This window comes from Neltuma alba, unplaced genomic scaffold (assembly GCF_004799145.2).
Source record: "Neltuma alba isolate B1F8T4 unplaced genomic scaffold, ASM479914v2 tig00010867_pilon, whole genome shotgun sequence".
Lineage (NCBI taxonomy): Eukaryota > Viridiplantae > Streptophyta > Magnoliopsida > Fabales > Fabaceae > Neltuma > Neltuma alba.
In genome coordinates this window covers 591,467-663,555 of record NW_021635659.1, presented here as the reverse complement: position 1 = coordinate 663,555, position 72,089 = coordinate 591,467, and the positions used below count along the sequence as shown (strand labels likewise).

Below are 72,089 nucleotides of genomic sequence, written 5' to 3'. Positions count from 1 at the left end.
CAATCATCAGTCACAGCAATATAGTTCAAACATATATAGCCATCTTAGAAACATACATAGCAATCAAACATACCAGACTAACCAACTATGGTTAGCTGTACCAAAACAAGTCCTACATCAGTGTGACGAAGGTTCAACTAACTACCCAAAGTGGGAAATAGCGAAGCCCTCAAGGCTCTGGATCCACTCCTCTACATCGGGTCCCAATATCTAATCCAGGTGACAAAACTCATTCTACCATAAGGGTGTGAACGGGGATCTCGCTTGCCATTTTTAGGATCCAATCTTCTACATCTTAACTTCAAGGAAAAGTATTCCTCACAAAGATCTCAAGGGCATCTATGAGATCATTGAAGCTATCACTATCCATACAATTACAAATGTCTCTCATACCATTTTTCTAAAGCCGGGTCCTAGGGAGTACTGTAAGTAATGCTAATGTCCAGTCCATCATCTCTATGGTAGCATCTTCCCTAGTCATATATTGGTAGAGCTTTTAGATATCCTCTAGATATCTTAGGTACATATGGGCACCTGATTCTAATCGGTCCTAATGTACCAGTCCCTCTCCCTAAAATCCTCGGCTAGGTCTTCTATAGTGTGAAATTCCTTCATGATTGGAAGTAGTTTGACCTCACTTAGTCTAGCGCAGTTCTATTATCATTCTTCAGAGGTTTACTCCTGTAGGGTATCTCCCCCTAGCTCACTGAACCCTTAGAGTCACTATTGTAGCCACAACAAACCATTCTACTTTGTCCTATATTGTAATAACCAAACCATCCAATAAATGAACAGTAATATTCTCCTACAAGAATGTGTCAATTTTCCTTTTAACTGACACATTATCTAAGCAGAGCATTCTATCCTATGCCAAAACCTCCATTCTGATACCAAAAATATTACACCTTATTACTAGAGCAACTTAGAATTCAATTAGAACTATTTTAGACCACATTGATGGTCTTGGGCTCAAATCTCTCATAAAAACGCTAATTTTTGGATTTTTACTGTTCATTTGGTAAAAATCCAGTTTTTTGGTCCAATTTCGAAAAATCATAACTTAAACTAGAAAAGTCAAAATAGAGTGGTTCAAAATTCTGTGGAAATCTATTTGAATGGCCTTTCAAGGAAAAATAATATTCGAATTTAATTCCCTATGAGAAAGTGCCAAATTTTTGTGAAAGTCAACTTTGTCATTTGGTAAAAACCTTTTTTCCATATTCTAGACCTTAATTTTGAAAAATCACCAAAAATCATAGAGTTATCCATTTTTAACATGCTGTCTATTGATCTGAAGCTTATGATATGAACTCTAAGCATACCAAATTTCGTGAAGAAATTTATTCAAGAACTTAATAAAAATGTTGCTTTAATTTAGCATCCTACTTGGAGTTACAACATCCCATCATCATACATTTACATGACCAAAATATAATTATTTCCTCATGATTCACCACCACAATTACCCTTGAAATTATAGCTTCCCTTTTGATGATTTAGCCCTAAAATCTTCGGTTACATATGGGGGATGAGATTTCAATGAAATCCCAGTAGCAAGATCAATAAACCAAAACATCAATATACATCATTATAAAGCATTTCCCATTAGCTATCATAGGAGAACTAATCTTCTTATAAATAGGCAACCTCAACATGCAAGGCCATGGCAACAAATGCAAGGAGCAATCATGTCACATCATAGTTCAACTATACAATAGCAAGCATTCATGCCATAAATAACAATGCAAAGTTAACATTAATGGCTAATTAAATCCCACTACCTTGATCTAATGCTCTTTGATTCGTTGACCTTCTTCCTCTTCTCCACGATTAACAAACCCTAACATGATAAATCACAAGAAAGGTAGCAAGATTACCAACAATTTCATATAAAAATTAACAACATAGCTCAAGTAATTCCTAAACCCCTTAAAGCTTCCATCTTTGTTCTTTGAATTTTTTGATGTCCTTTGCATTGAATGCATCTAATCTATTCAGTTAAATAAAAATCAAAGCTAAGTAACTCCAAGCTATGAGGGAACTTTTGTCACTCTCTCTATGCTACCAAAAGAACCCCACGAATAGAAGATCTTGGCCACTGGAAAATCCCTCTAGATTGACCTTTGGATGCACTAGTGTGTATTAGCCAAAAGGAGAAGTCCAGGATTGAAATGGAAGAATCTACTTCAGAGATGGTAATAGAGGAACCCATGGAAAACTGAGAAAAAGAGCCAGGAGATGAGGTCATGCCGGAGTGTGTAAACTTAGAAGGAAAATTAAGTGAACGGCAGGGGAAACAGATAGCCTACCGAGACTTTCTCCTCGGCTTTAATGGAGTGGCAAACAGGAGCTGCTGTATGGAGGAAGATGAACTCCTTTCTGATGTGTGGAATACAGAATGGGAACTACAGGAACCATCAAAGGAGATTGTCACATTGATGGATTACTATCCTGTGGTTCCTATTAAGCCCAAAGAATACACAGAATAGTGTAATCCTTGGAACTCAGCTCTCATCATTACAGTGCTAGGTAAGAAATACAATGTTTACACATTGAAAGGCCTCCTCTGTAAACTATGGGGTGTGGTAGACTTTGATCTGATTAACATTCTGAATAACTATTTTGTGGTAAAATTCTCAAACAAAAAAGGCTAGATGGACATGTACAAGAAAGTACTATATGAAGGACCTTGGGTAGTTCAACAGCGTGGTGTGTTAGTCCAGAGATGGACTCTACTCTTTGACCCGTCTAATAACACCCTTAAGTGAATAGCAACATACATTTGAATTCCCAATATTCCCCTTCATTGTTATAACAAACCTTTCATCACGAGATTAGGCAATAAAGTTGGGAAAAACTCTCAGAGTAGATTAAAGACGCTGATAGAAAGCTCAACTAGGTTTTAAAATGTTGAAAGAGGTAGATTCACAAGAGTGTGCGTTGAATTAGACCTCCAAAAGAAATTAGTGTTGAGAGTAATCACAACAAACTTTATCTATAATGTGGAGTATGAAGGGCTCTACCTTATTTGCTTTGCGTGTGGTCGTTACGGTCATCGGAGGAAGAATTGCTCATAGACTCTCAAGATTTTACAAAGGCGAGACCCAAGCAATCCCAATGAACCAAGGTCAGATAGAGTGTTGACTTCAAGGTTATAGCAAGAATGAAATAGGGGTCAACTAAATCAGGACTTGCTGATGGTGAATTTGAAAGTAGTCGTGGAGGAGGAGTTTAGGAGTTGGATGATAGTCAATCAGCGGGGTAAATTTTGTACACTAAAAAATAGTATGGTTAAAGAAGCTACAAGGACTATGGGGAATGGCTCAAGGAATATCAGAGGACATAGGGGAGAAAGCTCACAGATTCGGTTCACCATACTAGAAAATTTCCAAGAAGATGAGATACTTCTGTCAAAAGAAAATGAGCTAGAGTCGCTGCATCGTCCCTCGGATGTAGTGTTAAATGAGCGAGGGCTACCGCACTCTCTTCGGACAGAGGTGGCTAAAGAAGTTAGTTCATGAGACTGAGATTAGATTTGGCACTTGGAATATTAGGACGCTGAATGAGAAATCTATGGAAGTAGCAGGAGTTATGAGGGACAGAAGGATTAATATTTTGTGCCTCCAAGAAACCAAATGGACTGGAGAAGTTGCCAAGGAACTTGGAGAGTATAAACTTTGGTATACAGGAAAGGTGAGTGCAAAGAATGGGGTTGGTATCATAGTTGATGGAACATGGAAAAGAAACGTGGTAGAGGTTAAAAGGTTGAAGGACAGAATAATATCGTTAAGAGTAATTGTTGAAAAAGATACTATCAATATCATTAGTGCCTATGCACCTCAGGTTGGGGCAGAGACACACCTTAAAGATAAGTTCTGGGAAGATATGGAGGGGTTGGTTCAAAGCATACCACTCGAAGAAAAAAATTTTATCGGTGGGGACCTTAATGGACATGTCGGTAAGGAAGCAAAACAATTCAGTGGGGCCCATGGTGGTTTTGGTTTTGGGGAGCTTAATAGTAGAGGACAATCTATTCTCGACTTTTCTCTTGCATATAATCTTAAGATTGTCAACACTTGTTTTAAGAAGCGAGAGGAGCATTTAATCACGTACAAAAGTGATGTCTCAAAATCACAGATTGATTTCTTTTTGGTTAAGAATCTAGACAGAAGATTATGTACTAATTGCAAAGTGATTCCAGGAGATGGGGTGACTACCCAACATAGAGTACTTATTCTTGATGTACGTTTTAAGAGTACCAGGCAAAAGTACCATCAAGTGGTAAAACCCAAGGTTAGGTGGTGGCAGTTAAAGGGTGAGAAACGAGAGTTATTCAAAAGGACCCTTGTGGAGGAAGGGATTTGGGAGTCGCAGGGAAATGCAAACATGATGTGGGAAGAGATAGCTACAAGGGTTCGTTTGGTAGGTAAAGAAATTTTGGGAGAATCCAAAGGTCCTGGTCAGAGAGATAAGGAGACTTGGTGGTGGGATAAGAGTGTGCAAGAGAAAGTCAAACAGAAAAGAGATTGTTTTAAGGCCATACACTCGTGCAATAATGTAGAAAACCGGGAAAAGTATCAATTGGCTAAAAAAGAGACGAAGAAAGCAGTGAGCGAAGCACATATTAAAGCTTATGAAGGGTTTTATCAAGAGTTAGGAACAAAGACGGGAGAAAGAAATATTTACAAGATTGTGAAGCAAAAGGATAGGAAAAAGAGAGATTTGGACCAAGTAAAATGTATAAAGGATGAGGATGGTAAAGTGTTAGTTACTGATGGTGATATTAAGGACAGATGGGAGGCTTATTTTTACAAGTTGTTTAATGAGGGAAGCAATTATGCGACTCAGGACTTACAAGACTTGCTAATTAACGAAGATGATCAGAATTTGGCTTTCTACTGCAGGATCCATATCGGAGAGGTTAAGGCAGCTCTCAAGAAAATGGACAATAGAAAAGCTGTTGGGCCTGATGGTATTCCTATTGAAGTTTGGAAATGTCTGGGAGATGAGGGTGAGGTGTGGCTAACCAAGCTTTTTAATGAAATTTTACGCTCTAAGAATATGCCGGATGAGTGGAGGAGAATCATTTTAGTTCCTATTTACAAGAATAAAGGAGACATTCAAAACTGTGCAAGCTACAGAGGGATAAAACTTATGAGTCATACAATGAAGTTGTGGGAAAAAGTGATGGAATATAGGTTGAGGCTGAAGACTTCTATTTCAGAAAACCAATTTGGATTTATGCCAGGGAGATCCACTTCGGAAGCAATCTATTTACTAAGAGGGTTAATGGAAAGATATAGAAGTAAAAGAAGGGATTTACATATAGTCTTTATTGACCTGGAAAAGGCTTACGATCGTGTGCTAAGAGAAGTAATGTGGAAGGCTTTGGAAAAAAAAGGTGTACGGGTTGCTTATATCAAAGCCATACAAGATATGTATGAGGAGGTAACTACCAGTGTAAGGACACCTGGAGGTGAGACAAAGGACTTCCCTATTCAGATTGGCCTACATCAGGGATCCTCTTTGAGTCCGTACTTGTTCAACATTGTTCTGGATGTTCTAACTGAACCTATTCAAGAAAGAATCCCTAAGTCCATGCTTTTCACGGATGATATAGTTCTCATGGCGGAATCAAAAGAAGAGATTAACACTAGATTGGAGTTATGGAGAAGGACGTTGGAGTCGAAAGGTTTCTGCTTGAGCAGGAACAAAACAGAATATATGCATTGTGATTTTGGGGGGAGGCAAGGCAATAGGGATTTAGAGGTGAAGATGGGGGAGCAAATCATTCCTCAAGTATCAAAGTTTAAATACCTAGGATGCATTATACAGGAGGATGGGGAAATTGATGGAGACGTTTCTCATAAAATACAAACTGGCTGGTTAAAGTAGAGGAAAGCTACCGGAGTTATTTGCGATAAGAAGGTACCTAAGAAACTTAAAGGAAAATTTTATCGGACTGCTATAAGACTGGCTATGTTGTATGGTAGTGAATGTTAGGCAATAAAGGGAAAACAAGAGCACAAAGTTAGGGTAGTAGAAATGAGGATGTTGAGATGGATGTGTGGTCATACAAGAAAAGATAGGATTCGAAATGAAAATATCAGAGCAAGAGTCGGTGTGGCACCTATCCAAGAGAAAATGGTTGAAAATCGCTTAAGATGGTTTGGACATGTGCAGAGAAGGCCATTGGAGGCCCCGGTGAGAAGGGTGGATCAGACAAAATAGAGTCCCATAAAAAGAAACAGAGGAAGACCAAGAAGAAAGCTTAATGAGGTCATTGAATGAGACCTTTTAGTCAATAACATATCTAAGGACTGGGTTGTTGACAGAGCACAATGGCGTCGTGTGATTCATGTAGCCGACTCCACCTAGTGGGATAAGGCTTCTTCTTCTTGTTGTTGTTGTAGAGAGAAGAGAATCTGAGTAGCGGTAAAAAGAGGACGATCTAATCCAGAGGGGTTTGATGGAAGAGAGGAATAGGTTAGGAAAGAGCAATCAGGATATAATGGGATACATAGGAAAAGAAAAAAAAGGAGGAACAAAAAACAAGTCAAATCGGGCAGGAGGAAAGGAAAAAGAAATTCCTAATGGGCTCTCTAAGAAGGTAAGGCCTAAATACCAATTGGGACAATGGGCCTAGAACAAAAAGAAAACACTCTTAGCAGGAATAAGATAAAGGCAGGTAAGGCTAATGTGGGCGAAAGGAAACACATCTTGGTGCAAGGTAATATTCATGAAATGGGCCTGAGTGTTTCGAACTCAGTGATAAATATAGAGTCAGAGGAACATAACAGAACATGTTAGTAGGGTGACAAATCTTCTGAGAGAGTAACACAGGACTTGGTACTAAGAGATTCAAATCAATTGAACTTGTCCACCCAACTAGTACCCAAACCAAACATTAAGTTCCAAATAGCAGTCGGTTCACAATCATCAACTCCCCAACAAGATGAATCATTCCTTAGGGATCTTGGAGAAAACGGGTTAGGTAGTGATGGCACTGCTTTGATCTTAACAGAGCAAGCTAACTATGGGAACCCTATTTGGTGATCAAATGATCAAAAACCGACCTGGGATGAGGGAGACCTCAATGTTGAGTAAGTGGCTCTATCTTGTGAATTTTATTTTGATACTAATGATTATTGCTTCGTGGAATTGTAGAGGAGTAGGAAATAAAATGTTTCCAGCAACTGTAAAAGAAGTGGTAAGGAAGTATGATATAAACGTCCTTTGTTTGTTGGAGACAAGAGTCAGTAGAAGTAGAGCTGATGAAGTGGTAAGATGGTGTGGTTTTAGTAATTGGTTGCATGTAGAGGCATCTAGGTACACAAGGGGGATTTGGGTCCTGTGGAATGATCACAAAGTGCAAGTGAACTATATCTGCTGTAGTACTCAACTGTTACACTGTAAAATTTGTGATTTGAGAAATAGTGAAAAGTACTTTACTTCTTTTATTTACAATGAAACTTCTAGAGCTAAAAGAATGAATCTCTGGCATTCTCTAAGAACAATTACAGGATACTCAGAAGGGGCTTAGTTAGTAGTGGGAGACTTTAACACCTTCCTAAAACCCCGAGACAAACTTGGGGGATCTCCCCCTAATCGCCAAGCTATGCAAACCTTCACTAATTGCATTTCAGATACGGGACTTATAGAGATACCTATTGTTGGAGAACATTTTACTTGGGAAAACATAGGAGTGAAGGAGAGGTTAAATTAGACTTTTAGTAATACTGATTGGGAACTGGGCTTCTCATAGAGCTAGGTTACATATGGTTCAAATTTGACCATAGGGTACTTGTCGTCAATATTGGCACTATGGTTCTAAATCCAAGACCAACAACATGCCCTTTTAAATACAATACAGCCTGGGCCATGGAAGAAGGGTTTATGGATATAGTTGCTAAATCTTGGAATAATACAGATTGGTGTAATGGAGTTGCTACTTTCAAACAAGAAGCAAGCTGCTGGAACAAAACCGTGGTTGGCAATATCTCAAAGAAGAAACAAAAGATTTCAAAGAGGCTGGAAGGGATTGACAGGGCAAGGAAAAATAGGCTATCAAATGGGCTCTTCAAGCTAGAGAAAAAACTATGGCAAGAGTACTTCAAGCTATCTACGCAGGAGGAGCTAATTTGGTTTCAAAAGTCAAGGTGTAAATGGCTTTAGTGGGGGGACAGGAATACTACATTCTTTTATGCTTCTATAGTCATAAAGAGAAGAAAGAAACGAGTAGAGGCTTTGCAAGATGATACAGGAAGATGGGTTTTTTACTAGGCCTAGCTAAAAGACATGGCAGAATAATTCTTTAAGAAACTATATACCAAAGAGGTCAAAGGAGGAAACACCCCAAAATGGGACTTAGATTTCCCAGCCTTGATGCAACATGACAATAATCTGATTCACGAAGAATTGAATGATGTTGAGATAAGGAATGTGGCCTTCATGATGGGTGCATTTAAAGCCTTAGAACCTAATGATCTATGCCATATTTCTTTTAATCTCAGTAGGACATTATTGGAAGGAAAGTTTGTGAATTTGTCAAGGAGATTTGGCGAAACCCACAGATGGTAGAACAAGTTTATCACACTCATATTGTCCTCACCCCAAAGGTGGACAAACTGGAGAGTTTAAGAGACTTCTGATCGATCTCCCTGTGCTATGTCATTCTGAAAATAGTTACCAAAATTGTTGCTAACAGGTTGAAAGGTGTCATAAACTACCTGGTAAGACTAGAACAATGCAGCTTTATTGTAGGAAGGCAGAGTTGTAATAATGTCATCATAGCACAGGAAATCATTCACTCTATGAGATCAAAGAGAGGGAAGAAAGGATGGGTAGTAATCAAGGTTAACATGGAAAAAGCCTATGATCGGTTGGATTGGGAGTTCTTGAAATCTACTCTAAAACATATTGGACTGAAGGAGGAGATGATTACCTTGATTATGGCTTGTACTACCTCAGCTTCCATGCAAGTAATATGGAATGGGGAAGCTTTAAACCCTTTCCAGCCGACACGTGGGCTCAAGCAAGGAGATCCTTTAAGTCCCTATCTATTTATCCTATGTATGGAGAGACTTACATAAAAAATCAACAGGGAGGTGGTGACTGGTAAATGGAAGGGCATAAAGTTTAAGCAAACAGGGCCACTTATCTCTCATCTATTTTTTGCAGATGATTTATTCCTCTTTGAAGAAGCAACTCTTGAGCAAATTGAGGTTATGAGAAACTTGATGACTCAGTTTTGTGTGGTTTCAAGTCATCGGATAAATTTAGTAAAGTTAAAAGCCTTCTTCTCTAAAGATGTGGGTTTCAACAGAGCAATGGGACTGTGTCAACACCTGGGAGTTGGCATAACAACAGATCTTGGTAAGTATTTGGGAGTCCCTCTATTTCATAAGGGATTGTCTAAAGCAGCCTTCCTCCCCTTGATACAAAAAACAAACAAAAGCTAGTTGGTTGGAAAGGCAAATTGCTAATAATGGCGGGTAGAACAATTTTAATCAAATCAGTACTCTTGGCCTTGCCAAGTCACTTGATGCAGACCATGTTGATCCCTAAAGGGGTACTGAAGGACTTAGAAAAGAGCAGTAGGGACTTCCTTTAGAATCAATAGGTAACAGGTAGGAAAATGCACTTGATTTCATGGGAGACAATAAAGCAAGGCAAAGAGAATGGAGGCTTAGGCATTAAAGACCTAGCTAGCCAGAACATTACTTTCATCATAAAATTCTGTTGGGGATGCTTATTAAACCAGAGGCTTTATGGGTTCAGTGTTTAACAGCCAAATATGATTATGGGAGGGACACATACCCTTTAATAAGTAAAAAAAGCAATTCCTCTATTGTTTGGAGAAGCATTATAGCTGTTTGGGAAAAGTTCCACAAAAAAATAGGGAGACAGTTAAAGAATGGTGCTACCACCTATTTTCGGTGGGATGCTTAGACTACATTAGAGAAGCCTTTAATTCATTATGTAGATAAAAACATCCATTAGGTGGAACCTACCGTCACAGTACGCTCTTTTGTGACAGAGAATAAACACTGGAAGATACACAAATAGGAGAGATTTTTGCCTCCATGGATTATTAACATCATTAAGGGAACCAAGGTCCTAATGGGTATGGAAGGAGATGGTTTTGTGTGGAGGGGAAGTAATAATGGAAGCTTTACCATCAAATCAGCTTATAAAATTTTGCAGCAGGAGCTAACTAGCACTGGCCATTGGAAGAAGGTCTAGAAACTTCAGATTCTGGAAAAGGTTAAATTCTTCTTCTGGCAAGTTATTCATGAGAGACTCCCGACAAATTACCTCAGAGCTCGCAGAGGAGTAGAGATCAATGAGGAATGTCCTTTTGAGTGCCAAAAAGAAGAGAGTATTTTACATACGTGATTGTGAGATGGCTCGAAATGTGTGGGTCAAGGTTATTAAAGCTGACTTTCTTCTAGATTTCTTTTGTTCTGATTTGCAGGTGTGGACAAAATTTAATTTCAGTAAGGAATTGGCAAAGGAGAGACTCAACAGATGGCCATGGAGGAAAGTCTTTTGTTACTTGTGTTGGCTACTTTGGAAGAATAGGTGCAGTGGAGTCATGAACAGGACTAGAATTCAAGCTGCAAGCATCACCCATGCTTGCTTATACGACATGATGGAATCCTCGGAAGGCGGCAAATACAAACACTAAATTTTCAAAAGTACGATTGGAACAAATGAGACATGGGAACCACTTGAATAAGAATATGTTAGACTTGATGTAGATGGATCTGTCACTGTTGGACAGCAAGCTACATGTGCAGGCTTAGTTAGAGATTCACAAGGTCATTGGATGGGAGGCTTCCAAAGAAAACTTCATCATATTCCCTCGACAACCGTAGAGGTATGGGCGATAGTGACAGGATTGGAGGTATGCACACAGTATAATATCCCAAAGGTTAAAGTGTACTCTGACTCACTAGAGGCGATTTATCTCATCATGAATGACCGTGGTGACCATAACTTCCTGGGGCTAGAAATTAATTTAATTAGAAGTATGATTTATTCAGATTGGGAGGTTGAGATCCACCATGCTTTGAGAGAGTCCATGAAATGCGCTAATTATCTTGCAAAGGAGGCTCATCATCTAGAGGAAGATTTCAAGGTCCTACAGCAACCACCAATGGGCTGCGTTCCATTTCTGACTTTAGATTCTATATGGACATAGGATTCTAAATGCCTGTTTTGTTGTAAACTCAAGACTTTATCTTGCCCAAAACCAAAAAAAAAAAATCAAAGCTAAGCTGAGCTATATATATATATATATATATATATATAAGGGTTACTGTAACACTCCGAATTTTCTGATTCAGGATGAGCAGAAAAGAAAAAAAATTTATTAAAATTATTTAATGGCCAAATAAAATTGGAAAAAATTATGGAATGTTGATTTTCAAGGTTTAGAGATATTTTGGAAAATTTATTTCCCCAAAAATGGCTTAAATAATTTTAATAGATAATTTTAAGAGAAAAATGGTTTATTTTCTCAGAAAATTATGGAAAAATATATAGAGATTTATATTTAATCTGAGAATTTTAGGATAACCAGTTGTGATGGCAAAGAAGATAATTGAGGCACAAAATCCTTAAGATGGGTTAAGGATTAATTTCTGGAATTAAGAGTTATTTTCTTGGAAAATTCAAGAAAAATAGTTATGAGTTAATTTTTGACCCAAAATTTTTAAAGAAATTATTTTATGGGTCAAGGAAGCTAATGGATAATATAAACCCATATAAGATATTGTGGAATAATTTCTGGATACATATTTTATATTGCAGAAAATACAAGGAATGGTGGTAATAGAGAAAGGGATGAAATTGGAACAAGGGGAGGAAATGAAGGGGCATAGCGGTCATTGAGCTACGCCACTTCCCTCTCACATGCCACTTCCTTTTAACCATCTGATCCCTTCTCAACCTCCTCCATTTCATTTCGGTTTTCCGTAGAGAAAAAGAGAGAGAGACGGAGAGCGAGAGAGGGAGAGAACAGGAGAAGCAGTACCGGAGTTGGTGATCGGGGTATTTTAACTGCATGCAAACCGATCAAACTATCCTGGTGAGCCTCATGAGTCCCTTTCTGTCTTCGTTTTCTGGGTTTGATAGATGGTTATGGCGTTTGACGGTGGGGGCAGAGAGACGGGTAGTGAGAGAAAGTGAGTAAAAGGATAGGAGTTTCGGTGAGCTAGTGTCCTATGGCAGATTGAAGTGTGTGATGCTGGTTTCTGGGCTTGCATGTAAGATTGATGCTCTGTTTTTGAGATTACCGAACAGGGGTATATGGCTTGGGAAGAATATATATATATATAGTGTCGGACTCATGCATATATAGGAAAGGTTTCGGCCTTAGTTTGCCGTATATCATGTGCGCATATAAAGAAGCTTGAGAACGCGGTTTATACAGATGGATTTGACTGCATGTGGAGTTCTGTTTCTCGTTAGTAACCTGGTGATGAGTTTCAGATTTATAAAAAGGTTTCACTTTTACTAATTGGGAGATCGAAACATTTAAGTGCTTAAGTACCTAAACTATATGTATATATGTATATTAATTGTTATTCAAAATTGATGAGCTGAAAGGTGAGAAGCCAATCTGATTTCTTTTCATTATTATTATTGAGCTTCTAGCTTTCGAACGAACCATGCTGACCGGCGGAGTATCATTTGCTCTTTCTTCTGAAAATCTTATATCAATAGTTGGATGTTAATAAATTCTGGAAATTTTCCATATTATGTGTAAGGTTCTCGAAACATTATCCATTTACGGGAGTTGAATTTGAAGGTATTTTGGAAGGGATAAGAGGATTTTGGGGACTCCCTTAAATATTACATATGCTGTCAGGTTAGATATATATTATATATAAGGGAAAAAAAAGGGGGATTGAGAAATGTAAGAATGCTACGGGGATTGTTGTTTATGATCAAATAAATAGTGGTAATTCGGATGTAATTGTTAGTGAATTAGTGAAGATAGGAAATTTGCCAATTAATGTTATATAGTCATTTTAAATGATTGATTAAGTTATCTAGCTGTATAAGAGATATTAAAATCAAGATTTGGGACACTAAAGTAATGATTTGAGAGATGCTTATGAAGCTGGAATTTCAGGAAGTGTGGAAGAAATGTTGTTGCTGTTATGAATATTAAGGAAGGGCCTAGAAAATGTTAAAGAATGCTGATTGATTGTTGAAAGCATTGACAATAAGAGAGGATTAAGAAGGAAGTTAGAAATGAATTAATACGATCAAAAGTGTTTTCCCTGAACTTAAGAGATGGAAATATAAGGAAATGGACTAGTAGGATAGAATAAATATAATGGGAAGCTTAGAGATTAAATGCTCGAATTTATTATTTTTTGTGTGGCAGTTTTAGGGACCAAAGAATTTAAGCTAACTTAAAATTTATTGTTTGAGGTTTGCTTGAGGTTTCCAGATGGTGGATGGAAATTTTAATGGAGTAAATTAATAATTATAGTGTTTAGAAATTATTTCAAGGTATAAGGCCGCCCGAAACATTCGTGGGAAATTGAGGATGTATTGGTAATATAATGCATGCATGTTGGGATGCATGAGTATAAGTAGATAAATATATTTGCTGCTGTTCCATAGTGATTAGACTTTTCCTTTAAATGACTTAGCATATGCTTGAGGATTTAAAGATGCTAGATATTAAGTAAATTGTGGATGAAAGCTAAGAGAGCTCATAGAATTATTTTGGAAGAAGGATTAAGCTATTAAATGATTTGAAGATTAAGATCGTTAGAAATGAAATCAAATCAAAATGATGTTTTGGCAATGTATAAGAAGAGTACGGAGATGACTTGGTAAGCATATGCATGTGTATGTGATTGAGCTATGAATAGTTAGGGGTTGTAAGCGGAGTCATGGACATTGTAATATATATATACATATCTCTCTAGTTTTTCCATGACAACCAACCACTGGATAAAAGTGGAGCCGGATTTGAGGACACGATGTTGTCCTTAAATTATAATAAATAAAAATAATATTTTTTGACTAAGATAACTAGTTACTAAATAAAGTAACTATGTGGGTTGACATAAGACAGGAAGCCTTCCCAAGAGAATAGTTGAATAAGAAAAATTGTCTAGGATGATCAATTGCTACGCAAAGGTAGAGATTAAAGAAGATTTGGGATTTAAAGAGTTATTTAATTTATGAGATACAGTTGGATCAAGTATTGATTTACCCTTACAAACATGATAGGTTTTAATATATGCTCAAGCTCACCAAGAAGCAGAAAGAAAGGGGAACGGTAAGATTTTATTTGGAGGGAAGCAGACCAGGTAGTAGTTCTTTCCTACCTTATACTTGTGTATGATTGCTGCATGTCTGTTTATGCCATATTGCTATTTAAAGCATGAGAACATGTAATCCTTAATTCCTTGCATGGATTATTTAGCCATGATCACGTGTAGCTGATAGACATGGGGCAGTATTTGCCAATTATTTACGCATTTATTCAGCTTGTCTATCTGTCATTGCGCATAAATGCTTAATTGCATTAGCTTGCAAGGTTATGTTCCACATGGCTTGTTTTGCATGCTTTATATAATCTGCACATTTGTTTGATGAAAATTACTACTACGGGGATTCGTTAGAATCTCACCCTCCCATTTATGATGAACAGTGAAGGCTAGTAGCTCAAAGGATAAGGAGGTTGTTTGAGAAGAAGGTGAGCTGGTTGAAGAGTAGAGATTGCTGTTATATTCTGTAAATATGTAGTAAAATATCTTAATAAGTTAATGCTTATTTTATTATATATGTTATATGGGCAAGTAACTTTACTTGCTCTATGAAAATATTATTTTGTATCCTCTATAAGAAGGTGAGCACTACTGGGTGTAAGTATATGCTGTCAACCAAGAGCGTTACTCTATTTTTAATATAATATTATAAATTGTATAGTATGAAATTATTTTAGGTGATAGTAGATTAAGTTGAAAGCAGGGTTGATTGTAGATCACTCTTTAATTATTCCAAAGGTTTCAAATGTTTGATCGATGGATTCCAATGTTGAAGGGGAGAATTAAAAGAAAAAAAAATTCTTGTCTTTTCCTAGGTCGAAAACCTGGCATTAGTGATTTTACAGATGTTAAAATGATCCTATTAGTATCTAGAAAGTTAGGTGTTGCAGTTACTCTCTATTTTTACTATTCTATGAACAGTAATTGGCTCATGAACAGTGTCAGCTCTTACAGGGCTTTGTGCATTCATTTCTGTTCAATCTTTCTGTCTATTTTGATTATGCAAGGCTTTTTTTTCCCTCCTCCCCAAATTTGAATTTCAAATTTTGAAATTCGTTCCATTTACATTTCTTTATCAATATCACCTATTCCCTCTCTCAGTTTGCAATTTTCCCCCCTTGCCGAGCCATATCCTCTCTTTTTTTTTTTCCCTATATCTTTCTCTTCAAGCTATGCTAATGGGACTTCCTACTTCATCTTCATCATCCTTTTCCAACCGACCCTTCTCATCTTCTATTCTTTTTTCCTCTTATTCTTTTCCAGTGCAAAGAGAGGGAAGAATAGAGAATAGAGGGCTTTGAACATGATGCTTTTGAAGTAAAAAGAAAGGATGGGATGTAGAGTTCCATCAAAAGGTTTGTAACTTGATTTTGTGTTGGATCACCAATTGATTCGATACTGAATAGTTTTCTATGTTTGCGTAGAAATTCAACATCAGGAAGTTACAGTTGGTTGAAGCTAAGAGGAAGAAAATCAAGCAAGAATACGAGTACAAAGAGAAGCAAGTTGAAATTCAGAAAATGATGTAACTTACTTTCTACCTTAATCTACTTCGACTTTTTTTTTCTGTTTCTTTCTTCTTAATTCTTGAATTCGAAATTTTCCATCACTTCTTCCGTTGACAATTGTTTAAGCAAGCTCTTGGACATAATCAACAAGAGAAAATTTTCATTGCTTTTTTAGAATAAATGATGCATGTACATTTTTTATTGAAACAACAGCCTTAGATTTACTTGCAAAAGCTGGTATAATGATTCTATTTCCTTTGTTGAAGAGAGATCAAAGTTAACTCTCTCTCTCTCTCTCTCTCTCTCAGCTCTCATATTAGTATTTTCTTATTTGTTGTTTTTTTTCCTTTTTTATTCATCACTGCCAGTGTCTTTTAACATAATAGAAGGTTTATATTGGATTTTATGATTTTATCATAGAAGAGTAGAGAATGACAATATATTCAAATTGGTCACTTGTTATTGGGACTTTTTAGTAATTAAATTTCTTTCTTAAGACGTCTTAGTAACTCTCCCTTTCTTTTAACACAAGTCTTATTACACCCAAGTTGAGATAGAATGATCTACCACCAAAAAAAAAATGCAATTAAAATATTTCTATTATTAATTTCCGCATATTGTGTTTTTTAAGGATGGAGAAAGCCAAGAAAAAACCGCCATATGGATTTATTAAATGACCCACTTAACGGTGTTTATCTTGTCTCCTCCATTCGCAAGAAAATCAATTTTTCATCTTCTCCACCTCCATTATGAGAAAACCTCGTGCTCCAGAATGTCGCTGAGACGGAGGCGATAACTGTCACTGGATTTTCATCACAAGCCTCTGTCTCGCCTCATCCCTCATGTAGCAAAGAGAAGAGCAGGCAAACAATCCAAGCTCTCCGTCCATCTTCACCACCGAGCTCCGAGTCGACGCCGCGACCTTCTTGACTATGGCTCACATCTTAGCGGCCACCGTCCCCATCTTGATCGATCTAGTCATACTTGCTTTGTTTTCAACCGTGTCCTTCTCTGTTCTAATTCGACCATCCCTCTTACAAACTGCAGTGGCGCGTCTTCATCGAATAGAACCGAATCATCTCCTTTGCCAGAATCAAACTCTTCCTTACATTCATCAGAATTTAGAACAATCAAGTTTAATTGGGTACAGCCCATCCACCTGATTATTCTTGACGGGTGCCCCGATTCCTCTCAAGCTTCCCTCGCACCGGTCATGAAACCGCACCATGACCTTGCTCCCTTGCGTGACCATCTCCGGTAATATCCTATGCTTATGAGATATAATGGAAAGGCCGATATTAGGGCTCAGCATGAGAGAGAAAATCCTACTCCCCCCCCCCCAATTTTTTTTTGTTTCTTTTGATTATTAGATTCTATATTCAATAATTGATATTTTGATATTATATGCGTAAAAAATGGAGCTGTTTTCAATTTTTTATGATTTTTCAAAGAAAAAATATTTTAAACAGCACAAATTTTTATATAAATCTTTGAAAAATCATAAAAAATTAAAAACAGCTCTATTTTTTGCTTATAAAATATCAAAATATCATTCATTAAATATAAAATCTGGTGATTAAAAGAAACAAGAAAAAAAAAAAACATTTGAAAAGGGAGCGAAAATGAGGAGACAGCAGGGGGCAGCATGGTGGGTTGTGGCGTAATTAGGGTATTTGCGGCTCCTGAACGGACATGGAAAACATAAACACAGTTAAATGATAACCTGATTGGTGAATCCAAATGGCAATTTTTAATTGGAGAATTGATTCTTCTCGATATAAGCAATTGGAGGTAAGTTTTGTCCTTTAAGGATACCGCTACTCTTAATCCTCAACGAGGAAGAGCAATATTATTTCAACAAAGAGTTTAGAATAATCAATGCCACTCGTAAAATAATTTAGAGACAAAAATGCCCTTTTAATCTTTGATTTAAAATGAAAGAATGACTCTTAAGTTCTCCAAAAAGATTGAGACTCAAGTCTTACGAGATTGTGAATTGTCATTGTAGTCTCAATAAATATTAAAGGAACTAGGAAAAATTAATCAGTAAATATCTATAGGCCTTGTTTGGTTCAATCCCATTACAGGTATACAATGATAATTATTATCGCACTACCACAAGTGACTTGTTCGGTTAGGTTTAATGATGTTAAGAAACATTGCACTGGTAAAAAAAATTGTAGTTTTTTCACTTCTAAACAAAGGTCCATTTCCATCTATTCTAGAGGCTTTTTTTTGTTTGTTTAAAGGGGGAAGTGGACAAAGGAGATGTAGATAGAAGTTAGATATATGTCTATTTCGAACAGATGAATATGTGCCTCACATATTCGTCTATTCTATGAATAGAGTAATATAGTTTTTTTTTAATATTTATTTTGTATCCTTTCAATTGCCTGTTTTCATTTATTGAAAACCCTGAAATTCAGATAGAACCAAAATAGAGTACAACAAGAATTCAACCAAAATGATAATAATTTAGTAGAATCAGATCCATTCCATACAAAAAGATCCACAACCCTAATAACATCCTAGCCATGTTTTAACAATCAAAATAACCCTACACATGATACAAGAAACTTTAGTACCATAAAATCTTCCTATCTAACCCTTTTAACCTCATGTATCATCTTGAGAATAAAACTCTTGAAGAAATTATCCTACCAAAGGATCTTGAATAGCATCGATCTCTTCAATAATGTAGGAGTTGTCGTCATAAAAAATTTGTAAGTTCATAAATAAGAAGATTAAATTAATCAAGATAAGAGAATTAAAGAAAAGCAACAATTCAGTAGGAAAAGGCAAATAATCATAATTAAATTAATTATTACCATCTCAAAATTTTTAGTACATTCAAACTCAATAATTTTGCACATAAAACGGATAATATAATATTCGTACTCTAGACTTCTTGGTTGCAGATGACACTGTAAAATCAAAGTAAGTAGGAAAGATGAATATGTATATATGAAGTAATATAATTGTTGATAACATTAAAGAATTTAAATTGAAAACACTTACTTTTGGTTTGCGTCAAATAGTCTTGCTATTTTTTTTCCCTCGTGCTTCCTACCCTGTATATGATATGTCTTTAAAGATCTATGACCAAATAGAAATTACCAAACATTAGAACAACTTAATAAAGTAAGAAAACTAAATATATGATGACAAAACTTACATGTTGAAGACACATTTCATTTCGCCACTTGGGAGATGACCTAATGAATCAAACCAGTAAATGATATTATCTATGGGGCAAGCAACGCACAATGACTGATGTCAATTGAAATATAAAAAGAAACAAAACTAGTAAAGATTCTTTGAAAATTGAATATATAAATATATAGATATAAATATAAGCCAATTACTTTTCAATTATTAGGGCAAAATAACAAGGTAAGTAGGTATCTCCAATGGTATTATCCACGTATTTTATCTACTTATTAATGGTATTCTTCAAAGGTTGCAAAGCGGCTGGACACATGAATCCATAAAAATGCCCCTTTCACGTAAAAGAGCACAAGTTGTGAAAGTAGGTATCATCAATTTGATATGAGACAAAAATTAGTTCATACATATAAGTGAAAAACAAGCAATTAGAAAATATAAATCATAAAATAGAATAACATTATTGCCAGTTGAATCCATGCAATGTTTAGCTGATCTAAAGATAGAAAGTCCTTGAGATCCTTATGGTCCAATCCAAAATGATATGTCATTTGCTCCCCCACAATCCTAATAGGCATTTTTATATTGACTTTGTTTTGTTAATTGATTTGTAAATATCATACAGTTGTGCCAAATAGGGAAATTTAGTAACATCTTCACCGTCCTAATAGAAAAATAGAATGAAGATAAGTAACATAGTAGTATATGAAAGAAAAACTAGAAAATACTGGTATGTTTTGTACCATTGGAGATATGACCTCAATGAGTCTTTTATGCCATAAAATAAAATATTCTTTTGCTTGGCCTAACTTGCTAACCTTGTCACCAAGGAACAACACGTTTACATCTACCTATGGAAGCACAAAAAGTAGCTTCAATCCACAAGTGCTGTTGTCAGGATGTCCATCCTTCCACTTTGAGTAAAAGAACTTTGACTACTCTACTCCTCAAGTGTATCCTATAACATATAAGTAATAAACGAAAAAGTAATAAACGAAAAGTAATTACGATTTCAACAGAATGTGAACACTATTTTAATTTAGGTAAAGGGGAAAATTTACCTATTATAATATCAAAAAGGAGCACTAGGCGCCATAATAAAATGTTAGGAGCAAAAATGCACTTGAACTTTTGAAAATGGAGCAAAAATGCCCATGCCATTAATTTCTCCAACGTTGACCGTTTAGAGAGAATATTTGACTAAAAAATGCTGATCTGGGTACATACATGGCATAAAGAGTGAATCACCCATGAAATTTGAAAAAAAAAAAACAAAAGAAAGAAACTCAACCCATATTAGTTTAGCATTCACGTTCGGTCCACAATCCCCAACAATGGCGATGATAATAGCATCCATGGGTTTTAAAGCTTCATTGTTGTTAATGGTAGCCATTAACACCAAATTCGAACATGGAATCTTGCAGAAAGTTACCATTAACACCAGAAAATTTAAATAAAAAACCCATAACTTGAACGAAGCAAATGGCTATAAAATCGAAAGGATGGGGTAGAAGATGGAGCAATAAAAGTGAAGGAAAATCACAATGGAGGAAGTGTCACATCTCAAAAATTTTCATCTAGAAATTAAGGATAAAAAATTGGGATGAGGGTCAATATAGGAACTAGAGGGGGAGATGAAACAACCTTTGATATGAAACTCCGAAAAGGTCCGAACTGACATTTTCATAGTGATCAGTCTAGGAAGGACAAAACAGGAAAATTTGAGAAAAATTCCAAAAAATCCCCAAAAAATGGGAAAAGTGTAGAGTAGAGGTTTTGAAAACTCAGTTAAAGCCCAAAAAATGGAAATTCAGTGAAAATGAATTGTTACGGAATTTCCCATAAATAGAGGTTTTTTAGGAAATTATTGGAAAATTGAAGAAAAATAATTATTTTAATTAGTTAGAGGCCTCAATAAATTTTGGATATTGATGTAAAATTCATATAAACATTTATTTGAATTTATAAAATTATTTTTAGGCTTTGAAAACTCAGGAATTAATTTTAGGGAATTTCTTTTCCTACAGTGACACCGATAGAGGCCTAATTGGAGAAAATTCAAAATAAATACCTAGAGGTGGTAAAAAATTCTGAAATTTTCCAGATCATATTCTTATATTACAAGGTGAATTATCATAGAGAGAAATGAATTTTTGAAGGTCTGGAAAAATTATGAAATGTTACTGGTAAATAGTAACCAATAAAGTTTCAAATTGGTTTGAGATAGTGATTTGGTTTGTGGGCCATCATTTTGAGCCAGACCAAATAATTTGTGGGGTCTACAATGGACCCAAGAAGAGCCCAATTTCATGCAGAATCTGGAGGCTTCAATTAATTAAAGAAAAATGCAAAAATTAAGAGATATTTGTGTGGAAAAATCTAGTTTAGGGCCACCTGGAGTGATCTGAATATTTTGGACACTTGATGACTGCCACATAACCCCCATGAGGTGTCCAATTCGGCCAAACAAGGAGGAGGAAGGGCAGACCAAATTTTTCTATAAATACCCCTTGAAAGTACATGAAAAATGTTGGAAATTAGGAACAAGAAGGGCAGCCTCTACCATTGTTCATCCAGCACCCTTGCACAAAAATTCTAAGGTGTTTTAGGCAAGGAATCATTCAACTTACTTCAAGAAAACACTAAGGTATGTCTAAGCATCAATATCCCTAAGTTTTACATGGATTAAATAAGGATTTTGGCTTGGAAAAATGATGGAAATTCTGCCAAAATTTCGGTTGAATGTGTGATGCTTAGGAAAGGATAAAAACCTTAATAATCAAGTGGAATAAGCAAGATTAAGTGATGTATGGATTGATTTTTGGATGAAATCAAGGTTAGGGTTCAAAGGGAAAATTTTGGCCAGCACTGTTCATGCAAGAGCTTATTGTTTTTCATTGATTTGATGACTTCAATGGCTTTAAAACATGTTTTTGTGTAGGGATATGTTGTTGGAAAGTGTTTAAAATCATTGGAATCAAAATTAGAATTTTTGGAAAATAAATACCCCCTATTCGGCCAAAAAGAGTTCATGGGGAAGGAGTGTGGTTTTTAAAAATTTGATTGCACCATTGGATTCCTCATGAAAAATTGTGTAGGATTGAGTCGTGAGATGGTTGATTCTAAAGAAGGAATCAATTGTTAGAAATCAAAGAAAAAGGGGGGGGAAATTGTTGAGTTAATGTTTAAATATTGAAATTAAGTTGTTTTATGATTAATATGGCCTATGATTATGCTTGGTTTAATAGTCATTGAGAGGAGGAATTAAGGAGAAGCATTGCTCCTTGGAGGAATTAATTGGATAAGCTTTGCAAAGGTAGCTTTGAATTATAATTTGATTGTTTATCTTGCTTGTTTGTTGTGATTGTTGTTGCTTGGATTGGAGGAACTTTGTGGTGACCTTGATTGTTTGATTGACATTGGTTATGCTTTGGCCAAATGCTTTGTGGTATGTTAATGTAGATAATATGATGTTCCTCTCCTTGCATGATATTTGGTATGAATTCCTATGAGTTGGGAATGCTTTGGATTGCATGACATTTCATAATTAAACTTGCATTGATTTACATGATAATTATAATTCATATGCTACTGAGATTTCTTTGAAATCTCATTCCTCCTATGTTATTTTATGCACTAATTAGAAAGTGGACCAAGTATGGATCAAGGGAAGGATTTGGCCTTGGAATGAATTGGTTTTGCAGATGTTATGCCATGTTGGAAACTTTAGCAATATATAATAAACTTTACATGGATTTTGTAATAAGTTATGAATGACATTTTGATGTAAATTATATTGTTATCACATGTTCCAATGCTGGAATTATGCTTGATGCATTGTGGAAAGAATGTAAATGAAGGAAAAAGAAGAAATAAATGAAGAAAAATGGAAATTTTGGGATAAAATCTCCCTAAATAGTGTCAAACTTGTGGCACATAAAATAATGAGCAAGTGTTAGAGTTTGGACATGAAATTTTACAAGAAAATAGATCTCATTTTTAGCTTTAAAAAAAGTGATAATTCATTAAATTTGGAGTTGTGTGCTAAGAGTTATGCCCTTCCAAAGTTGGGCAAAAATACTAGAAATTCGAAAATTTATCAAATGAACAGTATACTTTGACGAATTTTTTAGAATTATTCTGGATGGAATTGGACCCAATGATTATTTTTCATCCATATAACTCTTAGCAAGCTTCACGTGAAAATTGAAACCACTTTGTTTTGATTTTTTTAGATTTAGTTATGATTTTTCAAAGTTGACCCATTTTCGGATGAACAGTGTACGGACAGGATGAACAGTAAAACCCTGAATTTCAAATTTTTTTATCCGGAAATGTTACAAAACGATTTATATTGGTTCAAATTAACATATAATGGAATATAAAGAGAGGTGTGACAAAAAGAAGATGGAAAAAAATCCAGTGGAGAAGATGTAAATTGTAGCATGGCTTCCATGTAGCTTCAAAACTTGTTAAACTTGCAGAATCCAAAAACCCATCAAACAAGAAAATGATTCCCAATGCACTTACTATAGATGATGGTGGAGATCATCTTCTGCAAGTGGATGCCAGAGGCAAGAGAACGATTCCAGATTTGAGATACACCTGTTGTGTGAGATGAAGAAGCTTGGGATGCTCAAGATAGTGATGGTGATGGGCGTCAGAGACAGCGACGATAATGGTGTCAATGTCGGTGAGGACAGAGGTGGGGTGACTAGTGGAGGAGATGACTATGGAAGGAGATAGGTTGAACACAGTTAGAAGAGTTGAGGGCATAGATGGCAAGTGAAGAAAGAACTGAGCTCTGTGGGTATGAGGATGGAATTGAGTTCCATCAATCTTGACAGGACTGGGTTCAATTAGATAAGGTACTAATGAAAAAAATAAAAATAATTTAAAGTGAGGTAATTATAGAGAAGAGAGAGAATATGACAAATAGGATTAACATGATCTGAGCTAGTATGTTTCTACTAGATGGAGTACAAATTATATGGACAGTCAGTGGGACCCACAAAAAAAGTAACGCTCGTTTATAGGAGTTAACAGCATGGGCATTTTTATTCTATTTTTAAAAGTTCATGTGCATTTTTGCTCTCAATATTTTATTATGGTGCCTAATGCTCCTTTTTGATATTACAATATGTAAATTTGCTCCTTTGTCCTTTAATTTAATTGTTTTTAATTTAACTATTTATAATTTTCCAGCAATTTCAGCAATAGTCTAATTGATATATTCACCTTTCTTTATCCTTACAGGCTTCTACATTCTATGTTGAGAAGGAGGAGGGGGCTCGAAAAACAATACTAGGGTCTAATTTTGTAGCTTCTTGTATTTTTTTTAAAATCAGCTTCCATGATCTCTTGTTGTGCTTTTCTATAGCCCCCATGAGACACTTAATGCTTATATAAATTTTTAGATTGTTTCTCTTTATTTGAAGCACTTAATTTCTACAGAAAAAAACAAACAAAAATGAAGTTAGTTAATTGAAATGAAACTAGTTTATATGGACAGAGTCACTAACTTGAAGTTTACCTAAAATTTAAAGTCTAGCCGTGATGCCACAAATTTTCTCCAAGTGTCTTCATCAAGAAAGGAGTAAATATCACATGGATTCTCATCCTTTTTAGCCCCTCAAATGTAAATGAGAGTGAGAATTGTTTAAATCTTTCCATCGCTCATGTACTTAGTCTACCTAACGCTTCCTTATCTCAACAGTGGAAGGCACATCATAGGTTTGCTACAAAGTTTGTGTGTAATGGAATTAGATTTAAATGTAATAACTATTTAAAAGTATAAAGTTCAAAAAGTTAAATGACAATATATCTTACCACATCGCTTCCTTTGTTTTGGATGGTACTTCTTTCCAATTAGAATATAGAATGTTCACTATACTTTGTCCTGAAAGGAGTACATAGCTTATGAACCTATCTCCCTCTAGACCAATTGGATTCATATCATCATCAAAATCCACATGCTTCCTCTGAATATGCCCATAACATACTGCTAGCTTTGGCATTCTTGTAGTGTCTCTACCCTTTTTTCTAATAGGTTTATCATTTACTTGATCTTCACCAAAATCCTCCATATTTCTATCATCATCCTTTATGTCCTATTAGTAAACTAGAGTGAAACAAGTAAGTCAACTACAATGAAATCAATGAAAAAATTAACAAAAGTAAACACAAAATTCTATTATAATGTACAACTTTTTTGTTAGGGTCTTACATTATGCATTTTCTCATATTCCTTCACAGTGATAATCTCTAACAGCATATTCATCGTCATCTACCAATTCTACTTCATTCGTTGTAGGTGGATTTGTAGTGAAAGATGGTATCTCATTAATGTTCAAAGTTGGATCATTGTCCTTTTGTTTTTTACCTTGAAGTACAATTGACAATTTGGTGTTTACTGAATCGGTGACGTAAAATACTTGTTTTGTTTGGCTTGCTAAAATAAATGGCTTATCTGTACAACTAACCCTATGAAGATCAACTAAAGTAAATTCAAATTCAAATTTTTGATCTATTTAAACACCATTATTGTTGACCACTTACACTTGAAGATAGGAACATTGAAGTTGGTGTAATTTACCTCCCATATCTCTTCAATAACACCACAATAAGCCATAGACGCTAATTTAAGGTTTTTATCTTTAGAGCTAGAGAAATGCATCGCTTCATCTATTACTATCATCCTATTGTTCTGCACAGTACTTTTCTCATCTTCAGCTTTTGTATAGAAAGAATACCCATTCATATCATATCCAATCTAAGTGGTGACATCAAATCTAGGCTCCCAAGCTAAATATTTTATTGTATCAGAAACATTTGTCTCCTTCCAAACCTTTTTCATAAACCACACAATAAATATCTTATTATGCTCATTAGCTATTTGCCTATCACTTTTCTTTGAATATTTGTTCTTTAAACTCTTATAGTTATCTAAGTACAATTGAACTTCTTTCATATTATTTAAAACGTATAAGTGCACTTGGAATAGTTCTTCACGGTCAATGTTCTTTACTTTAAGCCCTCAAGTTCCCTTACCTATCCTATCGTCATGTTGAGCATGTGCCTCCACCCCAGATAAGTATCCTTTGCAAAAGTCTATAGCCTCCTCAGCTACATATCTTTCAACAATTGATACCTTAGGTCGACAAAGATTCTTAGAATAACTTTTCAAGACCTTCACGTATCTCTCAAATGGATACGTCCATCTTAGATATATAGGGTCTCAGAGCCTTACCTCTCTTACTAAATGAACTATGAAATGTACCATGATATCAAAAAAGTTGACACAGAATAACATAGCCCTTGTTTTCTAATTCATCTAATTTTTCTCTGTCAATGACTTTGCTACAGATAATATTGAAAACAATACACAGCCTAGTTATCATGCTTCTCACATCATCTTTCATAATGCCTCGAATAGCCACTGGTAATAGTTGCTGGATTAATACATGATAATAATGAGACTTCATTCCAACTAATTGTAAATCATCCATCGAGACAAGCCTTTTTGCATTAGAAGAATCACTTTATGGCACCTTAATGTTATGCTAACATTAGCACAAGCTAGTTTTCTCTACTTTAAAGAATGTGTATGCCACTGGCTCCAAATAAGCCCTCTTACCACCTTCTTTTAGGGGGTGTTTGGATGAAAACCAAACCATGGTTTCAGAAGTGCTTTTACAGTTTACAAAGTAAATATATGGAGGAGTTTGCCTTGTTTTGCGAAAAAGTGCTTCTCAGAAGCACTTTTGAGGGTTGCCAAACACCCCCTTTAGTTGCAGATGTAGCTATTCTTTTATTCCTGTTTTAGCCAAGTGTAGTCTCGCATTGATTCTATCCTTAGTTTTTCCTGTATGTACAAAAGAGTACCAATAATACTATCACAAATGTTTTTTTTTTCTATATGCTTCACATCAAGACTGTGTCTAACATGAAGATTACACCAATATGGAAGATCAAAGAAAATAGACCTCTTTTTCAAAATGTTCTTCTCACCTACAATCCTCTTATTCTTACCAAAGATGACATCAATTCTTTCCACCTTATGATAAACTTCCTCTCTAGTTAATGGCTTTGGAGCCATTCCATATTCTGGCGAGCCATTAAAAGCCTTTTTTAATCTACGGTATAGGTGGAACCAATCAAAAAACCTCCTGTGACCAAGATAAATTATTTTCCTTCTGTGCTTAATTTAGAGGTAGTGTGTGTTTGCTTTATATATATAGGACATGCTTTACATCCCTTTACATTGTATCTTGACAAGTTTTCATAAGTAGGAAAGTCACTTATTGTTGTGAAGATCATTGGATATAGCTTAAAGGACCCTTGCTTATGTGCATCAAACACATCCCCATGTTCTTACCACAATTTCTTCAAGTTTTTAATTAAAGGTGCCCTATAGACGTTGATATTTTTTCTCGACTGTTTTAGTCCCAAAATCATTATAAACAACATCATATACTTGTGCTTCATGCATAACTAGGGAGGTAAGTTATAAATCACTAATAAAACTGGCCATGCACTATGTGTGCTGTTGAGATCACTATAAGGATTGATTTGATTTTTATAAAGCTCAAGATGAAGGTTTCTTGGCTCACTACCAAATTCTGGATACATTTTATCTATTTTCTTTCATTGGGGGAATCGGAAGGTGCCTAAGATGTTTTTCATCTGATATTTTCTTATCAAAATGCTACGTCAACTTTTTTGCGTCTATTGTGTAACACCCTATCTAGAAACTTGTCATACTTAATACCATATAGGAATGTCAACACCATTACCATGGTAATTAAAGTAAACAGGTTACAAACTTTATTTCAAAATTTTCTTACTCATTATGACATAACCATGATATAAAAGAATAAGACATACAGTTAGCAATATATCATATCATGGTTATAAAAGGGTTATACTTACCCATTATGCATAACCATGTTAGGAAAGGATTATACCCCTAACATGGTTATAAAAAGCCTTTCATATACCTGATTGACACAGTTTTTCACAATTAATCTAACAAAATTAAGTTTAATTCATTTCGAAAACATCCTCATAAATGTATAATCATAAATGTTTCAACATTGATAATATAAAAAGAGATGCATAATGATATCCTAGGTGGCAAATAACTAATGACTAAACATAACCAGTGTTCGGGGTGTGATCACCAATGAAGGTGACCTCACACCTCCGATTCCTTCCCCGTCACGGCTCCTCTGTTACGCTTACCTGAAAATTGTAGATGTAACGGAGTAAGACTACCGTCTCAGTAACGAAAACTCATACCCATCTCACCTACCAACACCCCTAAGAGGCGCCAAGTGGGACTAACAATTAAGATAATCATTAAATATGTTACTATCATATAACAGATACCAGATATCATAAACGTATAAGCTAATAGAAAATATCAACATATGTGCTTGCTTTACTCATCATTTATTATCATTATTCATCATTCGATTCCTGCCTTATATCCTCCTTATACCTGCCGACTTGAACCCATGGGCTAAGTCTTAATCATGTGACTGATGACTCTAACGAGCTTCCCACGCGTGTGATGCAGACCGGCCAAAGTCGGCAGAGCACACGCGGGCCATGGGTTCCTCCAGAAAAGGGGGATTCTGCCCCAATGGGTTTACTGCCCAGTATCCTGACGGGGATGCTGCCCTCGGGGGATGCTGCCCCGGGATACTCCTGGAGTGTCGCAAATGAGGGGATACTGCCCTCTCTAATAGGCCAACCATAGTGCGCGCTATTGAGGCAAACCACGTGGTAATATGTGTATATCAAGTTCTATCACCACGCCTCTTCCCGGATATTAAACGAATTAATCACAGTCATGACAGTTCTAAATTCTCATCAGGTATCTCAAGAACATGTATCTTAAGAGATTCAAAACATACATTAACCATATAAGATACTTAATATCATACCATACAATAGCATTCTTAGATAATTAAGGGCATAAACATATCATTCCAGAAGCTCATGCTAACATATAAAACACAATCAAATAAAATAGCAACTTGGATAAATCGCCTTGGTCAACAAATAACCTTTCGCCACAACAGACTACACAGTACATCCCAAGTCCACAATTTCATCCAAAAATCACTCATCAGGCTCCTATCCAGTCCTAAAGTTGTAGCAATTCATTCATTTTTCACAAATCACTCCCATCAAGCAACTTCCAAATGTCTATAAAGTTCTCTGATAGTTTCAAAATAGTTTTCCTATTCCATATTATTCAAGCCTATCCTAAAAGGGTTCAATTTAATTAAAAACTCCTCTTAAAGGAACCGATAGGAGAAAACAAGTAAGAACTCACATTACCTGGTGTCCAACAAGTGCTTACAAGTTAAAGATTAAAACCATAAACTTGGGAATGTCAAACCAATTATCATATCTACAAACAGAAAATATACGTTACTACAGTATCTTATGGGTAAGCTACATATCAAATTTTAACCCATAACTCCCTCTTTAAGGTTTCCGAATTGTTACTCAGAATTCTAGCTCGTACAATTTTTCTAAGATCTGGAGTAAGAACATGGATATTATGCTTTAGATTCAATTCTTAAGTTTCTTTATCTTATATTATCTTTAAATTTCTAAATTATGTCATTATAATTTATTCATAACCCAAGTACAAAACCTTCAACTTATAGCCTATGTTCTATTTTCGAAAACTTAGAAAAACATATTTAATACAAATTAAATTATTCTCACTACAGATGTTTAATTGTTAATCTAACCATTGAAATTAAAATATTATATGTCTTGAGTCTATTCTCCAAATTTTGGCTTGATCTAACGGTGAAAAAATTTAAAAATGATACTTTACTACTCAGTGTTATATCCATAAAATCTAAAAATAAAGAGTTTAATGCATATCTAGTAACTCATACCTCAAATATTGAACCACTAATCCAACCATTGAAATTGACAAAATAGATGTCTCAGACTGGAAGACCAAATTTTGGCCCGATCCAACGGTTTACGGACTTGTACATGACACTTTACTGAGATAGTCTCAGTTTTGTACAAAAATATTTAACTTATTCTTAATTCTTCCCTACTACCACCTATTTATAGGCTCATAGAGTCCCATCTCCATATCATTTAGTCGATGTGGAACTTCTTAACCTTTTTGTTTTATTTATCAGTTCATATATAAATAGTTATATATATACACACGCATATAATCATAAATATTTTAATTGTTTATATATATAATTAACCACTATTAAAGTGATGCCAATAAATATTTACTCACAAATTTACTTAAGTCTTAGAGATTAAAATTAGGATGTTACATATTGCATTAGCGAACAAACATTTGAATCGTGGTATTATCAAAAGATACCATAGTATATTCAAAGGTTGCCCTTTAATTGTCTCGTTAGCATCACCATCACAACCTATGTTCTTCTCCACTTTATATCGTGAAGATCGGCATTTTGGACACTTACTAAGATCAATATACTTTTCCCTGTATAATATTTATTCATTAGGATACACATGTATCTTTTCATGGCCCATACCCCTCTGAGACAAGATTTTCTTTACCTCATACACACTATTTGGAAGAACATTATTAGCTAGAAGCATATCACCAAGCAATTGAAATAACTCCGTCAAACTTTTATCGGTCCACCTATTAGTTGCCTTCAAATTGAATAATTTCAATACAACTATCAACCATATATATTTAGAACATCCAGGATATAAAGCCATCTCTGTATTACTTTGCAAGCTATCGTGCAAAGAACTTTATTTCAACTTCATGAATCGTATCACCCATTCTATCATTCCAGGCACCTACAACTTCATCTTCTTCAACCAATGGCATTGTTCCTCTTTTACAATGCCATATCCATCTTGTATATCAAAGATTTATCCTCTTACAAAATAAGTGATCCCTTAAACCATTAATAGTCAATCATTTGTCATTTAAACAATTAACATAGGGGCAATAATACTTTCCACTTTTGTCATAAGTATTCCTTTTAGTAAATTCAATAAATTCCTTTACCCCATTCTCATACTCCTTACTTGTTCTCACGGCACTCATCCAATTACAATCTATTCTATTAATATATAAGTAATTCTAAATAATTTAATTCAAGACCACAATCAACAATACTTTAATTCCATTCAGATCAATTCCAAGAAAATTAAAGCAACTCAAAACTAATTTCAACAATTTAATCTAGCAAATTAAGCAATTTAGAAAATTTCGAAATAAGGAACATAAATTAAAACTTTTTACAAGAAATGAAAGATTATCTAATATTAATTAAGTTGATATCTTATAACTTGATCTCAAACATTAGAATTGTACTTCATTATTCAACTTAAATAAAAGTATAAGAAGTTAATAATTTAAATATATTTTTATAGGTTATTGCAATTTGACATTTTTTTATAAACAAAGAAATAAAATTAATTAATTACATAGTTAGTATTTTAACATAAACTTTAATTATTATATATTAATATTGATAATGGTAATTCTTGCATGATTTATCTAAAGATGAACAACTTGGTGTTAATGAAATTTTGCATGACACCATGGGCAAATTTTATTCACTTCCAAGAAATAAAATTTATCATCCAAAATATTTTTTTCATAATAAATAAAACATATTTATTTCTATTTAAACTCACTAATTTATTTAATCTAACCATTATTGTTTCTAGCTCAAATTCATATAGCTCATACACAGGTATTTCATCAAACACATAAAGTACAACAATAAAATCTTTAAAACCACTCCTTCTTCATAATTCATGGCTATGATAATTTTAAAAAAAAAACAAATAACAATAAGATCACAAAACTCAATTCTATTCCATTGCTGATACATAGAGGCATTTCATCAAACATCTAAATTGCAATAAAATCACAAAACTCCTAATTCTAATAGGTTCAACTGCAGCAACACAAGCTATATATCATCAATCCGTCAACCCAAAAAAGATATCTAGCCACTAACCTATGAAGTGAAGAGTGAAAATGAAGCTGATAGTGGACACACAACACGGTGAGCTATAGACGAGTCATCCACAATGAGACCTATAGCGAGACACCCAACACAAGACCCCACAATGAGCTGATTTGCGGTGACGATCTAGAACACCCACGGTAGGGGTGTGCATGGACCAGACTGGACTAGGTTTGTTATCAACCCGAAGTCTGGTCCAGTAAAGACCTCGAGCTGAAAAAGACAGCCCGAGGTCTGGTCCAATCCAGTGCCAACCCAAGGTCGGGTTAGACTAGACTTGGTCCTCTGGACTGCCTAGACCAGTCCAGGCAGTCCAGACTTAAATTTTTTTTAAAAAAAAATTCTTCAATAGGAGGCAAGATTGTAACTTACTATATAAAGTTTTGCACATATTTTAATCCAAAGTTTATCAAATTTGATCATTCCTTTTCAATTTCCCAATGAAGTCATGTTTTATTAATTAATCCTCATCAATATAGATATTAAATTGTAGAAAATATATATGCATGCTTATTACTTAGAAAGTTAATAGATAAATCTTGATTATTTGAATAGATAAAAAATTTATATAGAAAAATTCAATCAAATTAAAATTATATAAATAATAATTTAAAAAAACCGGGCTAGACTGGACTAGACCAATTGGTCTGAGGGGCCAGTCCCTAGTCCAGTCCAGCCCGATGAGACCAGTCCGGTCCAATCTGGTCCAATCTTGTTTCGGGCCAATTTTTTCTGGACCGGACTGGATCGGGTTTGCTCGGGTTGGACCGGACCATACCGGACCACCGGGTTTTTGCACAGTCCTAACCCACGGCAAGCTGATCTAGGAAGAGAAAAAGGAAGAAAATGTGAGCAAGGAAGGAGAAAGAAAGGGAGAAAATGGCAACAGCAAGCTAGATAGAAGAAAAGGTGAGCTAGGAAGGAGAAAGAGGGGAAGAAAATGGCGAGCGAGCAAGCTGGAACAAAGCGAACATGTGAAATAGGGGGGAGCATTGATCACGAGCTGGAAATAAGGGAGGGAGGAGCGTCAACCATGAGCTAGAAATGGGGAAGGGGGAACATTGACTGCAAGCTGGAAATGGGGGGAGCATTAACCACGAGTTGGAAGGAAATGGAACCGATAAGTGCTAAATTGGGGGGCTTCAAAATTTTTTAAATAGGGCTCCATACTCGTCTGGTTCACTGGACCATATGAGTATGGGCCCAATATACTCGTCTGGTCACCTAACCAGATGAGTATATGGCCCATATACTTGTCTCTTGACCTATACTCATCTATTATGGCCCAACAGATGAGTATGGGGCCCTATACTCTTCTGTTTGGTGTAACCAAACCAATGTATCACCCTTTTTCTCTCTGTTTTCAATTTTAGATGAAACTAGGGGGGAAAAATGGACCTTTTTGTAGTACTGATTTTGGTAATATCTATTTATGGGGTATGAATGCTCATTGTAGACTTGTAATTCTTTATAGAATTTTCCTCAATAACTTACATGAAAAGACAATATTTGCTCTTCAAAAATAAATCTCATTTATCCACAAAATCCCTCACCACTAGTTGTAACTTCATCTGGTGAAGTGTCCTCCTAATCCCTGGTTGTCCCTTTGCACGCTAGGTCTAAGTCTCTCCAATTCCTTACTTGAATATTGTTCCCATAAAAGTACCGCTACTAAGAGAGCATATTTTGTATAATTCAGCAGTGTCTAATGGAACCTACCTCCTAAATCAAGAATCTAAACCCCACTCTCTAAATCAAGCACAATTATGATTGAATTTCTCTAGGTGAATGTTAGCAAATTTGGATTAAAAAGGAAAAATTTCAACAAAAAAAAAGACTGTTGAATTTTAAAATTTCAAATTAGTATTGGTTGCTACACTTGTAAAGACAATAACTACACTTAAAAAGCAAATGACAATAAATTTTTATAGTAATTCATGATGTGGAATTTTGAAATTCAACAGTCATGTTTTGGAATTTTCCCTTTAAAAAACAATGTCATGCAACAATCTAAACTTTCTGCAAATATATTTTTGGCCAAAATACAAATAACTTCCCTCAACTTTAGCTCTCTTACATATAATCTCCCTCACCTTTAAAAGTTTAAAAATTAGACCCCCAACTTTCATTATTTGATATTTAACCCTTTACCATTAAAAGAACCGTTAAATCTAACAAAATGGATGCCACATCAGATTATTAAGAGCCATTTGATTGATGACATGTAATTTTTATTATTTTATTAATTTATCCTAATTTAAAACTCATAATTACATCAAGGAGTATTTTGTGATTCTACCAATAATAACCCTAATCCCGATCTCACCTAATCATGTGGTTCTTTCAACCTCCCCTGTCTAGCAAGTCCTCCATTTTGCAATGTTTTTATTCATCTTTTTGTTATTTTGTAGAAAATATACATCATCAAGCTTGCTTGTTTAGGGTCTGTTGCTATCAATCTAGATTCTTTAATTTCATGTGAGAAATCCATCACCTAATGCCCTTGCTCATTTAACTTTTCTTCCATATCCCAGAAGCTGCATTTTGGTACTCGAGATTTATTTTTCATTAGAGTCTTCAATTTGCTCTCTTGAGGGAATGAAAATGAATAAGGCGATGTGTAGGATTAGTCAATTGTCAATTGAGTTTTCTTTCATATCTTCGAACTTCAGAACCTTGCTAGCCCGTTAAACCAAGACGTGGTGGGAGAGGCCAAAAGAGCAAAATGATTAGGCGAGACTAGAATTATGATTAATTATTAGTAGAGTTACAAAAATACCCTTTAGTTTAATTATGAGTTTAAAATTAGGATACATTAATAAAATAATAAAATTACATGTCATCTACCAAATAGTTTTTAATAATCTTATGTGGCATCTATTCTGTTAGATTTAACGATCTTTTTAACGGTAAGGGGTTAAATATCAAACAATGAAAGCTGAGAGTGTGATTTTTAAACTTTCAAAGGGGAGGGAAGTTATATACAATAGAGCTAAAATTGAGGGGGCTTATTTGTATTTTGGCCTATATTTTTTCAGTTCCTATGCGACAGGTATTAAGTTCCAGGCATATCTAAATCGATTTAATTCAATACTCCAATACTCATTAATTTAATAAACATTAGGAACTTGGGGCTCTGAATGACGAAATCTTCACTCATGGCGTGCCACATTAGTATTGCACAATAGATTTGACGGAGGACCAAGCCCCATAAGGGAAACGTAAGCGACACAGTTTAAAGACGAGGACCATGAGGAGAATGAGCACAGTGAGGACAACATGGTCTTTCTATTATATATTAATTTTATATAATTATTAAGATTAACTTATTGCACTTCTCTTAAAAAAGCATACCAAACACTGTTATTTTAATTCATATTCCATTGCATTACACTGCGCCTCGCCTCAGGATCTTAAATAAATCTGTAGTTTCTTTTAATCGATGCCTTTACCAAATAATTTCTTAATCTATGTAATCTGGTTATTTACAATTTATTACTCTATCAATTAAAAAAGATGATATTGTACTATTCATAATTTATGAATAGCTTATGTTACAGTTAAAAGAAAATAGTGTAGGCTTGCGTTGAATTTAATTATTTGATGCATTCATCGAAAAGACCATAGTTTTCAAAAACAAAACAAAAAAAATCCTCAAATTAAAATCAAGAGATTATTACACTACTTTAACATTTGGACGTTAATAAACTGACGTGAAGATAAAACGCTAGCGACAAAATTTTTGAAGGACGATTTGAAATCTTTCAACCTAACTATTAAGTAATTAATAACCACAACACAACAACACACCTAAAGAGTCTCTTTCATGTCAGAGTCCCATTTTATTTAATATAGTTAATTATATCATTCTCACATTACTCAGTAAATTTCTGAAAGATCTAACTCCAGAGATCACAAGACAAACATCATCATCATCATCATCATCACGCTGAAACTTCAAACCTTCCGTGTAACTCCAGATCAAATCCAGCATCAACATCAACACCAACATCATCGTCATTGTATACTTTCAATCTTTCCTTGTACTCATACCTACTAGCAACCCAGATAAATAAAACCAGATTCAAACCTCCAATCACAGCAACCAGATAGTAAAAGAAATCCAACCTCCCAACGTTCAAATCCTTCCCCAACCAATCTGTACGATGTCGAGTTCCATAACTAACTATGGTCACCAGCAAGCTGTTCAAATAACTGGCAAGCCCAAGAGAACAAAACGCCACAGAATTCGCAATGCTCTTCATGTGTTCTGGAAACTGCTTATTGAAAAACTCAATCAATCCGATAATACTCATCGCCTCACACAGACCCAACAGAGTAAACTGTGGGGTTAGCCAAAAAACCGACATGTTCTGGTTCGAGTTAGCCGAAGACCTTCTAGTTGTTTCCACTAACCCAGACACGACCATGGACAGCACAGAGAAGAACATGCCGATTCCGATTCTCTGAAGCAACGTGATGCCACCTCCAATATGTGTCATCTTTCTAATTGCTGGTACGAGGAATCGGTCATAGAGAGGGACAAAGAAGCATATAGTGAGGAATGACATTACTTGGATTGAACCTGCGGGGATTTGGAACTTGGGTCCTAGGTGTCTATCCATGATTGAAGCTTGTAAGACTGTGAATGATGATTGCTGTGTAATGGGGATGAAGCAGAGGATTCCAGTTACCCAAATTGGAAAGGTTCTAGCCAGGCATTTCACTTCTTCTACTTGCTTAATACTAGCAAGTCTCCATTTGTTTCTTCTGCTTCCATCTGGGTTTAGCTCGTCTTCCATTATTAAAGCAGCTTTGTTTAACACCCTATAATGGATAAGATAAAATCAACCGAGATATGGAAATAATATGCAAGACTTAGTAACCTCTGAAAAGCCTATTCCCCAACATCATTATTTTTGTCAAAAATGGAGAACAATATGCTGTATTGTGTAACAAGCTAAGTTTTCTTTTCATGTTTCCATCTTTTCTCGGTTTTATGAGGATACATCAATACTGGGATGTAATTGGTCAATCTTCAAATTGTCACCAATTTCATAGACAATTAAACAAAATTCAAAAAAAGAGGGGTATATATTAAAAAAGAATTAATGTAATTTTATACATTAATGCAGTAGATAAGTGTGTGATTGGGAAACTATTCTCATATTTTGAGAATTTTAATGATAGAAAAAAAAATTGTCTAAAATGCATGATTTAATTAAAATTGATTAGAACCAGGTTTAGAGTAATTAACAACTGCTTATTGTTTTGTGACCTGAATGTGTAGGTCAAAGGAACCTTGGAGGAAACACTAGTCTTCTCCAATGGTGGATCATAAAAAGCCCCATGCATTTTCTCTTTCTCAGAAGGGAGCTCGACTTTTCTCTTTCTATAAGCAGCGACAAGAACTTGAGCAACATCAGAAAATATACTCCCTTCTGGCTTCACATAAACGTAAATCCTAGTCCCCACAAAGAACATGAAGATGGAAAAGAACATGCACACAGTGGGAATCCCAAAGCCAATCTTCCAACTGATACTGTCCTGGACATAAACAATCACAGTTTGGTTGATCAAAAGGACGATGGAGAAAGAAGTGTAGTACCAATTAAAGTAGCTATTGATTCCTTTTCTTCCTTCTTCGGTGCCGGCGTCAAATTGGTCGACGCCGAACGGGATACTGCAAGGCCTTACACCAGAAGAGCCTATGGATAGTAAGAGAAGTCCCATTATCAGAACACCAATGTGGGTTTTGGTGGGGTTCACACATTGGTTTAGTGCTTCTTGTTGAGGTGTACATGGCGGAGGGTGCAACTCCGGCAACCACGCCGTTAGTGTCACGAGGAGCATTCCCTGTGTCCGTGGATCAATAGAATTTCAATGGAAGGTCACTTAAATTATTTTCCATAACTCAGCTACTTATTATGCGAACCATTAAGTGTGAACTCATAGCCTCGCATTTGAGAAAAATTCAGAGAGGGCGTTTGGTGCCATTGAATTTAGAAAAAATTTCATTCAACCCTACTAAAGATCATCGATATCGGTCAACTCCAAAAAATTCTGAAATATTACTGCACCCCAAAGGACCACAGTTTTATGGGTGAAAAGGCAAAAAATATCCTTAGTTTTTTTAAAAAATATCTTTGTAGATAACTGAATTTGGGTTGTCAATCATTGGATTTGAGTTGTCAATTCTTGTAAATTTTATGGGTGAATGAACAACTCAATTTGGTGATTTACAAGAAAAACAATGAAACTCACAACTGTCAAATGCAATTGTATGTTTTGGGGTGAATGAACAACTCAGATTTGGTTACTGGCAACTCAAATTCAGTTATTCATAAGAAACATAAGGAGATTCATAATTCCCATATGCAATATATTTTAGTGTAAATGAGCAACTAAAATTCAATGATTCGCAACCACAATTTGGTGATTTATAACTTATATTTAGCAATTTGCAAGAACTTAAGGGAATTCACAGCCACAAAATAAAGCAAAGGTATTTTTATCTTTTTAAATTTTTTTAGGAGTTGACTGATATTAATTATGTAGTGAGAGGTTTATTGAATTTTCCCTTGAATTTATGATAAGGAATCATTATTATCAATATAAAATACTATTAAATTTACAACAACAAAAAAACTGTTTATAAGTCATGATTCATGAAAAAGACGATTCATTTATACGGTTTCGTGTTATGAAAAATTATTCTCTAGCGGTTATGTAAATTTCTTCCATGGATTGACTTGAAATTAAAATAAATTTCTTTATATCATATGTTATGCACTTCTGAATAAGTTTATCTATTTATTTTCATTTTTTTGTCTAATGTTTTCTTAAGTTTTTCTAATTTTATACTCCCTCATTTCCTAAATATAGTCAGCAGTTGCCAAAAACTCATTAAGAGTGGTTTTTTCATCTTTCCAAGTATTCCCCCAATTAAATAAATAGGGGTTAAATTAAGGGTTCGTAAATTGAAAACTCACCAGATAGGGAGATTTTTAGAAAATTATTTTAAAATAGCATACAATTTTTTTTTTACAACAAAATAGCATACGATTTAAAAATGTATACTATAAAATAGGACATAATAGACTAAAAAGTTCTGACCCAGTAAGCGTTCATCTTAGTGAAGTGAAAGAGATTTTCACCACTTAAATATGAAGTCTCAACTTTGAATCCATATAAACATAAAAAAACGCTTTTAGGTTGTATATCCTTAATTGGATTTGACATTCTCCGAATATGATATATACGAAAGAAACAATATACTACCTTCGGTCCTAATTATAAGAGCTAGTTAACTAATTTGAGAAGACTAAAGAAAGAAGTTAAGTTAGTTATTTGTAATAAATAGGTATTATCTTTTCTAAAATATCCTTACTAATTAAATGTATTGACTAGAACTAATATTATTAGAAAAAGTACTTGAAAAAAATAGATAAATATGAGAGACAAAATGGTTTGGGGTCTTATATTTAGGATCAAAATAAAAGTCAAACAAGGTCTTATATTAAAGACTGGAAGTAGTATTAGTGTTCTGGATGATTGGAGTACTCTGTTTCAAATACATACAAAAGACACTTATCAAGAGAAATAGTTAGGTAATTGAAATATTAAAATTTTTGCTTCATCAAAAAAAAAATTAAAGTTTTTTTTATCCTTCTTTAAATGCATAAGAAATGAACGTTATGAATAAAGAGAACTAAGTAATTTTGATATTCTCTTATGAGTACTTTAGAAAAAATCACACTAATTTCCCTTAATTAAAAATCCGTGAAAATGCCTTCTATATTAAAGTATTGGCTCAACTAAAACAAGCCTTATATTTTCAAAGGAGGTGGTACTTTTTTAATTCAAAATAAGCTAAAGATACCATTAATTAATTCCATTATAAAAAAGAAGTTAAAAATTAAATAACTCATTAAATTTTGTTAAAAATTACTCTCTCCGTTCCTTATTATAAGAGACATTTGATGCTTATGGCATGTTCTTATATATAAGAGATACTTAAAAGTTGTTTCTATTTTTTTGTATTGATTTCCTATTTTACCCATATTTATTGTCTCCAACTCACACTCTCTGTCCTTCCCACTTCTCTCTTTTTTAATAATTTACCATTATTCTCTCTCATGCTCTCTCTCCTTATTAATGAGGGCATTTTTAGAAAAAAAATTATACTTTTTACACATTGATTATTCTTAACTAATTTTAACTGTTTTTTTTATCAATGTAATTCGGTTATTCGTCTCTTATAATAAAAAACGGAGGGAGTAGTATGCTGTCCATTGTTACCTCTATTAAATACATTAAATTCTCGGCAGACTACACATTTTCCCATGTGAGCTGCTGACTTTTAACTTTCTCAGTTTTTTATTACACTCAAGGGCCAAAAAATTTTGAAGAAGAATTAATGCTTTTTTTTTCGCCAGAAAAAAGAATTAATGCATTAAATATTTTGATTTGATTAAGTTTTCCTTTGAGGTTTAGAGTATTAAAAAGTTTTTGTCCCACCCAACAAGTGTATTTTATAAGATGCGAACTTGTATTTTCTTATTTATGAAATGAGATTATTCATCACCTCAATCAATAGCTTATTGACATTAATTAATACATTAAATATTACCCAAAAGTAGTTTATATTTTTCTTTAAAAAAACATATAGATTCTTTTTTTGCCAACATTAAAAAAAATTATATATTCTATACAATGTACTCACTCCTATCCTATTTAGTATTTTTAATTTTATTTCTATTTGATATATCTACACTTTTTAAAAAATTAACTGTATATATAATAATAAAAGGAAGACAAAACAGTATATTCCCCTGAAAAATGTAATAATATAACTTGTAACCAGAAAAATATTCTCTTTTTAACTCAAATAGGATAGGGTTCGATTACATTGCCCAAAAAATTTTTTTTGGTATTTTGTTCGATCAATTTATCAAATACTCTCTCTGGTTTTATTTATAAGCTTTAAATTTGAAAAAGTACATGGTACATTTTATAAGCTTCAATTTGGGTTTGTTTTAACATTTAATGCATTTTTTGCAAATTGTCCTTAAGGATATATTTGGAAACAAAAGTCTATTTCTCCACACATTCTCTCTTATCATATTTCTCCACACATTCTCTTTTATCCTTTTTTTCATTTATTATAAGGATATATTTGAAAACAAAAGTCTATTTCTAACCTATTTATTGTTTTTAATTAATTATTCATTATTTGTGAATTACTTATTTGAAATTTATAATGAGGACCAGTATTTTGGAATTAATATTCACTAACTTTGAGGCATTGGAAAAGGACAATAGTTATGCCAACTTTCTTATATTCATTATATCAATTTTTTTCAATTACATATAATCATATATTTTATTTTTAAAATATTATCATTTAATAGTATTTAATTATAAATACATACTAAAAAAAGATACATAACTATAAATGATTAAAGAACCTGTGATAATAGATATAAAAAATTTAAGTTATTTTTTTTGCCATTAATATAGTTACACTGATTCTATTCACGTGAATGACATAAATATCTTTAAAGAGTGGTCAACGGTAACAATAACAAACAACGTGAGCGCGTGAGTGTGTATTAAAAGGAAAAACCATTAATGCATTGCTTACCCAAAAAAAAAAAAAGCGCATGTTTAATGTTGGTCAACACTAAATTTAAAGTTCAAGTAGGACTTCATATACTTAATAATAGATGTTAGTGAAAAGAAATGGTATTCTTTTAATTCTTTTTATAGGTCAGTATTATCAGAATTAAGAAAAATATAAAATTTTATAGACTCTTTCTTAAAATTAAATAACTTTATTTCCATTTAAGATATACTACTACTATATGATGTAATGGCTTGTTCCCATCAATATGCAATTCTTTTTGATATTATCATTCAATATTTGGTATTTTTTTTAATCTTATTACCAGGTATCTGAGTAACCGACTAATCCGGGTTTCTTGACTTACCTTCTCTGCAAAAGTGTTTCTTTTGAGACTTGAACTCTCAGGACCCAAAAAGATCTAACAGGACTTTATACTGCTAGACCAACTCTTTGTTGGTGAAGGATGCAATTATATATTTTGTGAGAAATTTGGTAATTTGACTTATAGATAAGGGGGGAAAAAAATACTAGTACTATTTATTTATCTTATAAATAGAGCCTGATGACAAGTAAAAGAACAAACTATCAACTGGGAAAAACCTATTGCATTATCTTTGAGTAGTGGAAAAGTGGATTGCGTAGGAATGCGATTAGAGGAGAAATGTGACGGAAATGAATCCTTTGAAATTTGAAATCAGAGTAAATCTGATAGATATTAGTCCCAAAAGAAAGAAAAAAACTGATAAACCAATTAATGAAACCAGAGAAAGAAAATTAGGAAAACACAATTATGGTGTGAGAAACTTGTAAAAATCCATGTAGACTGGGCAAAAAGTATCTCACACAGAGAGAGATAGAGAGAGAGAGAGAGATGGAGAAGTCATACCAGAAGAGAGAAGAAAGAACCGAAAGCGATGGTGTAGAAGCGACCAGCATAAGCATCAGAGATGAAGGCACCAATGAGAGGTCCAAAATGGGAGAGGCCAAACCAAATACTTATAATAGTCGTAGCAGAAACAGGGTCCAAATGAAACTCTCTTGTCAGATACACCACAAAGTTTGCAAACAACCCATATGCTCCCAACCTCTCAAACGTTTCATTCCCTGCATTTAATTTAAACACATATCCAATTGCATTCATTTCTCTCTAATTAATTAATCACACTTCACAATACCCACATGCATATATCTGTATGTATATATATTTAGAAGATAATTTCCCAAGAAGAAAGAGATATACAGAGAAAGAGAAAGAGAGGAAGAGACCTAGAATATAAGCAATGGCCTTCCATCCACCAGGCTGCTGCTGCTGCGTTTTACGTCGTCGTTCTTCAGCTCTCATCCACATTTGCTCTTGCCCACTAAGTACCCTTCTCTTAGTTCTCTACCTGAGTAACCACTCGATCCCTCCCTCCCTCCCTCCCTCCCTTTCTTTATATATGTAAAAGTGTGTGCGCGTGTGTGCGTGCGTGCGTGCGTGCGTGTGGGGCAAAGTTAAGAGATGGATGAGTTTGGTGTGACTAAAGCAGAAATGAAGCTTGGTTTCATAGAGTCACTGTAAAAGCAGCGAGAAGTTAATTGAAAGGGCTGGTTTGAAGTAAAGGAGAAAGGAGACGCGCGCCACATTTATAAACTTTAAATTTAAGAAGGATTTAGTTTATTTTATAAGTTTCAATTCAATTTGTATTTGTTTTAGCATTTAATTTATTCTTTCAATTTTATTCTTAATTATTTATTATTTATTGCCACACACTTTCTCACCATATTTTTCGATACATTTGCTTCTATCTTTTTCTCATTTATTATAAAGATGTATTTGAAAATAAAAACATATTTCTAATTAATTTATTGCTTTTAAATAATTTTACTTGATTTTTTATTATACACAAATTAGTTATTTGAAACTTATGCTCTCTCCAGTCTCCATCCCTTTTTATAAGCAAAATTGAACTCAATCATGTAGATAAAAGAAGTTAGTTAAAATTGATTAAAGATAATAAATATATAGAAATTAAAAGTTCTTTATCCAAGATAACTTATTTATGGGGGAGAGAGTATAAGAAAAATAACAAAAAAATTATTGTAATAAATAGAATTATGAAAGAGAGACCATGTATGATGGAGAGAGATGATAAATATATATATATATATATATATGAAGTATTAAAATAAACAATTAGCATAGGCTAAAATAGGAAATTCGTTATGATAACTTACAAATGTTACTTATATTTAGGAACAAGAGGGGGATGAGTAGTTGTTTTTTATAAAAAAAAGACAGATGGAGTATATCTGGATGGATAGCTCTTGATTTTTCTTCCTACTTTTAATCTCCCTGGATTTGTTTTTTTTTTTTTGGTAAAAAAGAGGACCAAAGCCCAAAAGGAAAAAACTAGAATAAGTGGGGACTAGCTCCCAGTTTCTCAGCTTCCACAATTGCCCTTAGAATGGTCGGGCAAACATCAAAGAAGGAGGATTCAGATAACCCTTTCTTGGCTAGCGCATCAGCAACTCTATTACTTTCTCTGGGAGTTCTTCGCAGCTTTACCTTCCAGTTGTAATTAAGCATACTTTGAATTTCTCTGATCATCAGATTGCTGGTGTTGCAAGAATTTTCTTCTAGTAACAAGTCTATAACATTTTTTGCATCTGACTCAAGCATAATCTGTTTGAATCCAAATTGCCAAGCTATGTTTAGGCCTTTATAGATAGCCCATTCCTCAGCCTCTTGTGCATTGCATTTTTCGATCTTATAGGTAAAACCAACTATCCAGTTGCCATTATGATCTCTAAAGACTCCTCCACATCCGGCCTTGCAAGAGTTTTTGACCATTGCACCATCGACGTTGATTTTGATCCATCCAAGTGGAGGGGGTATCCATTTCGAATTCAAGCTGACAGGGTCTTGTTCCACTGCTTGGTGATGAACTTGCTGCAAAGTATAATTCTGCCATACATTAAGGATTACACTTGCTGGATCATGAGGTTTCTCATAATTTTCAGAAAAGATAGCTTCATTCCTCCAACTCCATAGTTTCCAAACAGCCACTCCCCATAAGCATTCCTAGTTATCAGGCCCAAATTTGCTAAAATCATTAGACAGATTAGCAGCAATCCAGTCTTTGAGAGCAAGGTTAAAGAAAGAGTCCCAGTACTTATGGTTTAAAATACTTATCCACAAGGATTTGGCATAAGCACAATCTCTCAAGATATGCAGGAGATTTTCAGTTCCCTCATTACAATAGGCGCATATTGGAGATGTCTACGACCAGGTGCTTCTCCAGGCATTTGTAGGAAGTTTGTCATTAAAAGCACGCCAAAGAAACACTCGGATTCTTTCTGCTCCTTTCCACTTCCAGATGCGTTTATATATAGGACTATAAAGGGAGATAGGATTTTCCTCCAGTAGGAAGTAGGCACTCTTGATGCTGAATTGCCCATCACTAGTGGCATTCCAAATTAAAGTATCATTTCCGGCTTCTTCAATAGGAGGTAAGCGACTGGCGAGATGTTGAAGAGCATCTTTGTTAATTATTTTTTCAAGTCTGTTGAAGTCCCAACTTCCATTTAGAGTCCAATCCACAACTGAGCTTTCATTTTCTTCACTTGTAATCTCCCTTAGACACATATTTTTAATTTTCAGCTTTGCAGAAAGCCAGTTGTCGTTGAAGAAGTTTATGAGTTTTCCATTCCGCAATTGCCATTTGGTACCTTCTTCAACTAATTCTCTTTGCTGACAAATAAATTTCCAGACTTTCAAATCCCTTTTTTGAGCAGAGAGTAGGTTTTCTTCATTTTGCAACATGTATCTGTTGCTCAATACTTCCATCTATAAGTCTTTACCCCCAAGAAGCAAGTTCCAGGCCAACTTAGCACCACAGGCCCTATTGACTGAAGCTAGGCGTTTGAAACCCAGTCCTCCATAATCCTTGGGGAGAGTTAACTGGTTCCAGCTTATAGGATGATAAACTTCTTTTCCATCTCGTTGACCCCATATAAAGTTTCTTTGGAGTCTTTCAACTTCAAGACAGATTTTCTTAGGAATCTGAGAAACAAACATCGGATAAAGGGGAATAGAGCTAATTACTGACTTTGATAAAGTAATTCGTCCAGCTGTTGAAAGGCTCTCAACTTTCCAAGCTACCAGTTTAGATCTTACCCTATCCACAATATATTGAAAGTTTTCAGTTCCTCTCCTTTTTCGAGTAAGAGGAAAGCCTAGATATTTTCCAATATCTTCAGTGCTCTTTATATGAGTAATTGATTTCACCCTCTTTTTCAAGTCATTAGCAACCTTTGGTGAGAAGAAAATGGAAGATTTACTTTTGTTGACCTTCTCACCAGATGCTTGTGAGAAAACATCTAAGCAATTCATCATGCAAAGAGCTTGATGTTCTGTAGCTTCCCCAAAGAGGAGGAGATCATCAGCAAACATTAAATGAGATATTGCTGGGCCATTTCTACTAACCATGATAGGTTTCCAAGAGCCATCATTCACTGCATCAGTTATGATATGGGATAGTCTATCCATACACAACACAAAAAGAAGTGGGGAAATGGGATCCCCCTGTCTCAATCCTCTTTGGGATGGGAAATATTCAGTTTGGGAGCCATTCCACAAAACATTTTAAGAGACAGAAGTAACACATGACATAATCAAATTAACAAAACTTTCTTCAAGTCTAATATCAATAAGAACTTGCCGGAGAAAAGCCCAATTAATTCTATCAAAGGCCTTCTCTAGGTCTATCTTCATTGCCATTAGACCTCTTCTCCCTTTTGCTCTCTTCATGATATGCATGATTTCTTAGCCAATTATTATGTTGTCTTGAATATGTATGCCTTTTATGAAGCTTGCTTGGAAAGGCGAAATAATTTCATTCATAAGAGCTCTCAGCCTGAAAGTGATAATCTTTGTTATGCATTTATAATGAACAGAACATAGAGAAATAGGTCTGAATTGTGACACCAGTTCAGGATTATCTCTTTTTGGAATAAGAGAGATAAGAGTTTTATTAGAATCAGCCACTGAAACTTCTCCAGCAAAGACACTTTTGACAAAAGCACAAACAACAGGCCCCACGGTTTGCCAGTTACTCTGGAAGAAAATGGGAGAGAATCCATCGAAGCCTGGGGCTTTGAAAGGGCCCATAGAGAAGATAGCATCCTTAATTTCCTCGTTAGATGGGATATGCTTCAAGCTGCTTAGTAGAGAATCATTAATAGGAGGAAACATGGTAGAGGTAGACAGATTATTACCTCCAATGCTATCCGAGGAGTACAAGTTTTTGTAATAATCAATTACTAATTTCTTCAATTCAAGTTCGTTGTCAATCCAGATTCCTTGGTCATTTTTCAAAGTAATCACTCTGTTCCATTTTCTTCTCATACTAGTTTTGAGGTGATAATATCTAGTGTTCCTATCACCTTGAGTTATCCAAACGGATCTTGATTTTTGAAACATTTGATTTCCTCTAAACGCAGAACATCATCTAGCTCCTTTTGAAGTTGCATTTCTAAGTTGCAAAGGAAAGAAGAGTACGGGTAGGCCGAAGAATTTTGAATGCCAGCCAATCTTGCCATAATATTTTTCTTCCTCCTTTCAATGAAACCAAAAGTTTCCCTATTCCAGATCACCAGGGAATTTTTAAAATCATTCAAATTGAGATTAATATCTCTCCCATCCAGCCAATTTTCTTTCAGAACAGTAGGAAAATTTTCATGTTTGAGCCACATAGCTTCAAATATGAATGGATTAGCATTTTTTTGAAAGTTACCAGATTCTTCTATGAAGAGAGCAAGAGGGTTATGATCAGAGAAAGAGATCCTCGGCAGTACCTTTAAAAAAGCGGTGCTGAAGGTAGATAAGAAGGAGGAGCTGATTAGCGCACGATCTAGCCGTTCATAAAGTCTTGTGCAATCTGCCAACAGTGGTCCCCTCCAGGTAAATTGAGGGCCTTTGAATCCCAAATCAGATAGGCGGCAACGAGTGATTTGATCATTAAACCATTGAACTCTGTTGCAAGGTGTTAGAGATCCTCCAATCCTTTCTGTAGCAGAGGCTATGTCGTTGAAGTCACTGCAAACAACCCAAGGCATAGTAATTGAGTTTGAGAGATTGAATAAATCTTCCCACAGTTGTTTCCTTAGATTTGAATGTGGCACCGCATAAATAGCAGTCAACAAGAAATTGGGTTTGTCAGGTATAGAGCATCTAAGATGAAAGTATTGTCGGTTGGTAAGAAGTATATCCACATCAATTAAATTACTTCTCCATGCTACCATCAGTCCGCCAGATCTACCATGGCTTGGGATAATAGAGAGTTGGTCAAAGCCCATTGAAGAGAGGCTATGGAATTTATTTACATTATCGCACTTTGTTTTAGAAAGAATAAGCAACATGGGCTTAGACCCATTAAAAACTGACTTTAAGTTCCTAGAGAGACTTTTACCGCAGGCCCCTCTGGTGTTCCAATAGAGTATGTAATCCATAAAAGATGTAAGAAGGTAAGAACAGGCCCGAATAGAACAGGTCCAATTAATTCTCCATGGGTGTTTCGGGTACGAACGACCCTACACTTTGATCACTCATTTCAACTTCATTCAGAGTTGGGCTTATATCACTCGGCCCAATGATATTAGATCTTTCCTTCTTGGTTCCTTCACCTGGATCGTGAGGCCGTGAAGATGGCTCTGCCAGGTGTGCCATATAAGCATTTTCTGGCTGTTCATCATCCGGTATTTTGTTGCTTTCACCGAGCTTTTCCTCATTTTCAGGATCATTCTCATTTGTGTCTTCTAGAGTAAGCATCAAAATCTTGTTGTTTCTCACATGGTTGGTGAATAAATCATGTGATCTTTTCTCCCTTCTTCCCTCATTTTTCCGTGTAATAGCTCTCTCCACTGCTGGAATTGGGACCACCTCCAGATTGAGTTCGTTATTTTTGTTTTGTCTCTTTTTCTGCACGTTCTTCCTGCTCTTCACACTCCGGATTGTATCGGCAAGCGCACTGTCAGGTTGTACGTTCTGTGCCTCTGGCTCTGCAGATATCACATTATCCTCAATTTCTTTTGTTAATTCGAAATTATTATCCACATCAGCAAGAACGTCAAATCTTGTTCCGGGGGCTTGTTGCCGGAGAATTCCACCCTGTTTCTCTTTCCCCCTTCACTGCCGGTGGTTTTTTTGCACAACCCGCCACTGGTCATCTTTGTTAATGGAGAGTCCATTTTCAGTTCTTCCAAGCTTTTGCGCATCGACATCTGCCTTAGGCCCTTCATTACTATCTACTTGTGGTTTTTTTGAAGGGCAAGTTTCAGAACGGTGGCCGTAGATACCACAGTTAAGGCATAACGAATGCAGGCCTTCATATTCAACAAAGTAGTCTTCGCCATCTAGGGAGAATCCTGACATTAACTGTTTCCCCAGGTCAATTAATACACAAATTCTAGCATAGTGGCCTCTTAGTTGGCAGGAGGTGTTCATATCAACCTTCAAGGTTTCTCCAATTCTATTGCCGATAATGGTGAGAGCTTCTTCATCATAATATTCCAGAAAAACTCTAGGGAGTCTCACCCACACTGCAACTTTGTCGATGGTGGCCTTCGCAGGATTAAACCTTGGTTCCCACGGTCTTACCGTAAGGTAGTGGTCGTAAAGCATCCATGGTCCTCCGGTCAAGGCGTTAAAGTAGTCTTCTCTGTTCGAAAGCTTCACCACATAATAACCGTAACCAATGTTGACCAGGTTGATGACTCCTTTCCTGGCCCACAGAGTTTGCAAACGAGATTCTAAAGCCTTGTAACCGATATGTCTGTCCAGTAGTTTCACTATCACAGCTTTCTTCCATGCTCTGTAGAGTCTTTTTTTCAATCTCCCAGAGAAATGGAAAGTCGGGAAGTTCCTGTTAGGATCTTCCCTTATTCTGACTAGTGGCTCCTTCTTCCCCTGTTCCATTTCAGAGCTATCAGATAAGGAATCATCCGACTTTTCTTCATCGTCTTCCTTGTCGTCTTCCATTTGTTCCTCTTGTCTGTTAACTCCTTTCAAGGTGTCTGCAAAAGAAGGTCCAGTTCTGTGACTCGGAGTAGACTTCATTCCCAGCTTTGGCCACTCTTCCGTTCTTGAGGTGTTTCCTTGATTCACAGTTCCATTCTTTATCTTTTTTGAGCTTCGAATGAGTAAATCGTCTTCTTCAGTAGACTGTGGAACCAGAGCAGTATTTTTCCCTAGAGAACGATCGCCATTTTATCTCCCTGGATTTGTTGATTGATTGAAAATGGAATCTTAAAATTAGAATGAAGTTGCGTATAATAAATGAATTAAGATTCTCCTCTTCATTCGCTTCTATTCACTTCTCATTTCAACCTTGAGATTGAAATTTAAACAGTTTAAACTTAATATTTTATAAAATTATCAATAAAATGTTAAATTTTTTAAAAATAAATAAATAAAATAAAATAACTAAATTTTAGTAATGATAATTTAAAATAATAATAATAAATTTTATAAAATATAAGTGAATTTTAACTATTTCACATTGTATAAGAAAGCTAGTTCATCTTTATAATTACTCCATCTAATTCTATTTATAAGCTTCAAATTTGAAAAGGAAAGCAGTTCATTTCATAAGCTTTAATTTGAGTTTATCTTAATATTTAGGGTTAAGGTATATTCAGTATCCCAAAGTATTTTTTTCAAGTGCATTTAGCACTTTAAAATATTTTGTAATGTTTTCAGCACTCTAAAATATTTTTTTAAGCACGTGCAATGTCTTAAGGTATTTTTTTGTGTATTAAATACCCTAAAGTTTTTTTTTAATGCATCTAGCATTCTAAAAAAAATTTTTTGGTACATACAGCACTAAGACGAAAAAAATACTTTAGGATGCTAAACCCTCCTGAAAAATACTTTAGGGTATTGGATACACCTGTGAAAAATACTTTAGGTACTAGATATACCTTAACCCTAATATTTAGTAATTTTTTTCAATTTTATCCTAAGGAAATACTTGAAAATAAAAGTATATTTTTAACCCTTTTATTGTTTTTAACTAATTTTAATTAATTTGTTATGCTTTATATTTAAATTAATTGTTTGAAGCTTATAATAACTACTAGAGGCTGTATATTTCAAATTGAATTTTGTGGACTAAAATATCCTTGTTATTAATGCTTGACTCAATGATGCTATTTAATAGAATTTTTTATTGAGGGGAAAATTCGGAAATATGTCTTAAATACATCTGAAATTTTTTTCACCAACTAAATGCATCTGAAATTTGGTTGTTTTTTCTAGCATAGAAAGCATGCTTAGTTAGAATATTCTAACGATAAAAAAAATTAAGGGAGTAAATTTTAATTTTGGAGTTGGTAAAAAAAATTAATTTGGGAGAAAATCTAAGCAGATTTTAAATAAAATATTGAAGAATTTTTTTATAATTAAATTATAATAGGGACGCTATCCGCATATTTTTATATTAATATACTTATATGTTTTCATATTAAAATTATACTTGTCATTAAGCCCTTAACTTTCTATTATATGCTTCCTTTGGTCATTTTTAAAAGAAAACTTCAGGAGGGTACTCGTGTTCCTATTTATTAAAATGTTTTCTTTTTAACATAAATAAAAAGAAGTGCTTATTAAAGAGATAAACTATTAGGAGCCATTGTTCAATGGGAGAATCCCATAAAAAGAAACTTGAAATTATTAAATCCCAAATCGGGTTTGGTAATAATATTTTATTTGATTTTGACAACACAAAACTTGCAAATGATAATCAATTTTTATTGAAATTCTTCATTTGAGATTTAATAATTTAAAAAAAATTATAGGATTCTCCCTTGTTCAATTATTAAATAAAAGTATTTCTAGGAAAAAAAAATATTTGTAACGTACTGATTGATTTCCTGGTAATTTTAACTGGATTTCTATTAATTATTTATCTCTCATAAGAAAAATTGGTGGGAGTGAGCGAGCGCTTGTGCATACAAAATGTTATAAAAATAAAGAAATAGAAGAGAAGAAAAGTAGAGAAATAGAAAGGAGAAATAATGTAATACTCCTCCAGTCCTCAATATAAAATCTATTTAACTAATTTGATTAAGATTAATGAAGTTAGATAAGCTAGTTAATTTAAGAAATATGATTTTTTTAAAACATCATAATTATCTTTTTTAATATCCTCCCTCCTTCTTCTACTTGAGTATGGTTGGGGGAGTATGTATAGGGATAATTTAGGAAAAAATGATAAATATAAGAAATAAGTCTTATATTTAGAATTAAAATCAACTCAATAATTAAGTCCTATGTTAAGGACCGGATGAGTACTTTTTATTTCTTTCAAACTACCAAATACAGGATACATGCATTCTAGATGTAACTTTACACTTTTAAAAAAATTTACAGATTTCATAATAATAAAAGATAAATTATAAGATAATAAAGATTACGTAAGATATTAGAGATAATAAAAGAGATACCACCATGCACTCAAATATTATATTCATAAGGCAAATAACTTTTTTATCACTTAGAACTTGGTAATCAATACCTTACAGCTTTTTAGATATAATGTGAAAGATAATTCATTTACAATCTTTCCTTGTACTCATCACTACGAGCAACCCAGATAAATAAAACCAGATTCAAACCTCCAATGACAGCAACGAGGTAGTAAAAGTAATCCAACCTCCCAACGCTCAAGTCCTTTGCCAACCAATCTGTACGATGTCGAGTTCCATAATGAACTATTGTCACCAGCAAGCTGTTCAAATAACTGGCAAGTCCAATAGAACAAAACATCAGAGAATTCGCAATGCACTTCATGTGTTCTGGAAACTGCTTATTGAAATACTCAATCTGTCCAATATTATTCATCGCCTCACACAAACCCACCAGAAAAACCTGTGGGGCTAACCAAAAAACAGACATGTTCTGGTTCGAGTTAGCCGGAGCCCTTCTAGCTGTTTCCTCCAACCCAGACAGGACCATAGCCAGTACAGAGAAAAACAAGCCGATTCCGATTCTTTGAAGTAAGGTGATGCCACCTTCAAGGTGTGTAATTTTTCTAAGTGCTGGTACGAGGAATCGATCATAGAGAGGTACAAACAAGCATATAGTGATGAATGACAATACTAGGATTGAACCTGCGGGGATTTGGAAATCGGGTCCGATGTGTCTATCCATGATCGAAGCTTGTAAGACTGTGAATGTTGATTGCTGCGTAATGGGGATGAAGCAGAGGATTCCAGTTACCCAAATTGGAAAGGTTCTGGCCAGGCATTTCGCTTCTTCAACTTGCTTGATACTAGCAAGTCTCCACTTGTTTTTTCTGCTCGCATCTGGGTTTAATTCATCTTCCATTATTAAAGCTGCTCTGTTTAACGCCCTAAAATTGATAAGATAAAATCAAACCAGATTAGGAAATAATATTTAAAACTTAGTAACTCAAAAATATTATCCCCTCACTTGTAGGATAATCCCTAAATACCCTTTTTTTGTTTAAAATGTAGGATAATATGCAGTATTATATTAACAAATATTCTTTTCATTTTACCATTTTTTTTCTCGCTTTTATAAGGATGCATTAATACTGGGGTATAGTTGGTTAACATTCAAATGGAAAAATTTAGTTGCTTAGATGATGAGTATCCAAAATTTAAAAACTAGAGAAAGGTATTTAAAAGAATTGAACAAAATTTTTTATATTAATGCAGTAAATAATAGGATAATTAGAAAGCATTGTCATTTTTTGAGAAGGTTAATGATAGAACAAACTTTCCTAAAATGCATGACATAGTGAGAAATATTAACAAGAGTTTATTTTCTGTGACCTGAATTGGTTGGTCAAAGGAAGCTTGGAGGAAACAGTACTAGTCTTCTTCTCCAATGGTGGATCATAAAAAGCCCTATCCATGTTCTCTTTCTCAGAAGGAAGCTCAACTTTCTCTTTCTATAAGCAGCAACAAGAACTTGAGCAACACCAGAAAATATACTCCCTTCTGGCTTCACATAAACGTAAACGCTTGTCCCCGCATAGAACATGAAGATGGAGAAGAACATACACATAGTGGGAATCCCAAAGCCAATCTTCCAACTGATACTTTCCTGGACGTAAACAATCACAGTTTCGTTGATCAAGAGAAGCTATTGATCCCTCTTCTTCCTTCTTTGGCGCCAGCGTCGAATTGGTCGACGCCGAACGGGATACTGCAAGGCCTTACACCAGAAGAGCCTGTGGATAGTAAGAGAAGTCCCATTATTAGAAAACCGATATGGGTTTTGGTGGGTTTGACACATTGGTTCAATGCTTCTTGTTGAGATGAACATGGCGGAGGGTGTAACTCCGGTAACCACGCCGTTAATGTCAGGACGATCATTCCCTGTGTTTGTGGAGCAATAGAATTTCAATAGAAGGACATTTAAAGTTTTTCTTTTTTCTTTCGTTTTTTTGTTAACTATAATTTGCACAACTATTATATCCCTTATGGAGAGCTTGAATTGACAACCTCACGTTTAAGAAGTATTAGGAGAAGGGTTTGATGTCATTGAGTTTATAATTAATATAAGGAATCACATTATTATCAATATGAAATTTACAACAGAATATGCTTTTCATGAATCATGATGCATGAACGAGGCGATTCATTCTTATTATTTCATGTCATGAAAAGTTATTCTCTAGTGGTTATGTAAATTTCTTCCATGGATTGACTTGAAATTAAAATAAATTTCATTATAGCATATGTTTGCACTTCTGAATAAGTTTATCTATTTAGTTTCATTCTCTTTTTCCTTTCTAATGTTTTCTTAAGTTTTTCAAATACTCTGTCATTCCCTGAATGTGGTAAGCAGCTGCCAAAACCTCAACAAGAGACGGGGTCTTTTGTTTTTCCAAATCGGCCCCTAATTAAATAAATAGGGGTATTTTTTTTAAAAGATCATTCAAGGGTTGTGAAATTGAAACCTCATCAAATAGGGATATTTTTAAAAGATATTTTAAAATAGCATAGAATAATATGAAGTATAAAAAAGGACATGTAGACTGAAAAACTGTGACCACTAGGCTTTTGTCCCAGTGGAAGGAGTTTTGACAACTTAAATATAAGGTTTTGAATTTGAGTCTGTGAATGAAGGAAAAAAATTTTTTTTAGAGAGATATTCTCAATTAGGATTAACATTACTTGAAGATGACATAACCAAATAGTTATATAAAAAAATTATTATGGATGATGAGAGTACTCTCTATCTCAAACACAAATCACATATGTTCGAATCCTGAAAAGTACCCTTCTTGATAAGGCTTTAATCTTAATACTTTTAGTCTGACATGAATTAGTTTCAAATTTAAAATAATTTTGAGACCCTTTGAATTTACACACACAAAAAAAAGAAAAAAGAAAGCATGTTATCAAAGTTAGGTGATTAAAACGTTGTATTGGAAATTGGACCAACCGACAGGTTGGATCAAAAACTGATGAACGAGTCACCCAGTCAATCTGGTAAGCCCATATGGGGACGGAGTTTGAATCAATTTTTGTCACATAGGATGACTCAAAATTGAATTATAAAAAGTAAAAAGATGAGGGATTGAGTTATAAATTGTCAAAAGTTTAAGGACTAAGTCGCATGAAATCATAGTTGAGGAATCGAGTTACAAATGAGCTTAAAGTTTGAGCACATATGTTTGAATCCTGAAAAGCACCCTTCTTGAGAAGGCTTTAACCTTAATATTCTTAGTTTGACATGAATTAGTTTCAAATTTAAAATGATTTGGAGACACTTTGAGTTTACACAAAAAAAAAAAAGCACATTATCAAAGTTAGTGATTAAATATTGTATTAGAAACCAAACCGAAAACCAGTGAATCGGTCACTTGGCCGGTTTGGTAAGCCCATATGGGGGCTAAGTTTGAATCAATTTTTGCCATATAGGATGACTTAGAACTGAATTATAAAAAGTAAAAAGATGAGGGATTAAGTTATAAATAGTTAATAATTCAAAGACTAAGTCGCATCAAGTTATAATTGAGAGATTGAGTTGCAAGTAAACTAAAAGTTGGAGTTCTAAAATATTAATTTTTCCCAAAATTTTTTTTATGCTTTCCATTATTGCCTCTATTAAATACATTAAATTCTCATTTCCAATATCAATTGTTGACTTTTAACACTATTTTTCATTACACTCAATGGCGAAAAAAATGTTTTTAAGAAAAAATTAATGCATCAAGTCTGAGTACCTAAAGTTGACAATAAAAAAACAGTATGTATAATTAAAAGATTAAAAAAAATAGAGAGAACTGTTTAGAGAGATAAGAGTCATGTTGCCTTCGCGGCAAGTCGCCGGAGAGCGTGAGTGTTCCTCCGCAGCCTCTTGCGGTGGAGGAAAGAGTGACATCCCACTATAGACAGTGGAAAGCTGAGAGACACCTTCAGGCTTGTGGTTTGTTGCAGTTGCCGACCTGCATTATGGAGCGCAGCGTTGACGTTGCGTTAGCTGAAAAGGTAGAGAGGTCACTGCTGGCTGAAGATAATAGAATGATGAAGAAGGTAAAGATACAAGACAAAGAGGAGGCCTCTACAGACATAGATACCGAAGGAACCGAAGCTAATGCCAAGGGCACCACAAAATGGCCCCCTATCCAAAAGTAGCTGTCTCAAGAGGAAGAGACAAGCCCAATGGAAGATGACGCTGGCGATCACATTGATGCTACCCCTAATGCAAGTGAAGACTAAGAGGGTGCTTCCCCTGGACACCTACCTAATGAAGAGGAGATCAACGCTCAGCCAACTCCCCCTTCGTTCAAGGACAAGTTGATGGGGGTGTGAACCTTTAAGGAAACGTGTGTAGGCAATGGAAGGAGGAAGTCTATTTGGGAGACAGCGATGTGGAGATTAATATGGATAGATTAGTCCCCACTATCAACTTCTCAAAGAGAGTCAAAGAAATTATGGCTAGCTGCATAAAGCATGCGATAGTGGTGAAGGTCTTAGGCCGCTACGTAAGGCTGAGTATCCTTGAATCAAAGATCATTAGTTTGTGGAGGCCCATAAGCAACTTTAAGCTCACTGAGCTCGAAGGAGGATGATTTATGGTTAAGCTAGAGAATGAAAAAGATTACCAGAAGGCCCTATTAGGAGGACCGTGGGTAGTACAAGGTCACTACTTGACAATCCACCCATGGGAACCTTCATTCTCTTTGATCAATCTTGAGATCAAGCAAGTTTATGGATGGGTCAGATTACTAGGACTGCCTTACCATTACTATCATAAAAATGTGCTACGCACCATCAGTGAAGTCATTGGTCAGGTTTTGAAGATAGATTACAACATAGAGGGAGTGGACAAAGCTCGCTTTGCTTGGCTCGTAGTAAAGCTTGATCTAACCAAGCCCTTAGTTTCAATGATTAAACTCGATAGGACGACCCAATTTGTAGAGTATTAGGGCTTGCCGACTATTTGCTATCAATGTTGATGCTATGGGCATCTAGAGCTGGCCTGCCCCATGAAAGTGCAGCAATACCCACCGCAAACCCCATGCCAGAACTCGCTGACGGTAAATCCAGAAGCAGCTTAGCCTGTACCATTATCTGTCGAGAATTGGGTGCGTGAAAGGAAGGCGCGTAAGGATCAGATCTTTAGGTCATGGATGAAGGCTCCCTCTCGTCCCATAAGGGCTAACAGACTTAGAAATAGGCTGATAGTTACTTTTATAAAGGTGAAAGTAGCGGCAACAGGTTCGAAATCCTAGCTTCCTCGGTTGACACTGACTCTCAGCAAAATAGAAAAGCAGAACAGAGGATTTCACTAGATCATAGAACTGTGACAACAACTGAGGTAACAAGAAAGTATAATGTAGAGTGTCCTCAGAAGTCAACAAATCATAGAGGGAAGAAACCCAGCCAACACAACAACCCAAAAGGTGCCCAATCCAAGAAAGCTCCCACCGAATCCATTTTTGATTCTCCCGCCTACCTAGAGACTCATGTCCCTTCAACCCTTACCAAAGTAAACCACACAACCATCTCCTTAACGGAAGCAGGCACACTTAGAGACATCAAATCAGATAAAGGGAGCTCCCAAACTGGACCCCTTCAAATGAAGCCCAGCCCACATGTTAAAGTTGGAAAGGAGAACATCCGGCCCAAACCACCAGATAAGGGCCTAGAGAAAAGTGGCTTCAAATTACAATCACTTATTAAAATAAAAAGTTGGAAGCCCATATACAAGGATGAAATTGGTACACCTTCAGAGAGATTGACAAAAGCACTGGCTGAGGCCTTGAGCCATTCTACTCTCTCTGACGAAGAGAATCACTATAAGGAGGCAACTGAGGCAAACTTAGATGATGATTTGGCTCAAGATAGCTCCGATATGGAGCGTTAACCCCCTTTCCCAATGAATCTTTCCTTCTTCATCTGGAACTACCAAGGAATAGCTTCCACTAAATTTCATAGTGTTTTGAAGTCTCTGTTAAAAGGATACAAACCTGATGTAGTGATTTTAGTGGAGCCCAGGATCTCAAGTGCTAAAGCTGATAGGGTGATTCAAAAGATTGGCTACCAAAATTCCCATAGAGTGGAGTTTCTGGCTACTCGGGTGGAATTTGGATTTTATGGTGGGAACAGGTGAGTGTGCAAATCCTAATAAACCATAAACAGTTCATACACACATCTATCCGGGGGGTCAATGAAACGGCATCCTTACTATTCACAGTCATTTACGGTAGTCCAAATGCTACTATGCAGGAATCTCTGTGGAAAGACCTTCTAAAGCTCTCAGTTCAAGCTAACATGCCATGGCTTCTTACAGGCGACTTCAATATAACCCTTGACATTGATGACAAACAGGGCAAGGCTCATAATAACACTATAGGTCACAAAAAATTCAAAAATTTTGTCCAAGGTGCAGGGTTGGTGGACTTGGGCTTCTCTAATCCAAAATATACTTGGTAACGAGGGAACCTTATAGTTAGACTGGATTGGGCCTTAAGCAATAAGCAATGGATCTCCTGCCAGCCCAATATAGTGGTGATGCATCTCCCTCGAATACAAAGTGACCATAGGCCAATTTTGATCACGCACGCTAAATTTGACACTTAAGATAGACCGGCCTTCTGTTTTCTGGCATCCTGGCTCCACTATCCATCTTTCAAGGACCTTGTAGTTAGGGTCTGGAACTCGGAGCAAGGGCTTGCTGCCAATCTAAACTACTTTAGTGCTGAAGCTCAAAGCTAGAATACCAATGTATTTGGCTGAATCGGGCAAACTAAATAGAGACTGAGGAACTGTATCTTTGTAGTGCAGAAGGCCCTGGAACAAAACCCCTTTTCAGAGTACTACCTTGATCTAGAGTGCACTCTTCTCACCGAGTATGAAGATGCCTGTCTAAGAAAGGAAGTTCTCTGGTTACAAAAGAGTCAAAGCCAGTGGATTAGGGATGGAGACCGGAACACCAAATATTATCATACGAAGGTAATGATCAGAAGAAGGCAAAACAGAAACATGTTGCTTAAAGATGACAAAGGTGAATGGGAGTCAGATTAAGCTAAACTTTGTGCAATGGCATCGCGATATTTCCAGAATCTCTATACCTCATAATCGAATCATAATCAGCAACCTAATTATAGGTACACAGACCTCTTTCCCCCTATTTCAGACGCATTACTTAACTCCCTTGACTGTGCCGTGACCAAGGAGGAAGTGAGGCGAGCACTTTTTGAAATGTGTCCATTGAAAGCCCCAGGAGCTGATGGTATTCACGCCCTATTCTTCCAGTCCTAATGGGAAGTAATTAGGGACACTTTATATAAGGAAGTGTGGAGTATCTTTGAGGGCAATGAGATCGATCCTAATTTCAACAAAACAATGATTGCTCTTGTACCTAAAGTTGATCACCTACAAGTGCTTAAGGAATTATATCCAATAAGCTTATGCTCTACCACTTATAAGCTCATCACAAAGATAGCAGCAAACAGGCTTAAGCAGATAATGCCAGTTCTTACCTTGCCTCCCTAAACGAGCTTCATTAAGGGAAGAAACATAACAGATAATATAATCATATCCCAGGAAGCCATCCACTCCATGTAGAGGAAATCTGGCAAAACAGGATGGATGGCTATCAAAGTGGATCTTGAAAAAGCCTTTGATAGACTCTGATGGGAATTCATAGAGGATACACTAAAGGAAGTGAAATTGCCGGGCAACCTTATCTCTCTTATTATGAGATGCATTACCTCAGCAAGCATGCAAGTAATTTAGAATGGTAAGCCAAGTGAAGTGTTTTATCCATAGAGAGGGATAAGGCAAGGGGATCCCCTCTCTACTTACATTTTTGTGATGTGCATGGAGCGGTTATCATAGGCCATTACTAAAGAATTAAAGGGTGGTGTATGGCATCCAATCTGCATGGGAAGGAATGGCCCTCCTCTTTCACACTTGTTCTTTATTGTCGATCTAATTTCATTTAGTACCACGGAGGCGCCCCAAGTAAGACTGATTCATAAAATGTTGAAGGAATTTTGTGATGCATTAAGGCATAAAATTAGCAGTAGTAAAACAAGAGTCTTCTTCTCAAAAAACATCAATACGTCAACTGTTATCTCAATTTGCGAGCAATTAAACTTCCAGAGGACCACATATCTTAGGCACTATCTTGGAGTTCCTCTGCTACACAACCGTGTAGCTAAGGATACTTAAAAGTATATTGAAGAGAAAGTCTAGTGAAAACTCTCAGGCTAGAAACAACATTCCTTATCACTAGCTGGGCGGATTATCTGGGCACAATCTGTACTTTCAACAATACCTATGTATGCAATGCAGACCACACGTTTGCCAGCCTCAACTATCTCCAAGCTACAAAGCCATATACTTAACTTTATTTGGGATTCAAATGAGAACCAAGGAGGAATCCACCTGCTAAAGTGGGATGCTGCCTGCCAACCAAAACGGTTCAGAGGATGTGGCATAAAGGACATCGGACAGCAAAACTCAGCCTTCTTAATCAAGCTTGCTGTATCCTTTTTATCTAAGCCAGAGCTTCTGTGGGTTAGAATTCTTGTGCAAAGTATGGTTGGCATTTCAACTGTGTAAGCTACCTAGGGTCAAAACAGCCCCACACCTTTGGCGGAGCCTTGCAACAATATGGATTGATGCTGCTTTGGGTATCAAATGGAGTATCAGAAATGGCCAGCAGATACTTTTCTGGTCTGATCACTAGGTGGGCAATCTTGGACCGTTACACCACCTAAGCTTTGCACCATTAGATGATAACAAACTGTAAGAGCCAATCTCACAATTCGTTAAGGCGAAAGGATAATGGGATCTAGACAGATTCGATTTAAAACTTCCCCAAGGCATTATTGATCAGATTGTTGCTATTCCTTCACCCTTAAATGTCAGACAACAAGCACAATGTCACTAGCACCTTGAGGGTAGCGGTGAAGTAACTGTGAATTCAGCCTATAACCTCCTAGTATAGCACACACTAGATAAGGAAGATGGCAAGTAGGATCTGGCATGGTGATGACCAGGCCCAAGTAGAATAAGAATGTTCCTTTGGTTATCCATTGGAGGGAAATTACTGACAAGAAGCGAAAGGGTAAGAAGGCATATGGCTAGCAGCACTGAGTGTGGAATATGCAGATCTGGATACGAGGATGTTGACCATGTCCTAAGACGTTGTAGTCTGGCTATGAATTGTTGGAGATTAATTGTCCCCAACACACACCTGACACGCTTTTACACACTGAGTTTGGCAGAATGGTTCATGGAAAACCTAGGATGCAGGAAGAGCAACTCACTTTGGTGTGTAACATTTGGAGTACTCTGTTGGAAGCTATGGGGTGCACGCAACAAACTAATTTTCAATCAAGAGTAGACCCACAGTTTCCACCTAACCAATGAGACCATCGCTTTTGCAAACCATATTCTTGAGGCTAGAAATTTTTGTAGTCATATATGCAAACTCTAACTCTCTCTACCTGTTGTAGTTCTGTCTCTAGCCTTGTTTCTTATACCAGTTTTATTCTGTACATATTTTGATTAATGTATTACTTTTCACTAAAAAAAAAGGGTATGAGTACCTAAAAATGGTTTATATTTTGTTTTTTAAAAAAATTATATGCATTGTCATTTACTTCTATTATCCTATTTATTATGAGTCATTTTCGACATTTCAGTGGAATCAAGAAAAACCGTAAGGTTTTTAACTGTTTTAAGATTTAAAATAAATTTTTAATTTTACTTCTATTTAATATATACACTTTTTAAAAAATAATAATCTACATAATAATAAATAGAGGACAAAAAAATATATTCATGTGAAAGATTTAATAATATGATTTATAAATAGAAAAAAATTCTTAGCAAAAATAAGCAGAAAAAATATTGTTGGCAAAAGAATAAATAGAAAAAAAATATTTCCTCCACTCCATAATATAAGTTACTTCTATAAGAATGACTTGATTTAAAATATAAGTCAATTAGAGAGTAATTAATGTTTTTCTCTCTCATTCGCAACTTTATTTAATATGGATGAGGTTGGAAAAAATTTTAATTTGGAACAAATTTAATAAGTTAACTACTTTTCTGGTTTTAAATGTAAAACTCACTTTGTAGTATAATTTATATCATAAAATGAATTTTATATTTAGTACAGGCCATATATTAGTTTTTGATATTGATGAATTAATTAAAGTGACTTATATTGTGTAGTAGGGGAAATATTGTCTGTCTAACTTGTATGAATAGGATGGACCACACATTGAACCAAAAAAAAAAAAATCTTTATGGCTTTTTGGTTGGATCACTTCGCTAACTTTGAGACTTCGGTTGGAGTCTTAACCGTTGGCGGATGTAAATGATGTCATACTCCTGAAATAATAATCGTGACACTGATTCTATTCACGTGAATGATATAACTATCTTTAAAGTATGGTAAAGAGTACTCCCACTGCTTCAAAATATAAACTAAATTTTATCAATTTACATTTATCAAGAAACTAGTTAAAACCAATTTAAAACAATAAATATGTAAGGTATATTTTTTTTTTCAAATATACCCTTATTAATGAAAAGAATAAGTAAAAGATGCAATAAATGAATTAAGAGGAAAGAGAATATAAGGGATAAAATTGAAAATAAAATCATTAAATGCTTAAACAAAAGTGAATGTTATCTTATAAAAAAAATCAAGACCCATCACAAAGTTTAGCTTATATTTTGAACCGGAGGGAATAATAAACAATGGGAGAATGTGGGTGTGTATAAAAAAGAAAAAAAAAAAATTAAAGCACATGAGGATTGTTTAGTGTTTACCCAAAAAAGTACTAAAAAAGCAAATAGCGAATATTGGTCATGGATGAGCGTGTATCTTTGATGAGTAGTGGAAAAGTGGATTGGCTAAAATTGCGATTAGAGGAGAAACGTCACGTAAACGAATCTCTTGAAACTTGAAATTTGAGTAAATCTGATAGATTTAGTCCCACCAAAAAAAAAAAAAAACTGATAAAGCAATCATGCCAGGAGCAGGAAAAAAGGGAAACTTGTGAAAACGCATATAGACTACTCAAAAAGATCGGTAAAGAATCATCACTAACGTGGGTCAGCGGCGAGAAAACCCTAATTAAACGCACATAGACTGGCTCAAAAAATTATCAGTGAGAGTGAGAGAGAGAGAGAGATGCAGTAGTCATACCAGAAGAGAGAAGAGAGAAGCGAAAGCGATAGTGTAGAAGCGACCAGCATAAGCATCAGAGATGAAGGCACCGATGAGAGGTCCAAAGTTGGAGAGGCCAAACCAAATACTCATAATAGTCGTAGCAAAAACAGGATCCAAATGAAACTCCCTTGTCAGATACACCACAAAGTTTGCAAACAAACCAAATACTCCTAACCTCTCAAACGTCTCATTCCCTGCATTTAATTTACACGCACACACATCTAATGACATTGAGATTTCTCTGTAGTCAAGGAATCATCCTTCACAATGCCCACATGCACATGTATGATAATTGCCCTACAAGAAAGAGACATGCAAAGAAACAGAAAGAGAGAGACCTAGAATATAAGCAATGGCCTTCCATCCACCAGGCTGCTTCTTCTGGGTTTCACGTCGTCGTTGTTCAGCTGCCGCCGACATTTTCTCTCGATCCCACTAAGTATCCTTCTCTTAGTTCTCTTCCTGGGTAGCACTGATCCTCCCCCACCCCCTTCTGTATATCTATATATATATATATATATATATATATATTTATCTGTGTGGGAAAGTTAAGAGGTGGATGAGTTTGGCGTGATTAAAGCAGAAATGAAGCTTGGTTTCATAGAGTACCCGTAAAAGCAGAGAGAAGTTAATTGAAGGGGTTGGTTTGGAGTAAAGGAGGAAGGGGAGACAGGCCACGCGGCAGTGATTTATGTGCTCTCAAACAAGATGAAATGAATGATATGTTGGATGGAGATGGCGGTTGATTTTTCTTCCTCACTTTAACTTCCCTGGATTGGTTAATTGATTGAAAATGAAATCTTTAAAATTAGAACGAAGTTGCGTATAATTAACATATATACATATTCTCCCTGTCTTTACATAATAAGTATTTTTTTTTTTTTTACTCTTTCGTAGTGTTTAAGAGGGTTACTTTTTTGTTCCCTCTAGAAAAGTTTAAATGAGTTGGGTCCTAGAGGCTTAATGTCATATCCAGTTAAGTTTAACATGGAAAATGAAGAATCTAGAACTCGTTAAGGGCTAGGTAGTGTCGTAGAGACAAATGGAACAATTTTTAAAGTGAAACCCATGTAGAGATCGGATTGTCATTTTTAAAAATACTAGTCAAAGAAAGGTAGTATTGGAAACTGTGCTTGAAATTCTTAAAAATTCTCAAAAATTCATAAAAAATAAAATAAAGGTTCTAGAACAATATCTCGGCCTAAAAGATAAAAATAGAATAATTTTTAACTTTTTTGTAATTACAGTTATTTTGGCTAATTAAAAAATAAAAAAATAAATCATTTTAAATATACAACTGTCTCAATAATTCATACCAAAATGACAAAAAATTTGTCAAGAAATTATTACAGATTGTAAAATTATTCCTAACCTTTGCAAGTACAAGAGTTAGCTTTAAAAATATTTAAAGCCGAATTATGTCAGTAGAAAACTGATTTTGGGAAAATTTTGAATAAAAAGGGTTATAGGTCAAATTTTGACCTAAAAAAGTGGTAAATTCTCCTCAATAAAGGAAAGTTATTGGTACAAAGAAATAAATTTTTACAGATACCAGATTGGACAGGATCTAGAAAAAATTTAACCGGAACGATAAGATTTTACAGTGGAATAGCCTAAAGCTTAGTGAAACAATTTTTTCCCAAATTTTCTACTTGGCCTCAAGTGTGAGAGGAAGGATATGGATAGAATTATACAATATGTCATAGGGCAAGCTTGGAAGAAATAAAATTATTTAATAAAAATTATATTTTTATCACATGTATAATAGGTGAAGGGACATGTGGCAAGGTTGATAGACATATGGCTTGATCAAGGAATGGAAGACAAGATCATAGGACAAGTGGTCATGGGATTTATAACATTTTCGAAGTGCAAAACAAGAAAATTCAATCCAAAAATTTGTCTATAAATACACCTTAGTTCAAGTAATTTCGGCAAAAATAGAAAAAAAATAGAAAGAGAAGGTTTTTCTCTTGAGTTTAAGGAAAAGGAAGAGAAAAAGGAAGAAGAAGACCAATTAAGCTTCTCCAAGGTAAGATAAGGCTTTCATTAAGGATTTAATTGACTTGATTAGTGATTGTTTTGGATAGATAAAACTAGCTAAAAGCCCTGTGGAACCTTGCTGCCCAAAATGCCATATAACTTGTTATGAAGGATTAGAAAATGGCATAGGGATTAGAGGATAGAAAATGATCAAAAACTTGTGTTTTAACTTGGTTCATGAAAGAATTCTAACTCATGACATATATTTACATGTTTTGACCAAGAGAGGATCATTAGGCTAGGATTTATTCATGTTAATCTGATGCTTCTAATAAGTTTAGAAGATAAAGTTGTGTAGAACTATATTGAGAAAATGTGTTTGGAAGCATTAAAATTGAAAATAAAAATTTTAGACTTCCACACCCTATGTCTTGACCAAACATGGAACTTGGAAAAGAATTACATTTTGATAAATCTAAGTTCAAACATGGAATCTACTTGAAAAATCATGTAGAAAAAATATATGGAAGTTGTGTTAAAAAAGATAATGCAAAAACCCTAAAATCAAGGATAAAGGTTAGGGTTTTAGGTTTAGTTTTTAATGAAGTTGTTTGAATTGATATTTAGAGTACCATTATTGTGTAATTGAAAGGCATTGATCTTGGGCAAGAAGAGACTCAAGAACAAAGGCAGGGGAACAAGAATCAAGGATTTAATGAAGGTAGCAAGAATTTACAATTTTAGTGTTGATTTGTATGGGTTGTTTTTGCTATGACTTCTATGCCATGATGTGGTTGAATTAACTACGATGTAATATGTTTAACTTCTTGTATTTATACCTTGACAATATGTATAGTTGAGTTATTTAATGGCATGATTATGTGCTCTCTTTCCATGGCGTGATGTTATATATGAATGCATGAAAATATTGATTACATATAGCGTAAATTAACCTTGCATTGTTAACATTATGATTGTTGCTTTTTTCTACTGAGATTTTTGTGAAATATCATCCCCTTTATATCTAATTGACACCACTAGAGGTTGACACTTCAAGGGAAAAAGGGAAGAATGTGGAGGCTCAAAGGAAATTTGCATGGAATGTCATGCAATTATATATTTGACTATGTTATGTTAATTAAGAACTTTGAATATATTTATGTAATGTTGTGTAAATCTTGATGAATGGATGTATGGGATAATGCTTCTACCTCTTGGGAGATATAATGATGGATAAGCATATGATGGGTAAATGGTAAATATAGACGTTGTGGCCTAAATTTCATATGTTAATGCAATTAAAAAGGATAGAAATTCTTGGAAAATGAAGCTTTAGGCGCTAGGACTTTTCTAACCACATGAAGGAATCTGGCTGTGAGATTTTATCAGCTTAAAGTTCACATTCTAAACTTCAAATGGAATAATAGATCACCTAATTTAGAGCTATGTGCTAAAAGTTATGAATTCATGAAATTATGGTAAAATGCCGAAAGTTAAAAATTGACCAAATGAATAGTCCTTTTGCGAACAAAATGGAGCCCAAATAAAATAAGTAATGGATCAGTGAGTATTTTTTCTATATAAAGAAATGAAAAATCTTCAAATAGAACTTAGAACCATCTTATTTCGATTTTTTTAGAATTAATTATAAATTTTCAAAGTTAGTAAAAGTTTTAGGGTTACCAAGTGAATAGTGCCCTGATAATGTGATTTTTCAAAGTACTCCCTCCAGTTCAAAATATAACATAAACTTTATCTATTTACATTTATAAAAAAAATAGTTAAAATTAGTCTAAAAATAAATATGTAATGCATGCATTTTTTCCCTTAAATATGCCCTTATTAATGAAAAGAATAAGTAAAAGATACAATAAATGAATCAAAGAGGATAAAAAATATATGGGGGTAAAATTAAAAAAAAAAGTCACTAAATGCATAGGCAAAAGTGAATGTTGTCCTATAAAATTAACTAAGCCCCTCCAACAAAGTTTAGCTTATATTTTGAATTAGAGGGAGTATGATTTTATAAGCCTAATGCCATGCAATGTTCTACTTGACATATTTTGGCTCCATATATGGTTGTAAATTAAGGTGTTACACGTAGCGCACGCCTTTAAGCTTAGAGAATAAATATAGAGGTACTTACATATTGTCTACTAAAAAGGTCCTCACATCAGTAACGGATCCAAACTCGCAACTTTGTGGGTTATAAGCTAACTCCTTATCAAGTGGATCAACTTTTGTTGGCAAAAAAGTTAGTTCATCTTTATATATAATTATGCTACAAATTGAATTTTGTGGACTAAAATATCCTTGTTATGAATGCAAAACTTGATTCAATCATGCTCATTTAATAGAACTTTTATTTAGGGGCAAATTTAGAAATATGTCCTAATGCGCATCTTAAAATTTTTTCCCCAACTAAATGCATATGAAATTTGGTTGTCTTTGCTTGCATGGAAAGCATGCCTAATTAGGATTTTCTTATGATAAAAAATTAAGGGAGTAAATTTTAATTTTGGAGAAAATCTATGCATATTTTAAATATAGGAGAATTTTTTATTATTAAATTAAAATAGAGAAGTTGTTCGCATATTTTTATATTAATATACTTATTTCTATTCACATTAAAACTACATTCATGAAGTCCCTAAACTTTCCACTATATGCTGCCTTTGGTCAATTTTATAAGAGAATTTCAAGTGGATTCTCATGTCCCTTTTTCTTTTTTTGGCCAGCCTCATGGTCCTATTTACGAGAAACAATAACCTTTGTTGTTAGGTTTTATTAAAATATTTTCTTCTCACCATAAATAAAAACGAGGGTCTATTAAAAAGATAAATTATTTCGAGCCATTATTCAATTATTAGATAAGGATATTTTTCAGCATATTGATTGATTTCCAGCTAATTTTGACTGGATTTCAGGATCCTAATGAATTAATTTTTTGTCTCTCATAGGAAAAATTGGAGGACGTGCGTGTGCACGCTTAAATAACTTTTTTAACACCTAGAAATACAGCCTTTTAAGTATCATATGAAAGAGGGTTCATTTACATATATTTAAAATCTAGTGTTATTGCAACCAAAAAAAAAACTATTGGCTAACATATTTCAAAATTTAAGAAAGAGGTTCATAGAAATTTTTTTGTTTGGGTGATGGATAGATATAGTAATGGACCCTAGGTCAAGGGTCAAATACGTTGAGATAGAAAGAAGGAAAACAAGTATTTGATGAGTAGTATACTAACCATAGTGTAGTTTATAGAACTATATGCTGGCCAAAAAATTTTTATGGAACTATATATCTGACGTCTACCTAAAAAATTTAATTAATGGTTTTTAAAGAACTATCAAGTAATTGAAGCATTTATATGAATTTTTTTTTTTGTAAAAACGTTAAACAAGGACTACTTGACAATGATCTGTAGTGAAAACTGACGCGCGGGCTTCTAAACAAAAATCACAAGATAATATAATAGTCGAACATCGTTACATAATCACAGTCTAACACACCTCAAAACTATACATCATACCATTTCAGTATAATAATTTAGTTTACATAAACATATCTACATACACAATTACGTACTCACCACGAGAGTTTACAAGTTAACAAATAATTATTCATATCAAGCTCATAAAGTGATAGTCAAACATACAGCATCAAAATTTACTTCCCACTTCATTAAACATTTCATGGCAGTTCATAAGAGTAATTTATGGCTGATAAGCGCATAACTTGCTAATTAACTAGGTGTGGATTTTGAAATTTATTTCGTCAAATTTATGGATATCTTACATATTAGTACATATTGCATATATTTTCTTCCCCTTAATCAATTATAGGATAAAAATCAATTTTGTTATAATATCAATTCATATCCCATTTTATTTTACAAGAAACATTAAAGCCCGTTTGGTTCAACGAAAATTTGAAAATAGAAAAGGAAAATCGAAAATTTCCAGTGGTGGAGAACGGTTGGCAAGTAAGTTTCATGAGAAAACAAATTCACGCGAGAAACTCATTTTTCCTTATGAACTTGGCTTCCCAACCAAATTGGTGGTCAGTTACCCACTGAAGAGTTGAAAGACATATTTGGCTTTGAAATTTAAATTAACAATGAAGAGTCAAAACTTCAAAAGCTTGAAGACAGAGTTATGAATTTGAAGTTGGTAATGACGAAACATCTTCCAGAAGCATAACCTTCAATGACATTGTCCGACTGTAGTTGTCATATAACTTCATTGCTGCTTCTCATCGTCCAATCGTAGACTTCATAGCATCTCTATATCAGTTGGGCTAGTTCTACTCTTTTGACTCCTTCAAGTATCCACTTCTTCTTCCCTTCCCATGCCTCTTTTTGTCAGTCCCATGTGCTTTTGATGTCACAATATGACAAGATCAACATCCACTACCAAAAAAAAAAAAATTAGAAAATTAGTGACAGAATTTAACGAAGAAATTCTACTCCACCCCTAACCCTTCCCTAAAATAATCAATAGAATTTAGTAATATAAAATTTCCATTGTTAAATTAGCGACCAATTAATGTCTGAATTTGATTCCGTCAATAAATTAATAATGGATTAATGACGAAATTTTATTCTCTCACTAAATTTTGTCATTAATTCATAATTGACTCTAGTGTAACAAGATTAGTGATGAAAATTAATAACATAATTTTTTGTCACTAATTTTTGTTACTAATCTGTCACAAAAAGTTATAATATATATAAATTATTTTTTAATATTTATTATTAAAATAAAAATATAATATATGATAATTTTTCAATAATATACAATATAAAAATAAAAAATACAAATATTATAAATAATATATATAAATACCAATTATATTATTAAATATTTGAATAAAAATATTAATTATTGGTAATATTTTACTAAAATAGAAAAGTTAAATTGAAATATATAATAATTTACTAAATTATGTAATATATATTAAATTATATGTATAATGTTTATATATACATTTCTATTTGTCATTAGAAATATTATATATGTTTACTCTTGCATAAATATTTCGTAGGTGTTTCTCAACTTAACCATCAAAGGTTTCAACACAAAAACTCACATGAACTACTTTTCTCCTTTTCAAATAGTATATGAGTTGCCAGACAAGGAAATGTATGAGTTTCCTTATCCTTTGGTACTAATTCCTGCCTTATCTCCATCTCAACCATCTTTAGCCTCGCATTCCTGCCATCCTCAGTCTTTCCTACAATATGGAGTAACGTGTCAAAAGAGTTTCATATACATTTTTTTCAATATGCATAACACTGAGAAAATGTCTCACATTCAAGGTCTTCTAATGCAGCAACACAAAGAAAATCGACCTATTCTTCCATCAATTTGTCCCAACATACCTCGCAAAAAATTTCCAAATTCGCAGTCCATATCTTTCACCTTTTCAAAAATGTCCACCTTGATAAATAGTGTGGATGCCTTTCCTTCTTTTGAATTACTAATGAAATATTTTTTAAAATACTAGTAAGGATTATCACGATGCAACCAAGATGTTAAGTTGCAAGCATGTTGTAAATGCCAACTTATCATGTATGTTTAGGTAATTATTATTTGCTACTGAGATTCATCTGAATCTCACCCTCCTTTAATCAACCATAATAGATATGATGTACAAAGGAAGAGGAATGCATGGAGGAGAACAAAGAAAGAAGAAAAGAATGTGATAATTGAGCTTATGTATTTGATATAGCCTTTATGTCAATGTGTATATGAACATGCCTCTCAATGTTATGTAATGTTAAATGATGAAGATGACATGTAAAGTTGAGCATGTTCATGTATGAGAATGAATTATGTAATATTGGAATGATTGCAAATAAAGAAATAAATGAATATGAATTATTAATGCAAGTATAGGGGATTAGTTTATCCCTAAGTGAGCCACAAATTTTTGATAGAGTGGAAGCGAGGCAAATGATAGAATCTGCCCATGAATTTGATGTGCTTAAAGTACAAATCCAAAGACTTAAAACAAGTGGTAGATTACTTAAAATAGATATGTATGCTAAGGGTTATAATTACTCAAATTTAGGGGGAAAAACTAGAAAGTACAATTTTTACCAAATGAATAGTAAAATTCTATGAATTAACTATACACATTGACAAAGGTTAAGTAGATTCATATTTTTTTCCTGTAGATAATTGAAATGGCTTCAAATAAAAATTGGATCACCTTGCTATGATTTTTTTTATAATTAGTTATGAATTTTTAAAATTTGACTGAAAATCTGGAATTTACCAATGAATAGTAACCCGAGAATTAAATTTCAAAATTTTAATCTACGGACTTATTTCATGAACTGCTTGAACTGTTACACTTCTTGATGTATACTAAAGGGGGTGAATGAAAGGATGTTTCAGGTCGTCAGAGCCTAACACCTATTTTGCATCATATGTTTTGCTTATAAACTCATTTTCCTTTTGTAGTATTTGTTTCACATGCAAAAGCAATTCTATGAAGCTTGTTTGCTCTAACCATTTCTTGCCTTCAAGTTATTTAATTGCAAAACTAAAGGCAATTTTGTGAACTCAATATAACCTTCATACAGAGATGTCTTTGCGTTACTCTTCAACCTCTCAAACTTTTTTAGACAATCCTCGAGTTCCCCTTCAATCAAGGTCGTATCTTCAAAACAATTTGCTTCATATGTATTTTTGTCAAAAGTAGGTGATCGACAACTTTTATTATGCTCTCAACTATTATTAC

At 34.5% G+C, this 72,089-nt stretch overlaps 1 protein-coding gene and 1 pseudogene across 1 annotated transcript; both read right to left on the bottom strand.

Moving 5' to 3' along the window:
• Positions 1 to 35,945: 35,945 nt before the first annotated feature.
• Positions 35,946 to 42,977, bottom strand: LOC114759582 (protein NRT1/ PTR FAMILY 2.13-like). Its single transcript, XM_028948782.1, has 4 exons — positions 42,896 to 42,977; positions 42,516 to 42,733; positions 37,280 to 37,857; positions 35,946 to 36,828 (listed from the first exon to the last, which is right to left on the bottom strand). Exons 1-4 carry the CDS (start codon positions 42,975 to 42,977, stop codon positions 35,946 to 35,948), a joined length of 1,761 nt encoding a protein of 586 aa, XP_028804615.1.
• A 9,246-nt stretch (positions 42,978 to 52,223) lies between these two features.
• Positions 52,224 to 63,773, bottom strand: LOC114759581 (protein NRT1/ PTR FAMILY 2.13-like; annotated as a pseudogene).
• Between the last annotated feature and the right edge of the window lie 8,316 nt (positions 63,774 to 72,089).

Coding starts and splice junctions, on each gene's coding strand:
- LOC114759582 (XM_028948782.1), bottom strand. CDS start 42,977: ATGTGGATGAGAGCTGAAGAACGACGACGTAAAACGCAGCAGCAGCAG. Junction 42,734..42,895: donor GGCCATTGCTTATATTCTAG/GTCTCTTCCTCT, acceptor AATTAAATGCAG/GGAATGAAACGTTTGAGAGG. Junction 36,829..37,279: donor CCTTTGACCTACACATTCAG/GTCACAAAACAA, acceptor TATCCATTATAG/GGTGTTAAACAAAGCTGCTT.